The sequence below is a fragment of the Coptis chinensis genome, chromosome 2 (genome assembly GCF_015680905.1).
Source record: "Coptis chinensis isolate HL-2020 chromosome 2, ASM1568090v1, whole genome shotgun sequence".
NCBI lineage: Eukaryota > Viridiplantae > Streptophyta > Magnoliopsida > Ranunculales > Ranunculaceae > Coptis > Coptis chinensis.
In genome coordinates, this window is record NC_141457.1 from 12,391,490 (window position 1) to 12,463,578 (window position 72,089).

The window sequence follows — 72,089 nt, forward strand, 5'->3', positions numbered from 1 at the left end:
TACATCATAGCACTGAAAATTTTTGACCAACTTATAATCATCAATGATAGAATCATACCCAAAACCATAAAAAAAAAATCTGAGGTTATAACACCATCTTCAGAACCATGCGAAAATTCCAAATAGTTTTCCTCTTCTTTTTGCGTTTTTGGCACTGTCTTGTAATCTTTAGTACATGGATTCCAAATAGCTTGCACCCTACTACCATGTGTATATACCAAACCATTATAAGTACCCGAGATTTTAAAATGAAAACTTGGTATTCCAGAATAGTAAATCTTTACAACTTCATTTAGTAAATACGGTATCGTAGTCTATAGAAAATACTTTGGAAATGTTAAGAAGCATAAGATTGGTGTGGTTGCTTTGAATGGCTAGATTGAGATGCATTTTGATGAAGTATGGTTGAGCAATTAAAGAGTACCAAGTTTTAGATAAACACTTAAAACATAAGAGAGACTTGGTGGGAAGTCTTGAAAGGATGTTGGTAATGACTTTGTCAGGAACATTAACATTCGATGATGACAAAGACATTTATGGATATGGCTTGATGTTTACGAAAGAGAGATAAGGGAAACAATAGTCTAGGTTCTTACAGACATTTTCTCAAATAATTGATGAGCAAATAACAAAGTGAAAAGGAACTTCCGATATTTCAAAACTCGTAACAATATCAAACTCTATGATCCAAATTTATACCCTCTGATCTTACTAGTCTCTCCTCCCCCTAGACGTCCTCTCTCTTTTCTCAATCTCCTCCCTTTTTTTCTCTCTGGTTCATGTGTTTGCTACATCCTAGCATTTTTTTTTTTTTCTCTCTTGTTCTTTCAATCAATGCTTTATAAATCCTAACATCCCGGCGGCATGATTTGATAAAACCTAATTTGATGGATATGAGAAAACACACAACAAATTAGATTATAGTCAATACCTTACTCTCTAATAAAAACGTTATGTTATAGCTTAAGTCAGGGTTTCATACCCACCTCTAATCATGTGGAAAAGAAATCAAGTTAGAAACAAATCAATGGGGAAGAGAGAATAATTTGTACTATTTGATATTTAAACTACTTTGACTACTGAGAATTGAAAACAACTAATTAAACTAAACTATACCAATAGAGACTTTGGTTCACAAATACTGACTGGTTTGCACGATTAAGGATAAAATAAATGTTTTCACTCCTTCGCCATGTATTTGTACCCAATGTATACATATCAACTTGAGAACCCAGATACTCATGTAGTACTTCATAGCACTGAACAATTTTGACCAACTTATAACCATCAATGACTGAATCATAACCATAACCATACAAAAAATCTGAGGTTATAACACCATCTTCAGAACCATGGAAAAATTCCAAATAGTTTTCCTCTTCTTCTTGCGATTTTGGCACCGTCTTGTAATTTTTAGTACATGGATTCCAAATAGCTTGCACCCTACTACCATGTGTATATACCAAACCATTACAAGTACTTGAGATTTTAAAATGAAAACTTGGTATTCCTGAATAATAAATCTCTACAGCTTCATTCAGCAAATACGATATCGTAGTCTATGGAGAATACTTTGGAAATATTAAGAAGCATGAGATTGGTGTGGTTGTTTTGAATGGCTAGATTGAGATGCATTTTGATGAAGTAGGGTTGAGCAATTAAAGAGTACCAAGTTTTAGATAAACACTTAAAACATAAGAGAGACTTGGCGGGAAGTCTTGAAAGGATATTAGTAATGACTTTGTCAGGAACATTAACATTCGATGATGACGAAGACATTTATGGATATAGCTTGATGTGTACGAAAGAGAGATAAGGGAAATAATAGTCTAGGTTCTTACAGACATTTTCTCGAATAATTGATGAGCAAAACACAAAGTGAAAAGGAACTTCCGATGTTTTAAAACTCGTAACAATATCAAACTCTATGATCCAAATTTATACCCTCTGATCTTACTAGTCTCTCTTCCCCCTAGACGTCCTCTCTCTTTTCTCAATCTTCTCCCTTTTTTTCTCTCTGGTTCATGTGTTTGCTACATCCTAGCATCTTTTTTTTTCTCTCTTGTTCTCTCAATCGCGCCTGTATAATCCTAACACCCCCGGCAATGACGCCATTTGATAAAACCTAATTTGATGGATATGAGAAAACACACAACAAATTAGATTATAGTCAATACCTTACTCTCTAATAAAAACATTGTGTAATAGCTTAAGTCAGGGTTTCATACCCACCTCTAATCATGTGGAAAAGAAATCAAGTTAGAAACAAATCAATGGGGAAGAGAGAATGATTTGTACTATTTGATATTTAAACTACTTTTAATACTAAGAATTGAAAACAACTAATTAAACTAAACTAAACCAATAGAGACTTTGGTTCACAAATACTGACTGGTTTGCACGATTAAGGATAAAATAAATGTTTTCACTCCTTCGCCATGTATTTGAACCCAATGTATACAGATCAACTCGAGAACCCAGATACTCATGTAGTACTTCATAGCACTGAACAATTCTGATCAACTTATAACCATCAATGACTGAATCATAACCATAACCATACAAAAAATCTGAGGTCATAACACCATCTTCAGAACCATGCGAAAATTCCAAATAATTTTCCTCTTCTTCTTGCGATTTTGGCACCGTCTTGTAATCTTTAGTACATGGATTCCAAATAGCATGCACCCTACTACCATGTGTATATACCAAACCATTACAAGTACTCGAGATTTTAAAATGAAAACTTGGTATTCCTGAATAATAAATCTCTACAGCTTCATTCAGCAAATACGATATCATAGTCTATGGAGAATACTTTGGAAATGTTAAGAAGCATGAGATTGGTGTGGTTGTTTTGAATGGCTAGATTGACATGCATTTTAATGAAGTAAGGTTGAGCAATTAAAGAGCAAGTTTTAGATAAACACTTAAAACGTAGGATAGACTTGGTGGGAAGTCTTGAAAGGATGTTGGTAATGACTTTGTTAGGAACATTAACATTCGATGATGACAAAGACATTGATGGATATGGCTTGATGTTTACGAAAGAGAGATAAGGGAAACAATAGTTTAGGTTCTTACAGACATTTTCTCGAATAATTGATGAGCAAAACGCAAAGTTAAAAGGAACTTCTGATGTTTCAAAACTTGTAACAATATCAAACTCTATGATCCAAATTTATACCCTCTGATCTTACTAGTCTTTCCTCCCCCTAGACGTCCTCTCTCTTTTCTCAATCTCCTCCCTTTTTTCTCTCTAGTTTATGTGTTTGCTACATCCTAGCATCTTTTTTTGTTCTCTCTGGTTCTCTCAATCGCGCCTGTATAATCCTAACATCCTTAGCAGCGACGCCATTTGATAAAACCTAATTTGATGCATATGAGAAAACACTCAACAAATTAGATTATAGTCAATACCTTACTTTCTAATAAAAATGTTATGTTATAGCTTAAGTCAGGGTTTCATACCCACCTCTAAACATGTGGAAAAGAAATCAAGTTAGAAACAAATCAATGGGGAAGAGAGAATGATTTGTACAAACTTGAAGTGAAAAAAGCTTAGTTAGTTATTAATGGTGGCCTCCAAGGGGCGATTTTAATTCTTGGGGGTATATTAGTCGTTTTACAAAATTTTAGGAAAAAAAATGCAAAACACACGAGAGTTCAGAGTTTTAGGTTTAGGAAACCCTAGCACACCAGTTAGGGATGGTCAAGAAAGGGGGGAAACTAAGAACAAGACACAATCGAGTGAGGATGAGGATATAGATTTTTGCACGACTGTTCTACTGAAAAAATATGGAGAGGGAACACTAGAGAAATTCCAGAGAAGATTAACAAAAGTTAGATCTGGAAAATACCACAAGATCGAGGATCTTGCTTTGGATATAGCACTTAGAGTTCAGGAAGCAAAAACCAATGAAAGCAAGTCACCAGAGATATCAATAGTGGACAATGCTGCTAAAGATAGTGACCTAGGAAAAAGCGGATCTGATGAGAAAAGTCTAGCTAATCATGAAGGACTGTAGATAAAGAAAGTGGTGCTGGAATTTGTGCTACGAAATGATGACTGTGTTGAGGGGAATACACTAGAAGTGGTAGAAGTTCTGAGTCCGAATGTGAGTAAGAACTCAAGAACAAAAGAACAGACATCAATCTGAGAGGAGATAGGCTGAGATTAGATAAATGGCATAAAAAATGTACAAAGTACACAGATACAAGAAGTAAACATAGGGGCCTCAGTAAACACGCGCGTACGACTGGTGAGAGGAAGAGTTCATGGGTAGATATTCTGGGACGTGCGTCTATTGGTCAAGAGACACTAGAGTACATACCACCTACGATAGTGAATGGGAAGCTAGTACTGCATGTAAAGTCAACCCAATTCATGAATGCTAACAAGAAGTATGAACAATTAATTATGGGTAGTTTTGTGGGAAGGAGATTGGGGTTTACTTATGTGAAGGAAATGGTTCAACGCACATGGAAGGTTAAGAAGTTCACCATGAGAACATATGGAGAAAGTATGTTTACCTTTGAATTTGAAAGGGAGGAAGATAGACGAACAGTGCTGGATATAGGATCGTTTCACATCGCAAGTCAACTGTTTGTAGTAATGCAGTGGAAGCTATTTGTTAAAGCAGAAGCAACATAACCTGCAACAATACCTATATGGGTCATTATGAAAAAATTTCCATTGGAATTATGGAACAAGGCGGGGTTCAGTCAAGTGGCAAGTGTCATTGGTACTCCAATGTTTGTTGATAAACTCACTGAATCCATGACAAGGACCTCATATGCGAGGGTTTGTGTTGAGATAGATACGGATTGTACCTATCCAGAAGGGTTTCTAATTATTGTGGATCAGAAACGCACTTTTACTATACCTTTAGAGTATAACTAGAAGCCACAGAGGTGTACATGTTGCAAAGTGTTTGGGCATACAAAGCAAAGGTGCACGAAACAAGTTAAAAATGGAAATCAGCAAAAACAAGGGGTTTGGCTACAGAAAGATGAAAATACGAAGAAGGAAGAGAAAGGGAAAGATAAGCTAGAGGAGGTGAACGCTGTGTTGAAAGGAAAGGAAGATAAAGGGAAAGATAAACTAGAGGAGGCGAGTGATGTGGTGAAATAAAATGCAGAGGCTAAGAATACAAAGAGCAATGATAACAGCAAAAACAAGGAAAATTGAGAGAGAGGGAGTATGAGCAATGAAGTACAAGAAGTGCACAATGTAGAGACAGAGCAAGAATGGGAGGTGCCAAACAAGAAACACACTATCAAGGCTAGAGGGGAGAAAGATAAAATGATAGGGATACCAAAAGGGATTGAGAACAGAACTGAAAACAGAATAGTGAAGTATATAGCATCGCCAAAGGGCACTTCTAGAGGAGCTAGAAGGGCAGAACTGATAGAAGGCTCTACATCAAAGGTAGCTAATGGGGGACATGGAGAAGATAGAAGGCATCCTACAAAGCAAGCAGGCAATAAAGTGAATAGTGCAAAAGAAAGGAATACCAGTTCCTTGATTATAACACGATCCCATACCTTTAAATGATGAATCTGGGATGCTGGAATATGAGAGGGTTTAACAAACCTTTTAAACAAATGGAAGTGAGGAATTTGATTAAGAAGTATGATGTTGGTTTAATAGGGTTGGTTGAGCACAATTATTCTTATAGTGAGTTGGGGAAAATATGGGTGTGTTGGGACGTAAGGAGATGTGTTGTTACTGTCATGGATAAAACCTGACAAAGCATAACAGTCGAAGTAACAACAGTTACGGGAAGGAACTTTGTGGTCACTATAATTTATGCAAGCACAAATATAGTCACAAGTAGGGAGTTGTGGAATACACTAATGCAACAGGCTGTGGTTATGAATAAACCATGGATCATCTTGGGGGATTTTAACACTATGTTAAGTACTCAAGAGAAAGTAGGAGGAGCAGAACTGAGACCACATCATTTCACAGATCTCCTGAGCTGTGCTACAGTGGCTGGTATAGTAGATATACAGTACAAAGGCAATTTATTAACCTGGAATAACAAGCAAGAAAATAGATTATGGTGCAAGTTTGACAGGGTAATGGTGAATGCGGAATGGATTGGGTTATTTGGGGACTATGAGGCAGAGTTCTTGAATCCAGGAGTTGTGTCTGATCATAATGCAATGGTAGTATGCTCGACTAAGCAAGTGAATGAGCAGAAGAAATCATTTCGATTTTTTAATTTCTGGATTAATGAGGAAGGGTTCATGAGTGTTGTGGAAAAAACATGGGCATGTCCAGCAGTGGGTAATCCTATGTATGTCTTGATGAAGAGGCTAAAGATGGTGAAAGCTGAACTGATTACATGGAATAGAAACCGAGTAGGGAATGTCATTAATAGGGCTACGGAAACAAAGGAATTGATGCTTAGCATTCAAACTGAATTGCAAGAAGAGCCTTTGAATCTGGTTCTCATCAGGAGGGAGAGAGAAGTAATAAAGGAGTATGTGAAAGTGGCTGTGGCAGAGGAGGGATTCCATAGACAAAAATCAAGGGACCAAGTCATCACAGTGGGGGACAATAATACGAACTACTTTTTCAAGTCTGTTCAAGCAAGAAGAAATACGAACAAAATTACTTGTCTCACTAATGATGAAGGCACAATCTTGGAAGACATTACTGAGATTGGTGAGCAGTGTGTGGAGTTCTATAAGGAGTTATACAGCCCGGATATTATGGAAGAGGTTAACTTCTCTATGTTTGAAGCTATGCTGCCGAAGAAACACATTGAGCCAGATATCTATGAAGAGCTTTGATAAACGTAAAATTGGTATAGTTTTACTAATGAATAAAGCGATGAAACTCTAAACGAAAGTAAAACTAAAAACTGAACTATACGCGTGATTATCAAAGATTTCTACTCTCGATACTATTGAAGTAGAGTTGGAATAGAAGATTCGTTCCACTTCTAGTTCTTTAGCATTCAAGTTTCCTACAACTATCAATCCTACCAAAGTCAATGAGAGAATTACAAATTATACTACGCAATGCTACGGAATACTAAGGTTTGAATCTAGAATAAGAATTAGGGGGGAATTGAATCCACCTTGAATCCAACTTAAGAAACTAGCATAGATTGTTGTAATCCAATTTTTACGTTCTTACGGTAAGAATTGGTCATTCTAATCCCTAATTATACATGGCATCTCTACCAATTCATAACTAGTATGTGAGGACGTCCACCCACTCTCATGGCGAATCAATGACCTTCTAGAGTGGAATAGACTCTTACAACGATTCTATACTACACAATCAAGTTTTCATCAAGGCTTCATCAAACCCCTCTAATGGAGGTTTAGCCTTGATTCATCAAACTATCATTTCCATATGAAATTGAATACGACATAATATAAAGATTCTACCTTTATTAAATTTAACTAAACAATAATTGAAATCTAAATTAACAACTAAGAAATCATTCAATAACAAGAATCGAAATTAATCTAAACAATCATTAAATAACAAAGATCGAATTTAACAATAACTAACTATTTTATTTATCTAATGAATGATACTCAATGATTCAAATAACTAATCTGAAACAAGGAATGAAACTAATTAATTGAATGGAAACTAATTAATTAACTAATTCCAAAAACTCAAAAACTAGATCTAGAAGCTATTCTCTAACGGCTACTTTCTATCCTAAGCTAATTCATCTTCAAGAGCTAAGTCTTGTGTGTGAAAATGGAGGAGACCAGATCCATATTTTTGTGCATGGGCTGAGGGTCCATGTTTTGGGCAGGAAAATCAAGCCCAAAGCCCAATTTCTTCAGTCTACAGGCTCCTTTTCAGCTGGCTTTGACTTCAATAGGCTTTTCGTCAACTTTTGCTCCTCTGATTGGGTAAAAGTTTGAACCATTGGAAATCTCTTTCTGAGACGGTCATTTTGACATAAGGTACGCTAAATTTCGAGGCCTGAGTCCAAAGATACGATCTTCGGAAGTTCTGCTGACTTTTGTGTGCTGTTTATGCCCGTCTTGACCTTTAATCCCAGAACTTCTTAGCAACCAACCCTTTGCTCCTTTATATCGCCAAAGTGGCACATTTCTGCACATAATTGACTTCAATGCCTGAAATACATAAAAGCACGTAATTAGCATTAACTCTTATTTATTACTCGCATAATTAGTCTAAAAGTATTATTGTTAAGGGGTTAAAACTACAGTTTTGGGCTCTTATCAAACCATCCCCAAACAACATTTTGCTTGTCCTCAAACAAATATGAGAAATTAGTATAAGTGACTAAAAATGGAGTTCTAACTAATCTCGTTTTGTCGAGTGCGATTGCATTGACCATATGCAACAAGGCCTTAAACCACTAGGAATTCCCTAGTGGACGAGTTATAGCCTCATGAGAGTTTTCCAGTGAAAGTACTCACAAACTTCATCTATACTACAACGACTCAGAAATAAAACTATTGTTTCCTTATCTATGTTTCAATTATCTATACATCTCACTAGCAATAAATACAGAATAATCAAGTAGAAACCTGAGCTAATATATGCATAATAATCAATCATCTACGAATAAACATATATACAATGAGTAATACTATGAGATGAACTAGCAAGTCCGTTTATGAAAACTCGGAATAGCGTCCTTAAGTAGGTCCTCACATAAATGTCAAGACAAAAACCACTCTGATTTTTCTGCTCAAGTTTCGCTACTCCAGTGTGTATTGGGCACACTTTGCCTTACAATCTCAATGACACACAAGCAAGCCGGAGTCGATCAAACACATCTGCCACTTACTATCACACTAACATATTCTTAATTGAGCTAGAGGTCTTTATTAGGTGTTGCGGGGATTAGGAGATGGTTTAAGAAGGAAGGAAATGGATATTCAAAGAAGACAAGTCTGAGATAATAGAGGTTTTATATTATGCAACTAGAGAAACCCTTGTTCTTTACTTTTGCTTCTACACTTTGTTTCCATCCTTAGCCATATTTTTTTTCTTTTTCTTTGGCTTTTGACTCCTTGATTCTATTTTTGGAGTTCTAACTCTTTATTTTCTTTTATTATTATTATTATTATTTTATTTGGATGGAAACTTTATTTTCTTATCTGAAGCGACTAACAAATTCTTGATTTCAAAGGTTCTTCCCTTTTCTATTCTTCATCTCTACTCTCAGACTTATTCAAAGAATTGGGTAGGTTGATTTTTTTTTTTTTTTATTTTTATTTTTTTATTTTGTTTTGTTTTGTAACAGAGTAAAGGATTTGCGGTTTATGAAAGGCTCAGAGGGGCGACTAGCAGAAAATAATTCATAGGTTTGAATTTCTGGCTATATTGATCTAAAGAGGGCCTAAATTGTTGCTTAGGATATGGTATAGTAATCAAGCAAGTGGACATGTGATTTCTCTATCACGATTTTAATTCTCCCTTGTATCATTTCTCAAATGTTCACTCATATAAGGCTTTAAGCTATATTCTCACAGGATTTGTAGAATAAGTACTCTAGCCTAGATTTCAAAAACTTACTGTCAACAATCATAGATACTCATGTAACATATTTATAGATAGATGCAAGGATTATTACCTACATATTAGTCTAAGTTTCTAAAAACTATTCTAATGCAAAAGCTACGTGAGACTTCTAGATTATTAAGAGCATAGAGAAAGAAAACAATACCAATATTCCTAATTGTATAACATACTTTTATTTATATTTTTAAAATTTTTGAATTTTTTTAACTAGAAAACAAATGCATATTATACATATCTATATCTTAACAGATGCCTTAATTACACGTGTTTCTATGCCCCCCCCCCCCCCAAACAAGAAGCATGCTTTGTCCTCAAAGTATTTAAATAAATAAGGTAGAGAAATACCATTGAAACACGTGAAATTCTGGAACATCTGCAAAATAAGGTTAGACATACTAATATAGAAAAGTAAAACTGACGCAACTCTATAAGATTTCCACTCGTAATGGGGTTAATGAGAAACAAATTGCTTGGGACATAAGCAGACACTAACTGAAATAAAAACTAACATTAACTCCCGTTTAAGCATTTTCCTCATTTCCCTTTCCAAAGAGAGGAGGTTCCTTCGCATCCTGCCATGCCATGATAACTTGCCAAGCTCGCCGTCGTGTGTCGTCAACTTGTGCTAACCTGTCTAGTGTTACTATGTCTGATGGGGTGTAAGGAGCAACCAAATGAGGTTGCACCTGCCATCCCAGCCAAGTCATTACTCGAAATGAGCGAACCACCCAATTAGTGGGTCTCATGACTTCAACCCTTTTCCAATCCGTGGAACCGGGTACGAATTCGTAGACAACCGAAAGCATGATGCGGCAAACCAAAACAGGCATAAGAAGATACTTATGTCACATGCTTTGGGCTCTCTTAAGACTAGCCACTAATACTCGGGGAATGTCATATCGGCGACGTCCCTCAGCTAAAACAAGAAAAACATCACCAACGGTACTATTTGCAGAGCTAAACTGCCAATCCCCTAAAATATTCATCAGGATGAATAACATAGTGGTGCCTACATTTAGGGACAGGCTACCAAGTGCTATGTTGTAACGCCCTTGGTCCATTATATGAAATACCCCTCCCCTATAATACTCATGGAAATATGTATAGTCATAAAGGTATGCATTATCGGTCATGTATCCCCACGTGTGAATAGGATCAGGTATTGGTATTACCGAAACTAATGCTACCACATACTTATTCAATTCTAGTGGTGTGTCATCGACCGTGACAGAGAATTCTTGTTCTCCATCTTGGTTACAGTAGAACTTAACATTATTGTAAAAAAATTCAGTAAGCTTAGGTGAATACGAGTCGTTTTCACTTACCAGAAGTTGCCTCCATCCGAGCTGCATGATCCTTTCGCGGAACCAATGTCCATAAGGCTCCCCCCCCAACAAGTGTTCGAAAGACTGCTCCGGTATTACTATAGGAGAAGTCATCACAAAACTACTCTTTAGAATAGCTGCAACGATTCTGGAACAACCCACAAAAAATTGGAATTTTTCTTGCCCATGGGGTTCTGGGCGCGGGTCGCGCGCCACCTATGCCTGGATAGGGCGCGGGGTGCGTCTTGGTGATTTTCGAGTTTCAGGCACTTGGGCGCAAGGCGCGCTCACTTTGTGCCTAGGATGGGCGCGGGTCACGCTCAGGATGAAAACTGGAATTCCAGTGTTGTGGACGCAGGTCGCGCTCAACTCAGGGATTGGTATGGCACGGGTCGCGCTCTGATCAAATTTTGTCATACAGTGCCTAGAAGCGGTCGCTAGCTCCATTGGATTAGGCGGCCCGAGTTCTTGCTGATAGTGCTAAAATGGATAAGAAGATAGGAATCGTGGGAGTGAAAGGTGAGAGATGAAAGTGAAGTGTAGTGTGGGTTGTGAGTGTAGAATGAATAAAGTTTTTATAGTTTTTAAGTTGCTAAAACGAATCGGGAAGCTACCAAAAAGTTTTAAGGTAATTGCCGGAAACAAAAAAATTCCGAAACCGAAAACGGAAACAACCCATATTCTCTATTCCGAAATAAACCTAATATCTTTTAGGTTGAATTTAGGATAGAAATTGCCTAATTCATCGAGATTTCATCCTATCACAATATCTATTCATAGTGATGCCCATATCGACAATATTCTCAACCCTCACTCCAACACAAATTCTAAACCGGAGGATCATATCAAAAATCATACTAGAATACATAATACCACCCCCAAATAATTTGGGAAGGTGGGATTAATGATAAAAATAATGCACAATTTAAAAAGAACTGTATTATATTAAAACGGAAATTCAAACAACATTTAACAACCAAATTCAAAATTAAATACGGAATTCATAAATTAACATCCGAACTAAAGTAAAAAGCAAATACAAAACAAAATCAACTCATAATATTCCTAAACCACTAGCTGCTAGTAGTGGAAGGGACATAGGAAGGTGAGGTCTCCTGAGCTCCTGAAGGCCCAGAACCATCCGTCCTACAGCGGCGACACTCGTGCCTCACAGACTGCTCCTCAAAAGAAGCACCCCCTGGGGTGGAAAGCGTGCAAGCATCTCGTCTCGAAACTTGTGCTGAGCTTCCATCTCGACCCTCGTCTGTTCCCACTGCTCATCCTCGCGCTGGGCACGAGTCTCAAAGTTATGATGCATGGTAGTCTGCCGAGTTCGGAGGTCTTCACAAATAGTATTGAGAGAACGCATGCCACGATGAATCACAGCCATGCGTTCTGCATCCGACCTACACCTCACCAAGGCATCGGCATCAAAACATGCCGGGTCCTCCTCATCCTCCAAGTCATCCTCTTCAACTACCCTCTCTTCAGTCAACCTCCAAACTCTTTGGATACACTCTGTATAAATATGAGGATTTTGGTGCTCTTTCAGGCAAATCCTATCAGAAGTCGGAGTTGCTCTCAAGGTCATCATGATCTTGGTTATCAAAATAGGGAGAGGTGCAATACTCTTCCGAACTCCCCTAATCATGTTACCCAAAAACTCCAAAATACAGAACTCGTACTTCTGCTCTTGGAGTATCCATAGAATGTGTAGGCAGTTCAGACCGATGTCACTGACTTTCTCCTTCCCTATGACATTCCTACCAATCCACTGAGCTATAGCCAGCTGGTTGGTTCTGAGAGACGACTGGCGAACACAATGCGAGCTTGCATTGTAGTTCCCTTCCGAAACAGTCACGTTCATCAAAGGCTCGACCCCAGTACATTGGGAATCCTATAGTGTGGCATCAAAATGACGTCTAGGCGGAATGCCTAAAATCTCAGCTAACAACCCAGTAGATACTTCTCTCCTCCTCCCAGCCACCTTAACAAAAATCCTATTTCCATCTAACTCCCTCGTCCTATAAAACCGTCGAACCAAATCTTCATGGTAAAAATCGTCTGTCGAGTACCACAAACCACTCCAATCTCTCCTAACCATCTCGTCACCGTAAAACGGCGTGAAGTGGTCGGCAGTATGCGCGTGCTCCGGCAAAATCTGACGTCTTTGAGCCATTTTAAGATTTGGGACGATTTGGGGTTTAAATTGAATGTGGGGATGGAGTTTAAGACAACCTCACTAACCAAACAGTGGTGGTGGCGCGACAGTTCAAATTCCTCAAATTTTGTTGTTTTTTTCTAATGTTTTGGTGGTGGGAATTTGTGGGGATGGTGGTGGGTGTAGTTTGGAGAAGATTTGGGGTGGATTTAATTGATTGGCGTGGGTGTAATTAGATTTTTTTTTTTTTTTTTTTTTTAATTTTGGGTTAGGTTTTTGAAGCTTAAAACTTTGTTAATGGCGGTTTTGAGGAGGAACGCGACTGTTGTGTTGAAGATGGAAACGTACGTGCATTGCACGTGTGTGCGAGATTGGGCCCAAGCCCAATTTGATTTTTCGATTTTTCGCGCAACTTCAAACTAAATTTGCCGCTTTGTTACTGGTCTGATTTTTGCGAATGACCTATGGAAATGATCAGGAGAGAATTTCCAATCCAATGATCCATAAAACACTCTATTCCAACTATGGATGACATATAAGAAGATGGAAAATACCTCGAAGTGCGTGTGTGACGTAAGTTATGCGAACGAATGAACTTTAATTTCATAGATAAAGTCAACCCGAATTCAAAATACAATTAAATAGCCTACGCAACACAAATGGAAAGTTAAACAATCCAGTACATAAACGAACATCCCACCCCCAAACAAATTTTAGACAATAAAGTTTGAAATTTTGTTTTAAAAGCGGGTCTTTTAAAGTTAGATTCCCGAGACTTCCTAAATTACTATTTTAATGATTTTAACAATTTTTATTTTTTTATGAATAAGATTTAATATAAGAAAAACAATAAAGCAATTAATGCATAATTCACACCATAGAAGAACATGACTCAAAATCTGAGAAAACATGCAAGAGTGGAAAATGTGAATTATGTTTAATATGGACTTAGGATCCGGTACTTACAGCCACACACTCCATAAGGAGGGCCCGGTTACCTGATTAGTGCACTTACCAATATATGGAAATGAAAGGAAGTACACCAAACAACAGAATGAGCCGTTTATAGTCAGATACTCGAGACTTTAACAAATAATTTGATATATATATATATATATATATATATATATATATATATATATATATATATATATACTCTTCAGTTTTCCATATATCAACAATCTAAAGAGTTGGGGGTCTTTCCATAAATAAATAACATGGAATGCACCTCCAAACAGAATCAAGCACCAAGATTCTCTACGACACAACTTATTGAAATGAAAGCGAAGTCTGATGGATCTAGAATGTAACCGCGCATGCACCTTCTTTTTTGCCTTTGAACGAGAGGGTGTCCAAGTGAATGATCGTGAGAAAATGGATGTTTGTGGAAGATATGGTAGATATGGATGAATTTTAGACATAAGGAATGGAAGAAATGAGAATGTAGGTTTGGCACAAAACTCATTCATGGTGTAGGTGGGAATTGTCTCAATTCTGAAAATGGAGGTGTCAAGTGCCTTTCCCTTGGGAATTATTTCTGTATTAAGAGGATTTAAAAAATCATTAAGGATAGAAGAAACAAAAGGGTAAAGCGCAAACTCCAGATTCCTTTGAAAGGGTGGAAGGTGGGGAATATTGGTGAGGGAAGATGAATGAGTGTTAGCTAGAGCTCTCAGGTCTAGATCATTAGAAGTCTTGAGATATGCCAGGCATTCCTCAATAGGTGGGTCAAAAGAATCACTGGGATAGAGGGTGAAAATTTCATTTTCCGTCATAGCGTCAAGGGATAAATGGATGTTGGCAGGGTGGGACTCGTGAGGTGGCAGGGAAGAGTTGTAAAAGAGTTGAAGGAAATCTTCCTCAATTTTCTCTACGTCCAAGGAGTATTTGTCGAAGTTGGAACTTCCAAAGGAAAGGAATTTGTGCATCTGGTCATTCGGAAACGTGGTTTTGAAATAATCATGAGCTAAGCTCTCAATCATGCTAACCTCTCCATCGATATTCGTATAAGGCAACTGTTTGATCGTCTTAAAAACGTTAACCGCAATGGAAAGATGGCCAAAAGACAAGGACATCGAACCATCGTGGCAGTTTATAAGTGCGTTAGCAGTTGCCAAGAAAGGGCACCCTAAAATGATCGGAACAGAATCGTTAGCGACTTCTGTATCGAGGATAACAAAATCCGCAGGATGGTAGAAATCATTAACCTTAACCAGCACGTTTTCCACTACACCCTAAGGATACTTGATAGACCTATCAGCTAATTGTAACGTCATTGTTGTAGGTTGCATTTCCTGTAGACTTATTTGTTTATATAAATAATAAGATAGTAAGTTAACACTCGCCCCGAGGTCTAATAAAGCAGAGGTCGTGTGAGTATCCCCTAAGGTGTATTATATAGTAGGACGACTAGGGTCCTTGTACTTAATGATTCAATTGTGTTCCGTTAAAGTTGAAAACTGCTCAGTTAAAAAGGCGTCTTTAGGAATCTTTGTCTTACGCCTAGTAGTGCACAACTCTTTAAGAAACTTAACATGGTGAGGTAACTTTTTAATCGCTTCAAGAAAAGGTAAGTTTATCGTTAAATTTTTAAAAACTTCCCTAATCTCGTCAAAATTTGTATCCTTGTTTAACATAGCTAATTTATGAGGAAACGATGATTTCTCTCTATATTTAGCATATGGATCAACATGATGGTTAACCTTGCTTTTCTGTTTCTTAGGCTGTGGTTTAACTGGTACCTCTACCTGGGTAGGATCTTCAGTTTCTGTTTCAGTATCTAGTGTAATATCTGGTGTAGGGACTATTGGTGGGGTAACTATAGACATATTTACTTTATTATCCACCACTCTACCTGAACGGAGAGTGATGATGGAATTTATCTCCCCTACGTTTGCATTTTCGTTACTAGTATTACCGTTTACCTCAAAGGCTGTGTTTGGTGTTTTAGGATTAGGTATCGCTTGTCCTGGAAACACACCTTTGGGTTGCACTTTCTCTTGAGCTAACTGCTGTAAGGAAAGTTGGATGGCTTATAAAATCTGTTGTTGAGATTGCATAAAGGTATCAAAACGATCTGGTTGTGGAGTAGTATTTGTTACTGGTTCCGTGACAGGAACTATGTCACGTTGATTATTAATGGGTGGATTTTGATAGTTATTATTTATCGGAACGATACCTCTATTAGTATTATAATTATTATGGTTATAATTATTATAATTATCCTGACCTTGTCCTTGTCGTGTTTGAGCTTGGTTGTTATAATTATAATTACCCTGTCCTTGTCATTGCCTTGGTGGACCTTGGCTGTAATTGTTTGTTAGCCTAACATTTGGGTTAAACAACCTTAGAGGTTGTTAATTATTTCGCCAACCGAAGTTGGAATTTTGTCGCCAAGCTGCGTTAGGTTCGCTATTAATGGAACAAACATTATCTTGTTATGATTGTTGTTGTTCATAGGCGAAAGGACAATAGGAGTCGGGATGCTCTGGACTCGAACAGAAATTACATGGATTGGAGTTAACATTCATGACGGGAATAGGCGTTTGTTGAACAGAAATAGCCTCTACCTTTTTAGTTAGAGATTCGATTAAATTTTTAAGCTCCAGATAGGGTTTCATCTCAAACATACCGGCGGTCTTTACTGTTGTAGAAGAACTAGCATTGCGGAAGATATCGTCCACTACCCCCATTATTATTACACTTAGTTTGATCTTCAAAAAATTTATAAGCTTCTGAAGCTCCCTTACTTAGGAAACTACCTCCATTCATTATGTTAAGCACCTCCTTGTGGTGGTGTAACAGTCCCTTGAAAAAGGCACGAACTAGCGTGTCTTTAGCGAGGTTATGGTGTGGACACTCTATAAGTAGATCGGTGAAATGATTCCAAGCCTCTAAAAATGATTCATGAGGATTCTGTCGAAAGAAATGAATCTTGGAAAGCATTTCATCGGTCTTCAGTGGTGGGTAAAAATGTTTCATAAATAGTTGAACAAGTTTAGCCCACGAGTCCACAGAATTTGGCGCTTTGGGCGCTTAACCAAGACGCGCCTTTATCGGCTAAAGTGAAGGGAAATACCCTTAGTTTAATTTGTTCAAAGACCAACCGTGGATGGTGGAATGTAGTAAGGACTTGGTCAATCCTACACATGTGCTGATAAGGCTTTTCATGGTCTAACCCATGAAAAATGGGTAACAAATTAAATATATTTGGGGGGATTCGAAATCCCCAATCGGTCCGATAGAATGATGCAAGATTTAGGGCTATCGTTCAAGGCTTTGTAAAAGTCAGAGAGAGGAGACTCTCTTTCTTCAGCCATTACTTCTGGTGGTGTGTGTGGTATATTAGTTAGCGGTGTAGTGAGTGATATACTAGAAAGGCTTGTTTGTTGACGTTGCCGGTTGATTACGTTAGGCATTTTTCTTCAGCCTGACCTTAATCTCATGTAAGGCTAAGACAATCTTAACGAAATACAACAACACTCCAAACAAACCTGATATGCTAGTATGAACCTCTAACAGGAGATGCGAGGTGTGGAAGAAAAAAGTACCTGAATGCCTCCTTGCTTCGCTTATAAATAACGTCTTGTTTACGCGTACTCAGTGTGTATAACAAGTTAAAACACTGAAAACTATGAAGAAATGGAAATTTGAAACAAACGTGTGGAATCGGGCAGTTTCAGCAGAGGACGCAGGTCGCGCTCAGAATAGGCCTAAGTAGGGCGCAGGTAGCGCTCAAGTTCGAGCTGGAGTTCCAGGCTCTTGGGTGCAGGGCGCGCTCCAATTTAGCCTTGGTAAGGCATAGGTAGCGCTCAGGGAAAACCTCGAGGTCCTGGCACTTCAGTGCGGGGGGCGCTCGTGTTTTGCCTTGGCAAGGCGCGGGTCGCTCAGCCAAAAAGTGGAGTTCCAGGCGCTTGGGAGCGGGTCGCACTCCAATTTAGCCTACCCAGGGCGCAGGTCGCGCTCCATGTAATTCTTCGAGAACAATTTTCAGTGCTGAAACGGACAACCACAGTGAGAAACAAACAAGGGTGGGTGGGTTATGGGATTTTGGAAAAATTAACAAATCTAAAGAAAACAATGTTAAAGGCAACTAAGATGGCAGCGGCGCCATTTGATAAACGTAAAATTGGTATAGTTTTACTAATGAATAAAGCGATGAAACTCTAAACGAAAGTAAAACTAAAAACTGAATTATACGCGTGATTATCAAAGATTTATACTCTCGATACTATTGAAGTAGAGTTGGAATAGAAGATTCGTTCCACTCCTAGTTCTTTAGCATTCAAGTTTCCTACGACTATCAATCCTACCAAAGTCAATGAGAGAATTACGAATTATACTACGAAATGCTACGAATATTAAGGTTTGAATCTAGAATAAGAATTAGGGGGGAATTGAATCCACCTTGAATCCAACTTAAGAAACTAGCATAGATTGTTGTAATCCAATTCTTACGTTCTTATGGTAAGAATTGGTCGTTCTAATCCCTAATTATACATGACATCTCTACCAATTTATAACTAGCATGTGAGGACGTCCACCCATTCTCATGGCGAATCAACGACCTTCTAGAGTGGAATAGACTCTTACAACGATTCTATACTATACAATCAAGTTTTCATCAAGGCTTCATCAAACCCTTCTAATGGAGGTTTAGCCTTGATTCATCAAACTATCATTTCCATATGAAATTGAATACGACATAATATAAAGATTCTACCTTTATTAAATTTAACTAAACAATAATTGAAATCTAAATTAACAACTAAGAAATCATTCAATAGCAAGAATCGAAATCAATCTAAACAATCATTAAATAACAAAGATCGAATTTAACAAGAACTAATTATTTTATTTATCTAATGAATGATACTCAATGATTCAAATAACTAATCTGAAACAAGGAATGAAACTAATTAATGGAATGGAAACTAATTAATTAACTAATTCTAAAAACTCAAAAACTATATCTAGAAGCTATTCTCTAATGGCTACTTTCTATCCTAAGCTAATTCATCCTCAAGAGCTAAGTCTTGTGTGTAGAAATGGAGGAGACAAGATCCACATTTTCGTGCATGGGCTGAGGGTCCATGTTTTGGGCCGGAAAATTGAGCCCAAAGTCCAATTTCTTCAGTCCACATGCCCCTTTTCAGCTAGCTTTGACTTCAATTAGATTTTCGTCCACTTTTGCTCTTCTGATTGGGTCAATATTTGGACCGTTGGAAAGATCTTTCCGATCTGGTCGTTTTGACATAAGGTATGCCCAATTTCGAGGCCAGAGTGCAAAGATATGATCTTTAGAAGTTCTGTTGACTTTTATGTGTTGTTTCTGCCCGTCTTGGCCTTTAATCCCAAAACTTCTTAGCAACCAACCCTTTGCTCCTTTATATCACCAAAGTGGCACATTTCTGTATATAATTGACTTCAATACCTGAAATACATAAAAACACGTAATTAACATTAACTCTTATTTATTACTCGCATAATTGGTCTAAAAGTATTATTGTTAAGGAGTTAAAACTACATTTTTGGGTTCTTATCAAGCTTCAAGAAAATATATCCAGAGATGAGATTACTGAGGCATTATCAAGTATTGGTAGTGACAAAGCTCCGGGAAGTGATGGATTCTCTTCTATGTTCTTTAAAGCCACATGGAGAGTTATATCTGCTGATTTCATTCTTGCTATCCAAAATTTCTTCAAATCAAGTATGATGTTAAGAGAAGTAAATTCCACATGCATAACTCTCATTCCTAAAGTTGAGAGCCCATCATCTTTAACTGATTATAGACCTATCTCATGCTGTGGAGTCATGTACAAATGTATTAGTAAGATTTTAACTAATAGAATGAAGAAATTCATTCACTTGGTAGTGCCACCAAATCAGTCTGCATTCCTCTCAGGCAGAGCAATACAAGATAATATTCTCTTGTCTCATGAGCTGCTGCACAACTACCACAAGGATGCGACACCTCCTAGATATACAGCAAAGATAGACCTTAAGAAAGCATATGACTCAATCAGATGGGAGGTTGTGGAGTATGCTATGCAGAGAATAGGACTACCAAGAAAGTTTATACAGTGGGTTAAAGTGTGTGTGGAGACTCCTTCATATTCTATCATGCTGAATGGAACACCTTATGGGTATTTCAAAGGAAGAAGATGGATAAGGCAAGGTGATCCCATGTCGCCTTACTTATTTGTGCTAATTATGGATCTTTTCTCAGAGATTATGATGCATAGTGTACGGGAAGGAAGGTACAAGCTCCATCAGAAATGCACATAACCTATCATCACTCATCTGGCTTTTGCGGATGACCTTATTGCTTTCATATATGGAGATATTGAGGTAGCAAAGTGCTTGAAAGAAAATATTGAGACATTTACAAAATGCTCGGGATTGGAAGTGAATGTAAACAAGAGCAAAGTGTTCTTTGCAGGAGTTGATCAAAGTAGTTGTGATTCTATACAACAGATTCTCTCTTTCTCTGCAAGTGAGCTTCCTGTTAAATATTTGGGCATGCCTCTTATTACAACAAGGTTATATGCAATTGATTGTCTTCCATTGATTACAAAAGTGTCGAATCGAATTCGAAGTTGGAAGGGCAAGTTTCTATCGTATACAGGGAGGGTGCAACTTATCAAATCTGTCTTGAACAGTTTGAGTGTCTATTGGTTCTCTTGCTTCATTGTGCCATAAAGTATTACAGAAGATATCAATAAGTTATGTAGGAACTTTTTATGGAATGGACCAGACTGTGCAACATCTCATGCTTACATCAGTTGGGAAAGTGTACGTTTTCCATATGAAGAAGGAGGGCTTGTGGTCAGGGACCTCTCAAGAATGAACCATGCAGCAAATATGATGCATTTATGGAACATCATAACTAAGAAAGAAACTTTTTGGGTGCAATGGGTATACAAGAATCTAATAAAGGAGAAGAACTTCTGGAGTATGAAGATAGCTAACGACTGCTCGTGGAGCTGGAGAAACATTCTAAAGGAGAGGGATGAAGCAAAGCACATTGCATTGCATCAAATTGGAGATGGAGAGAGTACATCTTTCTGGTTGGATCCATGGCATCTAGATGGGATTTTAAAGGAGAGGTTTCCGCAAGCGCTGACATATAACTCTTTGGGAAACCAAGGGTGCAAACTCTCAGGGTTTATCGAGAATGGGAGGTGGAATATACCTAATCGCATTAGGATACACACCACTGATATTTTTAAAAGAATGGAGGAGGTGAGCATCATAAGTGGAGAAGACACGATAGTATGGTCTGTGTCAAACAGAGGAGGGTTTACTCTAAAAGATATGTATCACAGCATCAGGAATACAAAGCAAACAGTAGAGTGGCACTCGCTAGTCTAGTTTTCTAACAAAATCCCGAGGCACTCCTTCATTACTTGGATGGTGCTGCAGACATGCCTGAAGACATTATGCAGAATGAAAGAAAGGAAAGTGGTGACAGACGACACGTGTATAATCTGCTAGAGAGAAAAGGAAACAGAAGAGCACTTATTCTATGACTGTACATTTGCGCAAGCTGTGTGGAGTAAGCTGTTAACAATGTGTAGGTATGCAAGAATGAGAGTAGCGAATTGGCAGGAAAAGGTGAAATGGGTAGCAATGGCGACCACTGGGAAAGGATGCAAACAAGATCCGTTCAGATTGGTGTTTAATGCTTTTTGTTATTGGATTTGGAGGGAGAGGAATGCGAGAATCTTTCAGCAGAAAACAGTATTGGTGGATGGAATCGTATTCAATATTATGAGAGATGTGAAGACAAAACTGTTGGCAATAAACGTGAAGATGGAGGAAGGGCCAGAGAGAGAGAGGTTCACTGAACTATGGAATTTGGAAGTAGTGAAAATAAAAAAACCAAGAGTTTTTGTCAGATGGGAAAGGGCACCTGAAGACATATAGAATATGAATTCAGACGGTACTCTTCAAGGGCAGCTAGGGGCATGGGCAGTAGCGATAAGAGATGAAAATGGTCGAGTAAAAGCGGCAGCAAAAGGAAAGTCAGAGTACCATACCATTGCTTTGGTGGAATTGCAAGGAGTTGAACAGGGAATGAGGTTAGCGTGTGCACACAACATCAGGAAGCTTCGAGCACAAACATACTCACAAAATGTAATTTCTTTTTTACATAAGTCTTTGTTTCCTTGGGAGGCAAATAAGATGATGAGAAACATAAGAAGAATGGAGATAGAGTTTGAAGAATTCTCTATAATGTACATCTATAGAGAGGCGAATAAGTTAGCGGATGTCTGGCTAGTATAATACCTGCTGAGGAGTTCGTAGATATTAGCATAGATTGTTTATCACCTGATGTAATGAAAATCATAAATGATGATGTAATAGGGAGAGAGTATGAGAGATTGTAATCACCCAGTTCAAAGCTTTTTATTATTAGGGGACCTCGTTAACAACCTCGCTTGCTGATAAAAAAAAAATGATTTGTACTATTTTATATTTAAACTATTTTTAATACTAAGAATTGAAAACAACTAATTAAACTAAACTAAACCAATAGAGACGTTGGTTCACAAATGCTGACTGGTTTGCTCGATTAAGGATAAAATGCATGTTTTCACTCCTTCGCCATGAATTTGTACCCAATGTATACATATCAACTCGAGAACCCATATACTCATGTAGTACATCATAACACTGAACAACTCTGACCCACTTATAATCATCAATTACATAATTATACCTAAAACCATGCAAAAATCTGAGGTTATATCACCATCTTCAGAACCATGCGAAAATTCCAAATAGTCTTCCTCTTCTTCTGGGGTTTTTGGCACCGTCTTGTATTCTTTTAGTACATGGATTCCTATTGCTTGCACCCTACTACCATGTGTATATACCAAACCATTACAAGAACCCGAGATTTTAAAATGAAAACTTGGTATTCTAGGATTGTAAATCTCTATAGCTTCAGCAAATACGGTACCTTAGTCTATTGAGAATACTTTGGAAATGTTAAGAAGCAGGAGATTGGTGTGGTTGTTTTGAATGGCTAGGAATCTTCTCAATGGAAGAATAACATCTATTATCTTAATTTTCATTATCTTTAGTATAATATCGATTACATGTGTTATCTTTAGTGTAATAAATCTAACATAATAGAGAAGATTGATCTTGAGGAATTTGTGTGTTAAGTAGTGGTCCTAATTGAAACTCCCAAAGTTAATTAATGTATGGCTTAGATCTAATTTAATGCCTCGAGATATGTATACAAATAATATAGGACTCCTATATCTAATGGGATAAAACAATTAGAGTTTAAATAGGATACAAATTCATAATTAATAGCCCTATAATTGTGCTAAGTTCCAACTGTTAAGGAAATAAAATCTCTCTTCTATCCCAAATTTAAGGCTTCAACATAAGAGTCCTTTCATTTATATAGTAGTAATTAACATAAACTGTCCAGATTGATTTAGATAATAGATATCCATTCCATAAGTATGCACTGTGGAAATTCAAAAAATAGATGAACAAAATTTGAATGACAGACTGAAAGGGTCAAGGAACAACCTAATTAATATAGAAGGTAATATGGAGTTTTTTTTTTCAAAATTTAATAGAAATGTCAAAAGTAATCATTACAATTTTTATAAATTTTGTTAGCTAGGATTAGAATTGTTGTAAGAATGAAGAGATTTAGCAATTAGAGTAATGTCGACGAGTTACTACTCGATTTTGGTTTCATGAAGCACATATATGAATCTCCTAATGGTCGATTGGTTCTTTGGAACACACATAAAAAACAATTGCAATTGAAGCATATAATCACATGATCATTGGCCGATAGCCCTACAAACCTAAATTTTAAATAGGTAATTATTGAAACATACATTACTAACAATTATGCAATGTTTTGTTCAAATTGAACACAATCATTCGAACAAGACAACTGAAAGAAGCCAAAACAACTTAATTAAATAGGAATCATACATCAAATTAAATTACCACATATGTGTAAATTAACATTTAAAATGAGATACCAACTTATATTACCAAATTAAACGACATGATGAACTCACAGGCAATTTCCAGTATGGAATACATGTCTAGATGATTTAGAAAGTGGTCTACCATGACCACTTCCACAAAACCACCACCATCATTTTTTTAATTTTTTTTCTACCATTTATCCATCTTGTTTAATTTTAGAAAAAAAAAAGAAGAAAAATTCAAATTTCTTGTCATCCTCCAATATTCATACAAAACATAGTATTTGGAGTTTGGTAATGTGTTATATGCATGCATGACACTGGAAAGAGTTCGAAATCTTATTTCCAACAAAAAAATGGTACAAAATCTCAACTTTGGAGAAAAAAAGAGTGTAAGTGTAAAGGAAATTTGATTTTGATATGGAACAACACAGAAGGAAGGATGTCATGTGCTATCAACAAAATGGATGGCGTTTGTCGCCTTGCCGCTTTCCCTACCACCTACTCCCTCGAAATGGGCATTAATATTCATCAAAATTTCCACATTTTTAAATCGCTTATCTCTAACATTCACAACATATGCCACACTAAAGCGGGAAAATTGATAGTGACTGCAACGATATTGTTTAAAACTCTCTTAATCAGGAAAGAAACTAAATAATTAGGTTCATGAAACCAAAGTTACTGCTTGACTGTTAAGTTTGCAAACCTTTCAGATAATAATCATAAAATCATTAGCCCATAAATGGTGTTAATTAATTAAAAACTTAAAAGCTTGTATTCCGTGCATCAAATATATGGTTACTGAAGTCAAATTAGGTGGAATAATGCTTGTAGCCTGGAATTTATACTCAGAACAAGAGGACCACTATGTTTTTCCTGAGTTTCCAGAAAACAATACAGACAAGGACCTTTCCTATGAAAAGTTGTCTAATCGAGAAATGAGGAATTCAAACATTAAGACAGCAGGAATTTCTTTAAAGCATGGGAACATATAACAAAAAGGTATGATGACATAAACAAGCTTCATTTTGAGGTCTCTCGACTCATACCAGTTGAGCAGAATTGTGATGTCATCCACAACATGCTGTCTGGAAGGTCAGTCTTGAAGAAGACTCTGTCAAGGTTTCTCTAGCACTTTGAGCTACTGTAGGGGAATCGGGGAGGTTTGTGTCACCTAACATTTGGACAGCATCTGGCTTTCACGGGTCTTCATAGTTATGGTCTGTTTATTAGAGTGGCAGGTACACTCACTATATCATCACAACTGACGATGTCTCTGTTAGACAGAATCAACACAAGGAAACCCATGCTTTTGATACACAAGATACTCAGACAATACGAGTATCCTTAGTCTGATAAAGATAAAAAGCATCACAGTATGCTAGACTGTTGGATGAAATGCTTTTGCCACACTCCAGACAAAAAACTGCAAGGATCTAACTATACAAGACTGTGGATCCTGATGATGATCTTGTTAACTTAGAACCAGAAGTTCTTAATGTGGAACGTGCAGAAGGCATTGAGAATGCAGAAAACCATGGGTTTGAAGCTTATGATGATGATCCTATTGTTCATGATGGAATAGAACCTATTAATATAGAAGATGCAGATGAAGTGCATGAACCACCAACTGAGCAAGCAGAAGTGCATCCTCTTTAGCCACAAGAAGATAGGGTAAGGAGATCCGAGAGAGAAAGACAAGCTTCAACCAGATATCCACCACATACGTATGTTTTACTATTTGATGGTGGATAACCTATGTACTATCAAGAGGCTCTTGAAGGTATAGACAAGGAGAAGTGGTTGAAGGCCATGCAAGATGAGATGAGTTCTTTGCATAAGAATCACACTTATGACTTAGTTGAGAAACCGAAAGGAAGAAAAGTTCTCAAGAATAAGTGGATCTTCAAAGTCAAGCATGAGGAGAATAATCCACACCCAAGGCACAAAGCTCACTTTGTTGTGAAGGGATTCGGTCAAAGGAAAGATATTGACTTTGATGAAATTTTCTCTCATATAGTTAAGATGACTTCTATTAGGGTGGTATTGGATTTGGCCGCAAGAATGAACCTAGAGGTTGAGCAACTAGATGTCAAGACAGTTTTTCTTCATGGAGATCTTGACAAAGATGTCTACATGGACCAGCCAGAGGGGTTTGAGGTCAAAGGCAAGGAGCACTTGGCATGCAAGCTGAAAAAGAGTTTGTATGGGTTGAAGCAGACACCGAGATAGTGGTACATAAAGTTTGAGTCCTTTATGGTGAAGTATGGATACAAGAAGTCTGCTTCCGATCATTGTGTGTTTGTTCAGAAATTTCCAAATGGGGATTTCATAGTGCTCTTGTTGTATGTGGATTATATGTTGATAGTTGGCTAGAACATCAACAAGATATCCAATTAAAGCTGAAGAAAGGCTTAAGTAAGTCCTTTGAGATGAAGGATTTGGGTCAAGCAAAGCAAATACTTAGGATGTGGATCACTCGTGACAGAAAGAGTGGGAAGTTGTGGCTTTCTCAAGAAAGTTATATTGAAAAGGTGTTGAAAAGATTCAACATGGATCAAGCAAAGCCAGTCAGTTGTCCACTTAGTGACCAGTTCCGCATGACCAAAGGTATGTGTCAAATGGGTGAGCATGAGCAGAATGAAATGCAAAAGATTCCTTATGCATCCGCAGTGGGCAGGTTGATGTAAGCAATGGTGTGTACAATATCGGATATTGCTTTCGTCGTTGGTGTTGTAAGCTGTTTTCTGTCAAATCTGGGTAAAGAGCATTGGGAATATGTTAAGTGGATATTGAGATATCTCAAGGGCACTTCCAAAGTGTGTTTTTGTTTTAGTGGGAGTAAGACCTTGCTTGAAGGCTAGACAGATGCAGACATGGCAGGTGATGTAGACTCGATGAAGTCCACTTTCGGTTATCTATTTACTTTTGTAGGAGGAGCAGTTTCTTGGCAATCTAAGTTGAAAAAATGTGTTGCCCTCTTCAATATAGAAACCGAGTATATTGCAGCCATTAAGTGTTGCAAAGAGATGTTATGGATGAAGAGGTTCTTCAATGAACTAGGGCTAAAGCAGAAACAGTTTGTAGTTCTATGTGACAGTCAGAGCGCCATCTATTTGAGCAAGAATCTGAGTTTTCATTCTAGATCCAAGCACATACATTTGCGTTATCACTAGATTAGAGAAGTTCTTGAAGACAAGCAATTGTGTATTGAGAAGATCCATATACCGACAAGAACGGGTCGAATAAGATGACCAAAGTCTTACCGAAAGGTAAGTTTGATGTTTATTGTGCTACCGTCGGAATGGTAGCAAACTCCTCCTGTTGATTTGGGAATGCATGGAGGTATCCCCCCTCATAGCTCGGGAGGGGGAAATCGTTGGAGTTATCCCTCACATGAGGAAGAATAGAAAAATAGGTACTGTTTGTGTGAAGAAGTCAGAGCGCGCGCGCTCAGATTGGTCATGCCCAAGGTGTGCTCGCTCCCTTGCCGTGAAAAACAATATATATATTTTTAGCCTCTCACGAAACATGTCTACTGGAGTTTGGGAAATTGGAAAAATAAAAGGGTGCGCGCGTGCTTAGATTAGCCTTTCCAAGAGCGTGCCCGCGCTCATGCCTAAACATGCCGGGTTCTGATTTTTCTACAGTAAACACAAAATTTCGCAGTTGCACCAAAATTTCAGATTACTATAAAAACAAATGTTAGGTTTTGGAAAACCAACTCTTGAATAGAAACCCAATTTTGTGAGCTACCAAAAATTGAGAGGAAACCCTTGCAAAGAAGAAAAGCTTGTAAGGAGAGAGGAGTGATCTTGTAAGTTTGGAGAGACTTAAGAGGAGTGATTGTAATATTTCTTCCCACACTTATAAAAGGATTAACTCTTTTGGAAGTAAGCTAAAACATAGTTTGTATGGGTTAAAGTAGGCATCGAGACAGTGGTACATAAAGTTTGAGTCCTTTATAGTAAAACATGAATAAAAGAAGTCTGCTTCCGATCATTGTGTGTTTGTTCAAAAATTTGCATATGGGGATTTCATAGTGCTCTTGTTGTATGTAGATGATATGTTGATAGTTAGCCAGAACATCAACAAAATATCCAAGCTGAAGAAAGACTTGAGTAAGTCCTTTGAGATGAAGGATTTAGGTCAAGCAAAGTAGATACTTGGGATACGGATCACTCGTGATAGAAAGAGTGGGAAGTTGTGGCTTTCTCAAGAAAGTTACATTGAGAAGGTGTTGAAGAGATTCAACATGGATCAAGTGAAGCGAGTCAGTTGTCTACTTGGTGGCCAGTTCCGCATGACCAAAGGTATGTGTCCAAAGGGTGAGCACGAGTATAATGAAATGCAAAAGGTTTCGTATGCATCCGCAGTGGGCAGTTTGATGTAAGCAATGGTGTGTACACGACCGTTGGTGTTGTAAGCCGTTTTCTGTCAAATCCTGGTAAAGAGCAATGGGATGGTGTTAAGTGGATATTGAGATATCTTAAGGGCACTTCCAAAGCGTGTTTGTGCATGTTTTGGTGAGAGTAAGACCTTGCTTAAAGACTACACATATGCAAATATAGCAGGTGATGTAGACTCGATGAAATCCACTTCCGATTATCTGTTTACCTTTGCAGGGGGACAGTTTCTTGAAAATCTAAGTTGCAAAAATATGTTTCCCCCTCCACTACAGAAGCCAAGTATATTGCAGCCATTGAGTGTTGCAAAGAGATGTTATGGATGGAGAGGTTCTTCGATGAACTAGGGCTAAAGCAGAAGTAGTTTGTAGTTCTATGTGATAGTCAGAGCGCCATCCATTTGAGCAAAAATCCGAGTTTTTATTCTAGATCCAAGTACATACATGTGCATTATCATTGGATTAGAGAAGTTCTCGAAGAAAAGCAATTGTGTATTGAGAAGATCCATACCGATAAGAACGGGTCGGATATCATGACCAAAGTCTTACCGAAAGGTAAGTTTGATGTTTATTGTGCTACCGTCGGAATGGTAGCATACTCCTCCTGTTGATTTGGGAATGCATGGAGGTATCCCCTCCTCATAGCTCGGGAAGGGGAAATTATTGGAGTTATCCCTCACATGAGGAAGAATAGAAAAACATGTACTATTCATGTGAAGAAGTCAGAGCGCGCGTGTGCTCAGATTGGTCGTGCCCAAGGCATGCTCGCGCCCTTGTCGTGAAATAGAAGATATTTTTGTTGAGCCTCTCACGAAACATGTCTACTGGAGTTTGGGAAATTAGAAAAATAAGAGGGCGTGTGCGCTCAGATTGCCCTTGCCGAGAGCACGCCCACGCTCGTGCCTAAACATGCTAGGTTCATATTTTTCTACAGTAAGCACGAAATTTTGCAGACGGGCTGAAATTTTAGATTACTATAAAAACAAGAGTTAGATTTTGGAAAACCAAGTCTTGAATAGAAATCCAATTTTGTGAGCAACCAAAATTGAGAGGAAACCCTTGCAAAGAAGAAAAACTTATATGGAGAGAGGAGTGATCTAGTAAGTTTGGAGAAACTTGAGATGAGTGATTGTAATTTTCTTTTCTATACTTATAAAAGGATTAGCTCTTATGGAAGTAGGCATCATTGGCCGAACCACATTACATCTTGTGTTGTGGTATGTTTTACTTTTTCAATATTACTATTGCCTGTTTGTGATAGTTATATCTATAGTTTAGGTTTGTGGTTGTTGGTTGTATTGAAAGATTAGATTTTTTATTGGAATTGTAGATTGTTCAAGTGCAAACTATCTTAGTGGGGATCGATTGGTATTGTTTTCCCCACAACAATGGCTTTGGTGATTTTCCATTTGTTAATAAAAACGAGGTTCTGTATCACCATTTTGGACCATAAGAGAAACAATCAGATGACAGAGGGGAAGCAATAGCAATAATGACAAAAGCATTAAAAAACTTCCTTAAGAAAGCTAAAGAGGATCAAGGCCTTGGTGGTGTGATTGGCTTAGGTGGTAGTGGAGGAACATCTTTGATATCCACTGCTTTAAAAACTCTTCCAATTGGAGTGCCTAAAGTTATTGTGTCGACTGTAGCTAGTGGTAATACTGAACCTTATATCGGAACCTCAGATTTGATTATGTTTCCCTCTGGTTGATATTTGTGGGATTAACAGTGCTAGTCGGGTACTGTTGTCTAATGCTGGGGCTGCTGTGGCTGGAATGGTTATTGGGAGAGTTTCGGGATTTAGAGAGACTACTCACTGTTGGTATAACTATGTTTGGTGTTACAACTTCTTGTGTAAATGTTGTCAAGGAAAGGCTAAAGAAAGATGGTTACGAGACGATGGTGTTCCATGCTACTGGAGTTGGTGGCAGGGCTTTGGAGGATCTTGTTAAAGGAGGATTCGTACAGGTACCTTTCTCATGTGACAGTATATTGTTTACAAGAGTTACATAGTATGGTTGGAACATGTATTATTTAAACTTTCTAGAGCGAGTGTTTTTTGGTTTAGTAGAATTAGTTAATTTGAATTTGCAGTATCAAGTAGCTGCAAGTCCGCGAGATGAATCCTACTGACTACTTACTACATATATGACCAATCTACCAATTTCTATTATGTTCCCAGGAGATTCATCTTTAATCAAATTTAGTCTCGTCATATTATCCAAACTTAAAAGCTGTTCATTATTACTTGAAGTAAACGGAGAGGATGAAGATGATTTTTTTTTTTTTGCAATAATCTGAAGCCCCAGTGCCCTAAAACATATTTGACTTCAAATTTTATCAGCTCTGTTTAACTAGATTATTAAGTTTTCTGAATTATTTTCTCTTTCAGACTTGAGAACTTGCTTGCTTGTAGTTTTTTATTGGTTAACTTTGTTTTTTGTCTTTGCACATCTATGACTTGAGGAGTTACAAGTTAAAACTCACTCAACCTATTTTTGGTGTTCAGAATTGTTGTAGATTATCTTTTTAACTTCCCATTATATGTATGGTAAGTAGTTACCTTATCGAAAAACGATTAAAAAATGTATCAAACTTTACACCTTTTGACAATATGGGGACCAAACTTTTTTTCCTGACAGTTTGAGGACCAAACTGTTTGATTTTTGCAATGTAGGAACTTATGTTAAATTTCTTTAACACCGTTTCTAATTTGTATTAATTTGTATATTTTTTTTTCAACATTGCAAATTAGAAAATTTATATTAATTTTTTTCAACATTACAAATTAATTTATATTAATTTTTTTTCAACATTACAAATTAATTTTCATTTGTATTAATTTATAAAATAAAAATTAATACAAATTATAAACGGTGTTAGAGAAATTTGACAGAAGTTCCTACATTGCAAAAATCAAACAGTGTGATCCCCATATTGTCAAAAAGTGTAAAGTTTGATACACTTTTTAGTCGTTTTTTCTTATCTTATCATATTTGGAACCTGAGTTCAGTCTAGCATAGTGGCTCATTTAGCAATTTTGACTTTGACTCAGGCTTCTAAGAATTTGTTATGCTTTCTCCTTGTGGTTATTTATTCATTCAAAGCACTGATTTTTTATTTTATTTTATTAGGGTGTTTTGGATATCACAACAACAGAAGTTGCAGATTATGTGGTTGGAGGTGTCATGGCATGTGTCAGTTCCCCCTTCGATATAATTGATTTTATTGTTTAGCCATACAAATCAATAATAATTCATGTCATATTTTATTTTATTTATTTATTTTTTCATTTATTTATTTATTTTAAATATTACGCACCTCATTTCAATAAGGCATGCTCGCGGCTAAGACACAAAGAGAGTGATGCGTTTTAATGCCTTGACTACACTGGTTTTTACCGACTTTGCTAGTGATGTAGCAAGAATAAAATGGTGAAGAAATGTTGAAAATTAGGAAAAAACTACTAAAATTAGTTGAGTATGGTGAAGAAATGTTGATGATTAGGATAGCTAAAAATGTTGTGTAGTAGTTGGAGAGGTGTGCGTAATGATTATTGTTTTACACGGACACGTTCCATGTCCGTGAAAATTATAGTACATCTTCAAGGATGCATTGCTATTTTGCTCTTTAAGATATGATGTCAACACCTGCAAATTTGTGTACTAACTTTGTTCTTTAATGTATATATATTTTTTTATTGGAGCCTATTTGTCCTAATCCCCTGAAATCCATTTTTCCCCGAGGAAGGTGGGAATTGAAACTATGACCTTGGTCAACCTCCCAAGTCTTAACCAGGAGGACACTGGACCCCTTCAATTGTCTATATTATCATTGCATATTGATTGTAGGTATAATGGCCAACGGGTAGATTATTTGTTTCAAAATTTTCTTCCCGTCTTAGATTGGATGAAGCTAAAGACTTTGTGATTGAAAAGCAATACGTATACCCTTATGGTGCTTCAATTTGTTTTTGTGAATAACATTTTTAAGTGGATACCGAGTTACTGACTTGATTGTTACCGGCTCATTTGATTTGTTTGACAACAGAGAGCATGGTGTTGTAGGCGATATGAGGGATGAATAGCCCAATGCTCGAGTTAGAAAAAATGTATCGCTTATCCGCACCTTCCACGGGTTTAAAGGTATGCCTTTTCCTACACTACTTCGTTTGATGGTGTTCCAATATTGCCTACTTTAAGTCCTTAACTGGTGCTCCAGGTGATAAGCAAGGAACGCTTGAATTCCTCAAGTTAATATTTAGAGCTCTTTGCCTCTGCTGGGATCGTCAGACTCAGGATCTACACATAGATTGGGTTCTTTACAGAGGTCGATCTCTGGTTCCTGTGTCCTGTGAGGTGGTGAATGATAACATTGATGGGTTTTATCCGTAGTCTCACTATCCAGTAGTTGCCAAGTTTATGCTTCCTCGCACAGTGAGATTGGTCGAACCTTCTTCTCTAGAAGGAAATTGAGTGACATGTATATTTTGGTTCTTTAGCACTGAATACTTCCATGTAAATTTGAAAGTGTGCTATATCTTTTGGCATTTTTAGTTTTTAGTACTTTTAGTGTTATTACTGTAGTGTAGAATGGATTTACTGGTACATTTTGTGCGTTTAGCTATCCCATTTTGTATTAAAATGGAGGTCTTTTTCTGAATGATTCCAATGGATGTTATTTCCTCCAGCGTCTTTTTAGAGTTATAATCACAGGCACGGTCCAGCAATTTTGTCACAGCGGAGCAAGGCAACTTAAGTTACACACTCAAATTCTGATCCATTCCATATAATTCCTTTTATTTGTAATTTTTTTTAAAATGACCATGGACAATGAATATGACCATGGACAATGAATGCCTAATTTTTTTTTAAAGAGTCCTGTATTGGGCGCCACTAAAATTAGATCGGGCAGCCTCCAGCCCAAGCCCAAACAACAAAGCCCAAACAAAAGCACAATACACCCCCACCAAATCGCGAAACCGGAAAAACCTACCCTAACCGGTCATCTCTTTCGCACAAACCCTTCGAAACCCTAACGAAAAAACCCCAAATTCGAATTTCAATTCGAGTGCAAACCTTCGAGTGCCCAATTGAATTACCACAAATCTCCAACAATTCGAGTTTCTCACCGTTAAAAAACCACAAATTGAAAGTTGAAAGTTGCCATTGAAAACTAGATTCGAGTTTCTCACCGTTCGAGTTGAGCAAAATTGAAAGTTGGGAATTTCACCATTGAAGCAAAAAATGGGCGCCCGATTCTTAATTGCTGTCATCCTGCTCTTTACTTCATTTCTCTGATCTATCTTTACCAGGTATATATATATGCTCCTTCTTTTATATGTTTCATAGTATTAATAGTTATGCATGTGATTTGTGAAGTGAATTTATGTCGTTTTAATGAGATGAGGCTATGAGGGTGGTTTACATTGGTAACACTAGGATTGACAAATGGAATAGTTCATTGTATGCAATTGAAGTGTATGTATGTCATTTGCATTTAGTCGAGTTGAATAGCAAATATAGTAGTTGATCAATGGACTTCAATAGTATTTTTAAACATTTTACGCTATAACGATGACGATGAATGAGGATGAATACCAGGGGATACAGGCATATAGCAGATTTTTATTCATGTCTGATTATTATATGTGTCAAGTGTCAACTGTCAAGTAGGCAGATAGTCACATACTTGTATCAATACGTTTGAGTTTGTAGTGTAATGAAGCAAAGTATTGTGCACCATAAATGTGTGATTGTTTCATAGGTTTTGTTTTGTCAGAATTAAATTTAAAGCTTTGTTAAGCCTCTCTTCATTGTTAATTTCAAGGTTCATGAGGTTTATATCGTGAGATTGCGGAAGAAATTACAACATGAGCTGCGCTATTTGGCTTCTGAACAAGGGTTCTCAATTAGAAAACAATTGCAGTGGGGAGATTAACTTAAGTCTAACACTTTTTTGATGTTGTAGAAATGTGCGAGCTTGGTCAATTAGAAATTGACGAACTTCTCTTTTCAACTCTGTCTTTGTTCAAATTGAATGGTATGCACTCATTAATATTCATGTGTCCCTCAAAACCCTTATTTTAGAACTGAATTAGAGACTAGAATATCAAAGAAAAAATTAATTACTATTATTATTATAAAAAAAAAAATAGGGACTCTTGGGGTAGTGAAATGGTCTTTAGGTCGTTTTCAACTTGGGTTTTTGTGTTAAGTTACCATAAATTCAAAGGTAAAAAAAAAATTCCTTTTTGTTCTTCCCATATAAATTTTGCAGATTGGTTTTATTGTTTTGATTTGAAGACTTGAATGTCCTTGTTAGTTTTGTTTATATTCTTATGAGCCTAAAGTTTGTTTTAAACCTTCGTTCATTTATAAGCCCAGCAATAGGCCCAGCGTTGGTTAGTTCTTCGCGAAATTTGATTTAGTTCTTCATCTTCTGCACCTGCATAATGAATGCAAACACCAATGTCACAACCAAACTCACAATTAGTTTTTCTTTATTTTTCTAGTAAGTTGTGAGATGTCCAGGTACACAATTACAGATATGAGAAATTTATTTATGTGAATTCAAGTTGATACTAGGACAACAAAGTCTGACACAATAATGTGAAATCATTAGGAAAAGACAAATACGTCTAAGAAATATCAATCTGCTATTTTTTGTTCTTTTTCTTGTTTGGTAATCAGATTTTTGGGGGAAACGTGGGTATTTGTGGAAAGCATTTTACTCTTTAAGATTCTTGTGTGTGGAATGGAAGGGTTGAGTTAATTGTAGGGAACTTTTTTCTGTAAAAGGAGGTAATTTTACTATCAAACTTTGGGTGGTCATTTCATTTGTTGTTTTTGTCTCTATTAGGGAGGGGGAGGGGAGATTGGGATTGAGAAAGGAAAGTCTATGGGCATCCTCAATGCAGCTCTTACTGGCCGTTTATCTTCATAATTGATAGACCAAGACAAAAACTTTCTCGCGAATGCACCTCGATATGGCCTTTTTTCAATCATCCTTGAGAATGTCCCGAATATTTGGAGTTCATCTCAACGGATAAGTGTCGAAAATATTCTCCGAAGTTCCTTTCTCGACTAATTAATCAAGATACTTTTTATCACTAAGAAGTTTGTCTTGGAGTTTATTAGACCTCCTATTACTTTTAGTCTAGAAACAAATGACCATATTTTGAGTCATGCAAGTTGTCATTGGGTCCTCACTTTTTGAGGATTGCAATATTTGGTTACATTATATTATTGTAATTACATTAGTATAGTTAATAAGAGTATAGAAGCTAGTTGATATGACTAATACTCGTGATGTTGCCGTTGTAAGCTAATGCTTTCGAGTGTGGTGTTTGAATAAGATTTTGAGGAGAGCTCTCCCATTGTAGAATTTTATTAGAATCCAGTTTGGATAGATGATATCATTTGGACGGACCTTAGAAAGAGTGGAATGGAACTATGGATGTAAACCCCTCAATAGACTTTTGCATCTCCTTGTCATTGGTCCATGCATCAATTGTCCCTCTTTTCGGACAAGTTCACCTATTGAAATGGCGGATGCCATTGGACTCTCTCAATCTATGTTATTCTTGTATCGATAACCCGACCTTTGCTTCTCCGGATGATGATGTACCTTCGAAATCGCCAGTGGTGGTTGCCAACCTTTTTGGTTCCTTCTTCTTGAACTGTGAAATGTCAATTGGTGGATTTGCAACCACTCTTAATATTTCTAGACCCTTAAGGAGGTCATTTTTCTTATGTTTTCTTGAGGGCGGGATTAACACAATGGTAGGAGGTCACTATGTTTGTGTGAATCTTTTTATAAATGTCAAGAGAATTGTCATAGTGGTGGCTTGGTCAAGTCATGGCGGTTGAAATGATTGTATATATAGGATAGACAAAGTCTAAAATTGATTCTTTCATATGAAGACCAAGCCAACTGAACAAAGAGTAAATACTAATTTTGTTGGGTTGTGCAATGCTTAAATAGTTTAAATCAGCTGGTGATGACACTAAAACAATATGTGACGTTGGGTTTTTAACTCTTTATTCAATTTGGAAATTATGTGATGGTGTTGCAAAAGAAGGGAGATTGAGAAAGTCTTTGCTGGGAGCACACATTTTGACTCGCACCCCGGGGTTGTCAGGAGGACTTGTAGAAATTTTATAGGTAAACAAACTCATGACTCATGATCCTAGGCACATGCATGTAAATATTTTGTAATTTCTAACCATACAAGATGTGGTCACCAATTATATTTAGAGTACTCTTTATGTTTAACAACTTAGGAGATCATGCCTACAAAAACCAGCCGTATCTATGCTTTTCTAATGGGAGCAATTCAACGACAATGAGTTTGCTTATATGTCAACCTTCCACTAGCACTGGGAACTCTTCCCTGAGTCCTTGATGACAAAAAAGTCTTGTGTTTCGAGCTATCAAGAAAATCTCTCTTTCAAGTTTGGAGGACTGAAAATCAACTCATATTTTGTTGATTTATTGTTAAGTTCTTGAAAGTTTATTGTTAAGTTCTAGTATTTTGTTTTACGTACATTTACGCTACTCACCTTTCATCTCGCTTTATGTTCTTGAAGTCTTGACTAATGAGTAATGACCTTGATCACATGCGGCTTTTACAGTACTTGCATAAGGTCCGGATACGGGGAACAAACCGCGGTAAAGCATTATAGGTGAGAAGCTCTTTCTTTGGTTATCAAACTTACTGAATGTATGTTATCAAGGTGGTTTTTTTGGGTGGTTTCCTCTATGCTTGACGAGGGACAGAGTCAAGTTCATTTTGTTGTAGAGAGAGTCCAATTATTTTGTTGTAATACTTGATGTACATAAATGACGATTCATACAGAAACAGTCTTGTATATATATACATTTTCACTGTCGTGTAAAAGTTAGGTTATATGTACATATGGTTGTTAGAAGGATGTCATTATTGATTTTCAGGTTATGATAGGTTTAAGTATACGAAACGTTGACCAAACAAAGGAAACTCTGCCCAAAATTCGATAGAATTTGGATAAATGCAACATTCATTCTATTTCTTCATATATAATTGGAGTTATCATAGCAAGCTTATAAGTATATTAGTTTTACAACTGGGATGATCTCCCTTTTCTAGTGTTTTTCTTTATACATTGTTTCTTTAAATATGGTTTATTTAAATATGGTTTACTAATACTTGTTTTATTTTTCTTTGTAATTATGGGTCCTCGATCAAAGAATGTGAAGAATGTAGCGAAAACTACAATCAAAGGTGTAAAGAAAATGTTTGGTGGCGGTTCCTCTAGTGGTGACGCAGTTGGAGGAAAGAGACAAAAGGCAGACGGCTTAACGGCATCAGTGCGTAGAGGGGACCATTTGGAAAAGGAGGTTCCTGAGGTTGATTCATCTAGTGAAGATAGTGTAGATAGTGATAACAATGTAGGCAATGTAGGTTTAGATGTAAATATGGACAAAAGGAAGAGTATAGTGTAGATAGTGTAGATAGTGATAACATTTTGTTCCACTTCTTCACTTTCAACATATCTTCTATTTTCTCCTTCTCTAATTTGTTGTTGTACTTCAAACATTATCTCAAATGCTTCTTCTTCATCTCCATGTTCCATTTAGAGAAACTTATGTATTCTAATATGTAGAGAAACTTGAGTATGCAGAGAAACTTGAGTATTCTATATAAAGAGTAAGAATTTTGATGAAAAAATAAGCAAGGAGGAGTAATGAGTATTCTATATATATTTAAAATTTTGATTTATTTCGAATAATTGAGTGAAATATGTTTGTAAACCCTAAACTCTAAATCCCCCCAAACTAGTTTATTATTCACAATTGAATAAAAAAAATGAAAAATAACAAGTTTAGATATAAAACAAATTATTATTTTAGATTTGGATAATTGAGTGAAATATGTTTGAAATTAAAAAAAAATTATGTCGGTACGAAATTTGTAAACCCTAAACCGAAACCCTAAACCGAAACCCCAAACCCCCAAACTAGTTTATGATTCAAAATTTGAAAAAGAAAATAAAAAATAATACGTTTATAAATAAAACAAATTATTATTTTGAATAATTAAGTAAAATATGTTTGTACGAAATTTGTAAACACCTCTAAACCCTAAACCCTAAACCACAAACCCCTAACCTAGCTTATGATTCACAATTTTAAAAAAAAAAAAAAAAAATAACAAGTTTAGATATAAAACAAATTATTATTTCAAATAATTAAGTGAAATATGTTGGTACGAAATTTCTAAACCCTGAACCCTAAACTCCAAACCCCAAACTAGTTTATGATTCACAATTGAAAAAAATAATAATAATAACAAGTTTAGATATAAAACAAATTATTATTTTAGATTTTAGCATGTTTGATTATATGTTTTAACTTGGTTATAAAGATAGGTGACTATGTCATAACAGATAAAGAGTACAGAGTGCATGTTGTGTTGGTGTAATTGTGTTGTTTCTAATCCAATTTTTTAAATCGGATTTCAATTTTCCTAATTCAATTGGAATGTGTTGATAATTGATCATTTCTAATTTAATTTTGCACATAATTGTTTAAATTTACACTTATGATTGATTAATTATTTGTATTATAAGAAAAATGTTAGTGTTTATGTATAAGAAAAGTGTAATTGGTATTTATGTCCAAACGACTTCACCATATCGCCCATATAAGTCCTAAACGACTTGCATGTGATATCAAATGATTAGCCAAATCTAAAATGCACACACAAACGATATGGCCACGTCGTTTGAGTGCGTTTGAGTGTACACTCAAACTACGTGACCATATCGTTTGAGTGTATACTAAAACTATATGACCAAGTCGTTTGAGTATACATTCAAACGATATGGCCACGTAGTTTGAGTGTTAGTGTGAGTAACACTCAAACGACTTGGTCATGTAATTTGAGTATACACTCAAACGATATGGTCACGTAGTTCAAGTGTTAGTGTGAGTAACACTCAAACGACTTGTCCATATCGTTTGAGTGTATACTCAAACGACTTGGCCATGTAGTTTGAGTGTAACTCAAACTCAAACTAACACTCAAACTACGCGACGTGGTCGTTTCAGTGTACATCGTTTGAGTGTAAACAGAAACGGCCTGGAGGGTTCGTTTTGGCGATACCGGTTGAATTGGTTGCTGGGCCTGGACTTTGATGGCAAACTTGTAATATGGCAAACTTGTAAAAAAAAAATTTTTTGAAGGGTTGCCCGATCCAATTTGATGAGTGCGCGATGGAATTGCCTTTTTAAAATGACCATGGACAATGAATGCCTAGCATCCGATACCACGCAATTGCATGTTTTGTGAGACAATTTTCTGAAAATTTCGTTAGTCAAAATACGCCCATTGTGAAGATAACTACATCCGGATGGTGCTGGGGGTGCACCTAGAAACAGAGTCTTAATCACAACACAAGGGTTTATAGAAGAAAATGGACGCTATGACTCCAACGAGAACCTGTCAGAACTAACATTGGCAGACCACAAAGTTGTTAACTGCTCAGGCATATATGCTCATACTAAATTAATTAGCAAGGCTTATTCCTGTATCTACAAGCTCAAATTCTGGTCCTATGTCATTGACTATCGCAACTGCAATACATATATTACATCATGGTCGGTCGAACTGCCATGACTTTAAATGTTTTTGAACAATTTAAATTGCGCAAGCAATATGATGTTCAGTTAAAAAGCAGAGTCACAGCTCGAGCTATCAGTGTTTCCATCAACTCAGAACCTTAGTTTACTTCAACAAAATTCATTATCAGTTTGAAAGAAGCGTTTTTCTGACATAGATTGTCCCAGTAAAGGTCCTTAACATTCTCTGCAGATCAGATCTATTCAATCACAGTACACTGGTCCCGCAGTGTTGAGCAGATTTTTAGGAGAACCTAGCACGCATAATTTCATGTACACTGGCCTTGCACCAAAATGCAACTTAAGTAAATAGCAATAACTCTTTCGCAACTGCTTTCACTTTGGATCCGAGGCACGTATCCCATGCTGCTTGAAATACTCCCTAAACCCATAGGCGCTAACATCATAATTGAACTGCACACACATAAAAAAGGTTATCAACGTACAATGACGACGTAAATTACTTCAGCAAATACCTTTGACTTTGATCATTAAGAAAAAAGAGAACAGGTATATCAAAAACCAACTTCAGCACTTACAGGTAACACCTTCACCGAGTACTTTGTTATATTAGGATCAGCAATTCTTCCCTGGTTAGCAGCCTGTAACAAGCCAAAATTCATTTAAGAAAGCCCCAAAGTGCATTATAGCAATTTAACTCGAAAAATGGTTGTATCACCAGATTTATATTTAGAGCTTATTTTACTTATTTTTTTAATTTTTACTTTTTTTGATTGGTAAACTTGGAGCTAATTAGACCTGAGTCTTAAGAATGTAAACAGCTAAAATATGCAACACCGGCGAATAACACTTAACTGTGAATGACATTTCCAATTGTCATCCATTAAATACTCTAACTAGTTCAAAAACAACATTTAAGTATGCTTCCAGCATTAGCTGAACAAAACTCCAAAGGGTACGAAGTGAAACATGCAACTACTCATTAACCACAAACGCCATTCAACACTTATTATAAGTGAATCTTAAGAACTCAGGCGCCCTAAGCTTAGGGCACAATTAGAATGAAGGGTACGTAAGCATCACCATATGATAGAATCTGAAACCCATTCATCAAAAAGTGACCTTGAAACCAAATCGTCAGAGCATGCCATGAGCCACTTTCATCAAATTAGAGGCATTGCATGTTAAGAATATAATCAAAAGTACATTGGGGTGGAACAAGAACAAACTTACATGCTCTGGACTATGAAATATTTCAATGAAGGGATAGTCTTTCTTCTGTCGCGTTATACAGAATCCAGGATATTTTGGGCATTCAACCTGAATACAAACAAAGAAATAAGAGACCTTAATGAGGAAAAGTTTAAGGATTCTCTTACTCGGTAACAAAAATAAGGACTCTGGACAGGCTTTCAACAATGCTTATCTCCTTCACAAAATATTACAGTTTTCTTCAAATATATGCTTCGGCTTATTCTATTTTTTTTTTTTTTGCTCGGTAAAAGTGATATTCCATTAATAAAAGAAAGGTAGGCTGAGAAGGCCTACATTACAAGAGAACAACCGAAAAATAAATATTTACAAGCGATGAAGCAAAACATAAGAAGAAAAAACAAAAAAAACCCTGACATGCACCGTCACCCCATGTCTAAAAACATAAGACGATCCCATCTAGCAACAAAATCCTCAAAGAAGCATCCTCTAAACTCTTTGAAGACTTTAGACCACCGAAATAACAAAGCTTTTATCGAGAGAATTGTCTTCTTACGCAAAATAGAGATGCCATCAAAGTCACGATGGTTTCGCTCTAGCCAAATGCCCCACATGATCGCAAAAGGTAATAAGCTCCACATGCGATTTCCAGAAGAAGAGAAAGGGCCATGACTCCAACCTTTAAGCAAATCCAATACCCGGCCCAGGCCACCCAAGTTATTCCAGACTCTAAAAGAAAAGCAGACCATATTTTCCAAGAAAAAAGACACCAAAAAGTACATGATTCACAGACTCACCATCTTTTCTACACAACTGACAATAATTGACCAAACACATTTTCCGACACCTAAGGTTATCAATGGTAAAGATGCGTTCCAAGGAAGCACACCATGCAAAAAAAACAATCTTGGAGGGAATTTTGGACTTCCAAATTATAGTCCCAGGGAATTCAGGAATAGGGCTAGGACTATTAGCATTAGACAACCAAGAAACGATAGAAAAATAAAAAGACTTAACTGAGAAGATACCTTTATTGCTGGGACACTACACTCTTTTATCACCATTTTGTGCATTCGGGATAGTCACATCAAGCCTTGCCATCAATGAAGCTAGGTCTCTAATTTCTCAATCATTCAAAGCCCTGCGCAGTCCAAGATTCCAAGATATGCCTCCCTCGGATCTAACCATACAATCAGAAATGGGTTTCCCTTTGCACCTGGATAGACCAAACAACAAAGGAAAAGCAGAGGCTAAAACCCCACCACCTGTCCAATGATCCTCCCAAAAAAGAATCTCATCTCCTGCTACAAAACTGTATCGAATACCTCTTAAGAACAAAGGGAGCACCTTAAGAATTGCCCTCCACACTCCACAACCATAAGGTATGGACACCGGACCACTCTCCCACCCAAAATGTCTCTCCCCAAATCGAGACACAACCACCTTCCTCCAAAGACTGTTTCTCTCTTCCCCAAAACACCATAACCACTTACCCAAAAGCGCTTGGTTGAACGCTACCATACTACGCAAACCCAAACCACCAGCATTTTTGGCCAAACAAAGAATCTCCCACCTCACCAAATGATACCTATATTGCTCCTCGGAATCATCCCATAAAAAATTCCTAATGATGCTCTCAATCCTATTAGTAACTCTCTTGGGAATGACAAAAAAGGACAAACGCAGATACTTTATGTCTCTTCTCGGTATGCTTCGACTTATTCTATTTCCCTTTAGGAAAATAAATTATTACAGATGTTGAAATAGATATATCAAATAAATGCTTCTGCTGTTAGATCTTCTGCTAATTCTTCAGAGACTTTAGTTTTCAATACCCTAATGCAAGAACAAATAGCTACACCAAGACTTTGTGATAATAATTGCCGTATGGAATGATGAAAGAGAGGAAAAAGAAAGCACTGAGAAAACAAGGAAATTGAAAGAAATATATAGTTGTCGTGCCTCCTATTCATAATTGAAATAAACTTAATTGGAGATTTTCCAAGTGAGCCAACTTCAGATAAAGAAGGAATGAGACGTTCAATTCGAAGTTCTCTTTCGAGACACACGTCAATCTTAGAATATTTTAACATCTTACAAATCTAAGTCCTAGAAAAAGAATAAGCCTAGGAAACTAAAACGGATTGAAACAAAAAGATTATTGGAGACAAATGAGGTCACAGCAAGAGCAGAAAGAGAAATACAGATGCATATTAATAACAAATGCATTGTCCGACAATACAATAGAGCAGAAAGAGAAGATGGGAAGGAATAAAAGAAAAATAAAATGAAAAAAAGTTGCATTCTCTTCCAATCCAACCCTTGGTACACAGGTTATATACAAATAACAGGACTAGGAATTAAAATACTCATTCATGACACAGATATTTTTCATCAATAAAGTTCTTGACAAACATTTGAGTTTGCATTTAATTTGGAGAAGTATCTTACACGCATAAATTTTACATGTGGATAAAACTCTGCAGCAGCTTCCTCCAGTACTTTCTCGAAATGTCTTGTATAATTACACCTGCAACAACAATTTAATATTATCACTATCTCTATAATCATATGGTTGCTGGGCTTTAAACCCAGGTCTATACTCTATAATACTAACTCCTACAAACTTCACCAACTTTATCTGGCACGTAACATCTGAACAATTGTTATCTCAATAATATTCAAAAGTAACACTCGATGTGGATTAGTCAATATAATTGAGATATATTTTATTTATTTATTGAGAAAATAAACTAACAGGAGTAGAATTGAAGAAACAGGTTAACCCACCTGATTGTAAATGCAACAACAACAGGATATCCTTGATGCAAAAGTTGGACAAACTCACGCTCTGATGAAAAGTGCATAACCCGTGAAGGCCCAAGATCCTTTGGGTACCCAGTGTAATACCTGCAGTTTCAGAGAATAGTGTTATGAAACAGTGGAGCAGTAACCTTGGTATGAAGCATTTCTAGTGTAAAAAATGACTAGACAAATGGTCGTAAAGACGAGTAACATAACAAATTATCTCCGAAAGGACTCTATTCTGGCAAAAACCTTGACTCAATTATCACATTTGGTTATATCAATTCAGTTCACTTAGGTTACAGATACAATTCAAAGCCCCCACTCTGATAAGGAGCAATGGAAACCTCTTGGACCAGGTAGGATCAAGCTCAATACAGATAGTGCCCTTAGCTGCAATGGAGTGGGGCATGGTGACATTGCAAGAGATAGCCATGGTAATGTATTATCTGCATTTGTGGGCAGTGGCTATTGAAGTGGTCTCAAGGTATGCATTGAGCAGCAGTTTGAATATGTGGAGGCTGACACTGATTTTCTAAGGGCAGTCTAGTCTATTAACATCTAGAGAAGCCTCCATATAGTATTGTGGTATTGTCTGGACCTAGTTAAAGGCTTAAAGCTACACTAGGTTCACTTCAACCATTTACCTTCACCTCTTCCAAAACACATATACAAAGAGTCAAACAGGGCAGCAGATCATTTAGCATTTCTGTATCAAGCTGGTTGTAACTTTCAATTTTGTTTTGTGTCACCTTTAACTCAAGTCTTGGATATTGTAGAGGAGCCACAGGGAAGTAGTGTGTAAGAGCTGGTTAAGCAGTATAGAGAGTTGCGGGAGAGGGGTGGGTGGGTGGTGGTTGGGAAGAGGGTGGGGAAGAGTCATTACCCCAGCTTACTTTCTATATAAAAAAAAATGATCAATTTCTGACGTGTCCAGCCCAATGATCTCAACAAAAACAAATGATAAAATAAATTATGTCCATATAAGATACATTGCACCAACTACTCGAAATCTACCAGAAATGAGAAAAATTACAATTTCTGTGTTGTTTAGTGCATATTAATGAGTTCAAGACTGGCCAAAAAAAATTTCAAGGGGAGATTGATCGTACCATAAGTTTGAGTGTATGATCAAACAAGCACTCAACCAATAAAAAACAAAAAATATTAAACACCTTGTTAACTATATCAAGAAGGTATGAGTAATGCTTCATTTTGGAAATCATTACTGATTGCCCCCAACTCCATCGTTTTTGTGTAAACGGATGTTGGTATTTTCCATATTGGCAATTTTTCCCCTATTTCAAATTTGTAAAAACCCCCCATTTTTAACATGTCTTTGACCATTAACCAACCTCTTCTCCTCACTTCTCTAACTTCTGCAACTCCTTCTCCCTCATGTTCCTTCTTTAGAAAAGTTTTTTAATTAATATAATTTGAAGATATTTCTCAAAAAACAATGAAGAGATGTAGATCTAAACATCTAATGTTGTTCTTCATTGTAAAAGGGTCTAAATTTGTGATGGATGATGGAGGAAGGTCCAAAAATGCCATTAATGGCCGCTGCTAATACCTTGAAGTGGTGATGAGGTTAATTTTGCAATTGAGGAGCTTATTCCTAGTGGGAAATTTAATAATCAGTTTACAAATGTTAATGATCAAAGATGTATGTTAAAAATGGGGGGTTTTTACAAATTTGAAATAGGAGCAAAATTACCAATATGAAAAATACCAACGTCCGTGACACACAAAAAAGATTGGGTGGGGTTGCAATCAGTAATGATTTCCAAAATGGGGGGTTAAGTCAAAAAAACCCATATGTTTATTTTGATTGGTAAAATAGAGGCTTACGTTCCAATATAGAAAGAGAATATAGGATGAGATATCCTATTACAAGGCAAGAAAAAGAAACAGAGAAAGAAAAAAACAACAAGCAGAATACAAGAAAACTGAACTAATTACACCATAAATATCCCAAAATGTGTATCCCTCTATGTCTCCCTAACCTTCGACCAAAGAATTATCAAGCCTTTAATCAAGATGATGACCTCCTCTATAGATGACACTTTGTCCTTGAAGTGTCTCTTGTTCCCCTCCCACCAGAGGCCCCACACAAGAAAGGATGTTTCACAGCTTGCAACTCTATGACGAATGTACCCTTAGAACCCAAGCACGTACTAGATCTTTTACCAGCTGGGCAGCAACCCATACCACCCCCGACTGGCGGACAAAATAGGTCCAGGCCTCCTGAGAGAAACTACAGTGGATAAGAGTATGAGAAACCGACTCTCCATCGGACATATATAGACACCAATCATACATAAGGGGCATATAATTATAATGATTTCCTTCCTCTTAACAAGGTTATCTATAGTGAGGACTTTATGCTGTGCCGCACACCACAAGAAGAAATTGACTTGACAATACTTTAGAACTCCACATAAAAGAACAAGGAAAATTAGGTATAACAATGAGACGGGAATTAACAGGGATACAGGAACTAATAGTAAAGTAGAAAGATTAGAGGATTATTCCCATCATTGACACAAATCCAAGAAACGGTAATCTCTATCACGTCTTCCAACAGGAATCATCTCAGCATACCCAAGAGGGTTACACAACTTACAATATCCCTATATGTCATTGCAAAGTGAGTACCCAATTCCCAACCAAGAGGTTCATCATCAGTAAGCATGAGGTCACAAATGGGGCAATTTTTAAAGACAGATGGCATAAAGTCTCACGTACAACAAGAACAAGTCTCTCACCCAACCAAATATTCTCCCAGAAATTAATCCTACCACCATTAGCCAACATACCTAATTTAAACTACGCAGACCCATACCACCCTCACTCTTAGACAAACACACCCTTTTCCAACTCACCAAGTGGAACCTACGATTATTATCAGAATTGTCCAACACAAATTTCCTAATGACTTTCTCAATCCCCTTAGGCACACTTTGTGGAATAAAAAACAGGGACATAAAACATAGACAAGGAGACTTGAAAGGGTGCTCTTAATCAATATCACATGAGCTCCTTTTGACTAGTATCTCTCTTCCCAACCCTTCAATTTGCGTCTGAAATTTTCAACCACAGGGTCCCAAATCTCCACAGATTTACTAGGTCTATAGGGAGCCTAAGGTAGCCCGATGGGAATGTACCCGGGCCTATGGCCCCAACCATCCTATCAATACAATCAGTAACACCCACCCCAAAAGCTCTAAACCTACATGCCTATAACTTCGTTTCCCAGGAAATCCATGCAGCGGAAGATCCTGAATTTGAAACTTTCTACCCCAAAAATATTCTTTTAAACGCTCCAGATTAACTTTACAATTTTAAACAACTTCAAAACTGCAGCACAAAATACCCTGAATGAATCTCAATTGAGTAAGGTCCCTATTCAAGAACAACACGATGTCATATTGCAGATGACAAGCAAGTACACGGTCCTGAGTCCTGATCCAATCAGAAACCCTCTATGACGCCAAGGTCATCATTAGCCTTAGCAATTGTCCTGCCCAAAACCTTGACTACCAACAAGAAAGGGGTGGAGATGAAGAATCTCCCTGACGTATACCTCTAGAACCCTTAAAGAGACTGGCGGGGATTCATTAATAAGGACCGAGAACGTGATCGAACACACAAAGCAAAGACATGATGGTGCAGATTATTCTAGAACAAGAGATGGTGGAACGCCACATCGCAAAAAATGTTTAGGTATTGACGAACATAATTAAAATGGGAAATAGTGGAATGTGGGATGCAAATAGGAGTTTCAAGAGAGGTTAATTACAAATTAAGGAAATTATGTATTCTTAGTCTTGTCAATGGCATCTCCTTCGGAAAGACTGTAGGCGCATCGGTTGTGTTTGGAATTAATCTTGATTCTTCCCACTAGTATGATGGAGAATCTCTTAGGGGGATTACAAGAGAACATTAATTTCATAAAACTGGTGGCGGCATGGTTTAAACCCAGCTTAACTGGTAAGGGAGGGGCCATTTTGATTTGAACAGTATTTTGTTTTGTTCAAATTATAATATACACTACAACTATAAATCACGTTGCATAATGACTCTACTAAGTAGTAATAATATTATGTCATAAAAGAATATGCACAAGGACTTGAAATGATGGTCATACTTGCTTGTTGCTCGAACGTGACTGATCATCTTGTCAAAGAATGTTGATTCTCCCATTATATTTGCTGCAAAGCCTCTCCTCTTATTAGTCTGCACTAGAAAATGATACATTACAAGTGAGCCTGGACTACAGAAAAAGGGAAAAAAAATAACTGAATTGTCTCCATTAATGTTGTGGCATGGAGTGTATCAGTGACACCATCTGTCCATTCTACACCAACCTATATATGTTGTAAAGGCTAGGCAACTATATTGGAAAAATATATGAAAGATGCAAGAAGGCAATAGTCACGTACCTAACTGTAACTTAAATTGAGTCACTGCCAAAATAAAAAAAAATTATTCCAGAGACAGAGAGAGACTGCAAATCCCAGTACGAGTTACCCAAGTCCAACTCAGAAGTTTTATTTCACGGGCTTATACTTTTGTGATTATGGGCTGGTTCATACATTATGGATTTATGGATACTGAAGCCACGTTAAAAACATCTGTGGCCAAGTTTTTTCTTGTGAAATAGTATACGTAGTTTCCAAGTCTCCTCCTACCCAATATTCCATTCAATATCAACTAAGTCTTCACTTAAGGAGTCAAATATAATGCGAACACATATACGTAACCAAAATCAATTTGTTCAAACTATAGAAACTTATGTGGTAGTGAAACTAAACAAATTATACTACTGCGCCAGAAGCAAAACTTGCTTTCGGTTTCATGAGTTTCTCTTGTGTCAGAATTAAAATTTGACTTCCCCTTCCTTTGTATTGCGCTAGTAGCAAAATTTTATTTTGGCATCCTGAGTTTGTCTTATGGCCAGAAGTAAAATTTGACTTCCGCTTCCTTTGTATTGCGCCAGTAGCAAAATTTGGATTCCAGTTGCTCGGAAAAAGAATTATTTTTACTTATATATATATATTTGTTTTGGGCAGAGATAGGTTTTGTTGCGCCAGAAGAACTTCGACGAAAATCAGGAAGAGGAAAGGAAGTCGCTGCTATTAAATTGCAACAACAAGGGCGTATTCCTACTGGCCCTGATATGCCGGGTGTCAGGCCCCTATTTTTCAGATTATAAGATATTCAGTTGAAAGAAGAGTTCCGTCCAAATATTCAATAATCTAATAAACAAGAACGCCGAGCAGGTTTCACACGAGTTCAGACAAGCAAAATACTCAAAGCCACCTGTCCTCAGATAAACCAATATGACCATATATATACTTACAAGAAAAAATCCTAAGTTAACTTTGAATCTCATATTACATATACAAAAGATAATACACATACAAAACAAAATATTCTCTTTCTCCATGTTACTGAACAAAAGCTCAAACATATACATCTTTGCATCGCACAAGTTTTATATATACATCTTATCTATAAACCACTCAAATTTCTAACTTTAAAGAATATCCAATCCAACGCTAAAAACGGGTATAGAAAAGATAGATTACTCACTTTGGTTCCGTCGAAAAACTTCGAATTCTCCGCTTTCTTCTTCTTTAAATTCTTTCACTGTAGTTATCTTTTTTCTCTTTTAATTCTTCAGATCAATCTCCCTCTCACTCTTTGTTTGGTTTAGATACCAAACAATTAACTGACTAACCCATCTCTCACTTTTCTGTTTTTGTTAAATACCCCTTCTTTTCTTCACCTTCTCAAACTAACCCTTTCTTGTTTTATTTAACCATCCCTTAACTTGTAAAATTTATTACTAGGTCCCTATCAAGTTAGAATTTTTTTTTTTTTTTTTAAACTTTAAGCTAGGGTTAGGCTGACCCTCACTTGTATTCATCATCCAATTCTTACATAAATAGTGCCTCTTGCATCCTCAATGAGATTATACAACTCTCTACATATAGGAGGACCAACATTCACAAAATTAAAACCATGGGCAATAGAGAGGCCAACCAAGTGATCGACAACTCTATTTGACTCCCAAAAAACATGTGAGAAGGTACAACTTAACAACTATGACGATGTATCTAAAATGTGGTTTAACACATCTTGACAGTTCCATGGCGGCTTGGCTAGCTTGTTAATCATTTGTACTGCTTGTAATGAGTCCGATGCCACATCCACTTGTACACAGCCTAGTTCCAAACATCTACACAAACCAATCTCAATAGCCTTCAGTTCTTGGAAGAGTACTGACCTCTCTCCTCCACTACCAGTGAATGCAGTCAATAACTCACCCGTACTGTTTCGGATTGCTCCCCCATGGCCCGTACCATTTCCTGCAACTGCCCCATTTGTGTTCAGTTTAACTCTGTCCTGTTCAAGTGGATTCCAAGCCAATATTGTTATGTCACACTTTCAAACTTCACCTGGATCCCGAGATCCTGAGCTAGCCTTCGAGCATCATCAGAGTCCTCCATTTTCGATACCTTCACATGTATATATCTTCTCATATTCCTCATAATGCATTTCAACACCACTGATGCTGGCCTACTATGATTAGAGAACATGCGTGCATTGCGCTCCTTCCAAATCCCATTAACTATTGCACATATGTAACTCTTATAGATTTCCACCACCTGGCTAGACCCTCTGCAAAGTTTCAAAAGAGAAGAACATTCTCTATTTGAGCTTTTGCAATCAGTTACAATACCCAAGACTATCTTAATGCCATTGATCACCTCTCGAGAAAAGGAGCAGTCAAAAAATAGATGATTTGAGATTTCCCGACTTTGCTGACACATGCAGCATGATGAATGTGTTAGAATCTTTTTGTATACTAACTTGTCTTGAGTGGAGAGACTGTTTGGGAATAATTGCCAGGCAGTAAAGGAATGACTAGGTATAACTAGTCGGCCCCATACCAGGCGTTGCCATCTAACCTTTCCCCCATGTCTTCTCAGAGCGTCCACTATGATGCGGTATCCACACTACTCGATCTCTCTCTCTATGTGCCAATTAATTTTGGTACTTAAAATATTTTCTCTGAAGGTATTGCATTGTAAATTACTAACAATGTCATTCCAGCCTCCATTAGTCAATAGCTCCTTCACTGTTGCATTGAGGGGAAGCATGATTTCGGCTACCGCTTGTGGATTATGTAAGAGAGGACTACTACTGCACCAAATGTCATGCCATAAGAGAGTATCTTCACCATTTGAGATAAAATAACAGATTAGCTCTCTTTCTTCCTTTCTACACTTCAAGATGTTGCGCCATGACCAAGAACAATCTCTGGGAATCGGCATAGTCCACAAGAATGTATTCTCCAACTGGTTTTTCCAAACCCAATTGACCCAGACACTATTCTCTTTACTTGCGATCTTGAACAACAACCCACAATGAGCGCCCTTGTTCCATGTTTCCATATTCATCATCCCTAGACCGCCCTCCTCCTTTGTTTTGCATATAGTGCTCAAGCTTGCTTGATGCACACAACATTTGCAATCAGTTCCGCTCCATAGGAAGGTGACACAGATTTTCTCAATTTGTTCCAGAACAGCTAAAGGAAGTATGAATGTTTTGGCCCAATAAATGTTTAGATAGCTCAAGACCGAGAGGATCAACTGTAGTCTGCCTACATGAGATAGTAGTTTAGCTTTCCAGTCCTTGATGCGGCCTGTAACCTTTTCAATCAATGGTTGACATTCTTTGATTCCAAGGCGAGCATAAATGAGTGGGTGACCGAGATATCTTACTGGAGGTTTCACAAGTTCCAATCCTAGGATCTGGGCCAGTGCTCGTGCATCATCATGAATCATAGCTCCCGTCATAATAGTAGTCTTCTGAGGGTTGATGCTGAGTCCAATAGCTTCACTGAATATCTGTAAACAGTCCTTGAGGGCTACTATAGAGGTTACTTCCCCTTTGCAGAAGATGAGAACGTCATTAGCAAAGGCCGAATGCGTCAACATGTTCCTCTTGCATTTAGAGTGGTATCGCATGAGTCTGGATTCTATGCTTTCCCTGATCACAATTCCCAAAATTTCCATGACTAGCACAAAAAGATACGGGGACATGGGTCACCTTGACACAAACCTCTTCCCCCAGCAAAAAACCCTTCTGGAGACCCATTCACCAGGACAGAGAAGTAAGTTGTACTAATACACTTATGAATCCATCGTCGCATCTTCTGAGGGAATTCAAATTTCTCCAACAAAAGGAGGATCGTATGCCAGCTTACCGTATCATATGCCTTTCTGATATCTAGTTTAACTGAGCATCTGGGTGTGACATGACGTCTATCATATCCTCTTAGCACTTCATGAGCCATGAGGATATTATCTTGAATAGATCTACCTGGGATAAAAGCAGACTGATTCTCATGTACTAGTTCAGATATCACCATTTGTATTCTATTGGTGATTACTTTCGATATGCACTTATATATCGTGTTGCACAGTGCTATGGGTCGAAACTCTTCCACTATTGAAGGGTTACTCACCTTTGGGATGAGGCAGAGGAAGATTGCATTAATACCCCTCGGCATCTTGAAACATCTTAACACATTTTTAATAGCATTTATGACATCATCTCCCACTGTCTCCCAACAATATTTGAAGAAGAAAGGATTAAACTCGTCCGGACCAAGCACTTTATTATTCTCCATGTCAAAGAGACAAATCTAATCTCGTTACAGAACCTCTCATCAAGTACCTCCCTCATGTTCGGCTCGATGACATTCCAGACTTTCAAATCCGTGAAAAACTCTCTCTCTCTCTAACTGGCGGCGCATCAGTACCTATCATCTTTCTGAAATACTCAATAATGATTTCTGATACTTCTGCCTGACCATGAACTGTAACCCCCTGATCATTTGCAATTGCCCAAATGCCTTTCTTGGCAGCTTTTTCCTTCAATGAATTGAAGAAAAAGCTGGTGCATCTATCACCATCTATCATCCATTTCTCCTCATCTTTCTGTCTCATATCCTCTACTTCTGCTCGTGCAAGACTGATATACTTTTGCATTGCAGTCCTTTCCAGTGCTCCCAACATAGCATCATCAGACTTATTTTGAAACAACACTTGCTCATCCTGCAAATTTTGCCTAGCAACAATTACTCTCTCATGTAAATTGGAGAAATTCCTTCTTGCCTATGGTCTAAGTCTTTCCTTTAGTAACTTGAGTTTCTGCATCAGGATATACATCAGATTATTATAGATTTGAGTTGCCCAAACTTCCTCTAGCATAGTCTTAAACTCAGCCTGATAAACCCAAAAGTTGTAGAATCTGAACGGCATTGGCTTTCTGTTAAAATCATTCCATGTAATGAGTATAGGGGAGTGATCAGAAACACCCTGTGGCAAAAAATCTGCTAAAGTTTGCGGGTATCGAGATAGCCACTAACTATTAACCAAACATCTATCAATCCGCGACATGATTCTGGCTGACCCATTAGATTTATTCCACCAAGTGTAAAAGAACCCAGTAGATTTGATATCTGAGAGTCTCGCATTCTGTATGCATAGACTAAAATTAGTCGCTTCATTCGGATGCATATGATCTCCACCTAACCTTTCATTTGTGGACAAAATGTTATTGAAGTCGCCTGCTACGCACCATGGCATTTGAATCGATCTGTGGATGCCTAACAAATCCTTCCACAACACTAGCCTTTCCTGTGGAGCATTACTAGCATATATCACCGTGAGCAAGAACTCTTCTGGTGCTGGAAGATATGTAACTCTACAATGTATATACTGGTCCGAAGCGTCTATTCGATGAACTCTGACTACAGACAGATCCCAGCATATCCAGATACGTCCAGAGTGACTCCTATCATAGTTATTAGTATGTTCCCATGTAGGGCAACATATATGTCTTATGAGGTCATACTTGGCTTGCTTAACTTTCGTTTCTAGCAGACCAAAGATACACAACTTTTTATTTTGTCTCACCTTGTTTATTTCCGCTGCTTTCAACAGATCATTTGCTCCTCTCACATTCCAAATACAAATTGGACCTATCATTTAGAGATTTGAGTTTTTGTTTTTTGAACCCCTAGGGCGTCCCCTGCTCTTCTTTCCTTTGCTTTTCTTACCACTTGACTGATTAGTTGTTTGACCTTTACTCCTCGTCATCACACCAGCTTTTGGAGAAGCAGGTGGTTCCGGTCCAGACAGGGGGATATTATTCATATCCTTGAAGTAGATGGTTTCCTCCTCCGAAGTCTCCTCATCAGACAAGTCCCCATTTCTGGTTGCATCAAGGAGATTGTTGTATTCGTTCTGCTCAACATCATAATGCACCAGCAAATCTGGATTTATCTGCATTTCATCAGTCTGAGTGTTCTCAAAAAGTACTAAGGCCACAAACATATTACGCTGGCATACGTCTGATTCACTGTCACTTTCATTTTCCTGTCTGTTTAATAATTCTTCTGGTACTTCTGCTGTTGTTGCTAACACTATAGCCATCACTTCGTTCTCTACCCTTTCCATTACTGTATTCATCTCTTCCAATCCCACTGTAGGATCTTCTTCATTTATCATTGTTTCCACTCTTGCATCCACTCTCGTTGCATTGTCTTCACCCATGATATTCTCTGGACTGTTCAAATCTACCCCAGTTGCATTTAAACCTCCAGTTCCCAAATTCATGTCATTCATAGTGCCCTCAGTAGCACACTCCACAATTTGAACACCTCTCTCTTCCCGATCTATCTCAGTTTGTGAGGTTGTGACTGGTGGCTCATTATGCTCTGTGTTCTCTGCCCTTGAATCATTTCTAATGCTACGGGTCACACTTGTTATCTCATTTGTGTGCACCCTAGTTTCCACAAGAGTATCAACCCTGTGCATATGCCCTATACTGATACAGTCATCAGTCTTGTGTCCAAACCTTTTGCAATAATCACACTTTTTTTGTACCCACCCATACTCTACAGAGATTTTCCTAACATCTTCACCACCCATATTTATTTCGAATGAGTCTGGCAACTCTGTAGTAATTTCAACTAGAACACAAACCTTCACATACAATACTCTCTTTCTTGATGTTGTGGCTTCATCCATCCTCTGTGGATCTCCTATTCGGCTAGCTAAAAAACCCAACCCTTCTCTAGTTCATAGATCCTTAGTTACATTATATAGATTTAACCAGATTGGTATAACTTTAACAGAATTCTTTTTCCTCTCAATGTCCTGAAACCATTGAGTAACAATGAAACATTTCCATGCCATGTAGATCTGGGGATATTCTAACACTTTCCTCTTATCTTCCTCATTAGTAAATTTAAAATAAAAAAGATCAGAATCAGCAACCATCTCATATTCACCCTTTGTTTTCCATTTTTTCTTCAAGAACTCCTTCACCATCGGATATGGAAGCTTCTGTTCTAGAAAAAAACCCACAACATATTCACTCCACACTTGAGACCTTTCCACCTCAAATCCATCGGCACTTGGGTAATGATAAGACATTAAAAGAAAGTTTACCTACGAAATGAACGCATGAGACTCAAAACGTAAGTAAACTAAAACTATTTTACATGCCTAAAATTTATCAAAGATTTCTACTCTCAATTCTATCGAGATATAGTGGAGTAGATGATTCGTTCCACTCCTAGTCCTTCCGCATGCTGTGTTTTCTAGTCTAATTACTCTACTCTAAGTCTAATGAGAGATTTACGAAATGGCAACTAGACTACGATGCAACTACCTACAAGATGCAACTAGTCGACTATTAGAACAACTATGGGAATGCTACGTCGATTCTATGATAAGGAGTTAGAGGGGGATTGATTCCACCTTAACTCGACTTACTCCTACTAACGACGAATCGTCCAAATCCGAATTGAACCGCTACGCAGAACAATTGGTTCTTCCTAATCCCTAATTACACATGACATTTCTACCAATTCATAACTAGCATGTAAACGATTAAACCCATTCTCATGGCGAATTAATCGTTTCTAGAGTGGAATAGAAATTACGACGACTCTACGATAATCGGAATCAAGCTTTCATCAAGGCTTCTCAACCCCCTCTAATGGAGGTTTAGCCGAGAATCATTACGCAATCATTTCCGATTAAATTAAAACTAAACATAATATAAAGAATTGAATTTTACTAATCTAAATTAAACAATAATTAAAATCTAATTAATTACTAAGAATTAAATAACAAGTAATAAATGAAATTAGATCTAACAATTGTAAATGACAAAAATCGAAATGAATAAGAATCTACTATTTTATTTATCAAACTAATTAAGAACAATGATTCTAAGAGTTTAATCTAAAACAAGAATTTAATTGAAGATAAACTAAATTAAAAACAATTAAATCTAGATCTAGAATTATCTATATTTTTAGGTCTAATTAACTACCATTAACAAAGAGCTAAGCTTTTGTTTTTATATGTTTTCAGATCCAAAAATCGTGCATGGGCTTGGAGCCATGTTTTGGGCCAGAGAATCAGGCCCAAAACCCAATTCTTTCAGTCCAAAAAGGCCTTTTCAGCTGTAGTTGACTTCAACAGATTTTTTGTCCACTTTTGCTCCTCTGATTGGGTCAAGGCTTAGACCATTGGAAAGCTCTTTCCGAGCCGGTCCTTTTGACATAAGGTAGGCCCAATTCCGAGGTCTGAGTCCAAAGATACGGCCTTCGGAAGTTCTGCTGATTTTGAGTGCTGTTTCTGCCTGCGTTGACTTTGACTTTTCATCTTTTGACCGGGCTTTACACAGGCTTTGTCTTCTTGAATCTTGGCCTTTAATCACCGAACTCCTTAGCAACCAACCATTGCTCCTTTATCTCATCAAAGTGGCATATTTCTCGCATTATAATTGACTTTGAAGCCTGAAACGCATAAAAACACGTAATAAGTATTAACTCTTAATTATTACTCACATAATTGGTCTAAAAGTATGACTGTTACAGGGTTAAAACTATAGTTTTGGGCTCTTATCAGGTAACACCCTCAATCATTTCAAGATCAAACCTTTGGAGAGAGGTATCCGATGTAGAGACATTACCTCCCTAGAAGAGAGAGCTCCAGTTCGACGTCTGGTTACCTGTAGCATTCATAATATTATTCTGCATCTGGTTGTTAACCAAGGTTGGATTTCGTCCCTGCTCGCGAGAAGCTGTGAGCGGAGGAAACATCTGAAGATTATCTAACTGAGAATCCATCTATAGAAACTAGTTCAACTACGAAGATAAAGAGGTAAGGCGCTTTCTTCCTACTCTGAACTCACAATGTTAACACTGGAGGATTTTACCAGAGGAGGCAAACACCAAGAAAGAGAAGCAGATATTACCAACAGAGTTGCTAAACTTGGAAGCTAGAACCCTAGAAGCCCTCCTTAACAGAACTTACATTGTCAACAGTTGAGGATTTTACCTGAAAAGGAAAAGAACTAGAGAGCAAGAAGGATAAGGTTAGCTCACCAAAACAAGTTTTTACTAAAAGCGGGAAGGAAAAAGGAGCATAGAAAACAGATGCATCCTAAGTTATAGCACTCCTGGTCACCCAGCCCATGGTCCCCATTAACAACCTTTTTCCAGACTTGTGTGGTATAAAATCCATTTTCCGTAAAAACAATTTTAAGTGAGGTTTTTTTTTAACACAATCCAATACTCAACGAAAATAATTTTAACTTGTCACCAACGAATTAAATATAATAAAAGTCAGTACAACACGTGCACTTAGAGCCTTAACCAAAATAAAATAAAAAATTATAATATAACCATTTAATATCAAACATGTCTCAATTAAAACAAATGCGGCAATATCCAGTAATAGATTATATTGCCGTAATTAAATATTCATAAACAAATGAGGTAATATAGTTTAAAAGGGATTTGAAAAGAGAGATATGTTACACCGGCTATTAGTGACTGTTTTGTTTAGCATGCTAGGGAGCTCCAATTCCCTACTACGAATTGTGCTCATACTTTGCGCTTAATTGGTCGTGAAGAAGATGGTTTTGCAGCTTGTCTGATCTTGACGATGTTGCGAGGTTCAATATTGATAGGTGTGTGTATGATCCTGACGATGTTGTATAATGACTCTATTAAGTAGTAATAATATTATGTCCTAAAATAATATGCACAAGGACTTGAAATGATGACCATACTTGCTTGTTGCTCGAACGTGACTGATCATCTTGTCAAAGAATGTTGATTCTCCAATTATATTTGCTGCTAAACCTCTCCTCTTATCAGTTTGCCACTAGAAAATGATACATTAAAAGTGAGCCTGGACTACAGAAAAAGGGAAAAAGAATAATTGAATTGTCTCCATTAATGTTGTGGCATGGAGTGTGACATCATCCCTCCATTCTACACCAACCTATATATGTTGTAAAGGCTAGGCAACTATATGGGAAAAAAATATGAAACATGCAATCGAAGGCAATAGCCACATTCCTAACTGGAACTTAAATTGAGTCACTGTGGCCAAAATCAAGAAGTTTTATTCCAAAGACAGAGAGAGCCTGCAAAACCCAGTACGAGTGAGAGAGTTACCCGAGTCCAACTCTTTTCCCCTTTCTCTCTCTTTCACTCTAGTTATCTTTTTTCTCTTTTAATTACTCAGATCAATCTCCCTCTCACTCTTTATTTGGTTTAGATACCAAACAATTAACCCACTAGCCCATCTCTCACTTATTTGTTTTTGTTAACTGCCCTTTCTTTTCTTCGCCTTCTCAAACTAGCCCTTTCTTCTTTTATTTAAACATCCCTTAACTTGTCAAATTTATTTCTCGGTCCCTATCAAACTAGAAACTTTACAAAAGGTAAAAATCCATTTTCCGTAAAAACAATTTTAAGTGAGGTTTTTTTTAACACATTCCAATACTCAACGAAAATAATTTTAATGTGTCCATAACGAATTAAATATAATTAAAGTCAGTACAACACGTGCACTTAGCGCCTTAACCAAAATAAAAGAAAAAAAATTATAATATAACCATTTAATATCAAATATGTCTCAATTAAAACAAATACGGAAATATCCGGTAACAAACTATATTGTCGCAATTTAATATTCATAAAGAAATGCGGCAATATAGTTTAAAAGGGATTTGGAAAGAGAGATATGTTACAGAGGGTATTAGTGACTGTTTTGTTTAGCATGCTAGGGAGCTTGAATTCCCTACTACGAATTGTGCTCATACTTTGTGCTTAATTGGTCGTGAAGAAGATGGTTTTGTAGCTTGTCCGATCCTGACGATGTTGTGAGGTTCAATATTGATTGGGGTGTGAATGATCCTGACGATGTTGCATAATGACTCTACTAAGTAGTAATAATATTATGTCATAAAAGAATATGGGTTATTTAGGGTTTGGTCCTACTTATATTTAGGTTTTAGTCCTAAAATTATCGATTATTAGGCTTTAGTCCTACTTCTATCTATTGACCTTGAGTCGTCTCAGTTGACCGTGGTCAAATAATTTTATAATAATATAATTTTCATTTTTTTATGAAAATGGCCAAACTACCTTTCAGCGTGCTTGACACGCAACTTTATATTGAATTGTTTTTGAACACTACGTGTCGAACTGTGAGGGATGAAATTATATAAACCTTTCGATCATTTATTATTCGCATCTCGAGGAAATAGGTGAGATAGGGAGGCTTATATTTTGTTCACTTCCCTTCCGTTTGGTTAATGACTACTTCAGTCTGCTGAGTCTGTGGAAGCCCACTAATCTGACTCAGTGAATGATCCGGTCTAACAGGCCTTTCCTCCGAGTTGTACAAATTAGTCGAGTCAACATCATCACCACTACTGAGTCTACCTTCCTAGTTAGTGGTAGTAGCGTGATGGAAATGCAAAAGGCGGCGTTGAAGTTCATCACCGAAAGGAGTAACAGAAGGATCTCTAGAATTAAGAAGAAGAACTTCGTGAGCGGTTATGATTGCTTTTATATGTTCCAGATTGATAACTATTGCTTTCTCTCTACCCAAAACTGTTGATGGGTAAGATAGAATAGGATCGAGGATACGTAAGTCACGTCCTGGGAGACCTGTACGATGCATGATTGAGTGTTTTCCTACTTCTACTACTTGTGCTTGACCTGCTGAATCTAGGAGAAGCCATTCTCTGACACCTGCCCCTTTTTTTCTAATTCCACTAGGCGTGGTTCGAACCGGGTCTGATTCTTCTTCGACTGGACTAGTCACCCCTAGTTTTGGTGATGGACGAGGTGCTCTCATTGTTCGCTGCTAGTATAACCAGCTATGGAATGAATTTGCAGGTAAGAAATCACTAGTGGTTGACTACAAAGTAGATATATTGCTGAGAGTGGAGGACTTTTTTTGTCACTTAGTAGGGAAGAATTGGTGCATTCGTTGGAATTAACAATCTCGAGGAAACCATTTTGTTCACTTCCCTCCCTATCTCACCTATTTCCTCCCTATCTCACCTATTTCCTCGAGATGCGAATAAGAAATGATCGAAAGGCTTATATAATTTCATCCCTCACAGTTCAACACGTGGTGTTCAAAAACAATTCAATATAAAGTAGCGTGTCAAGCACGCTGAAGGGTAGTTTGGCCATTTTCATAAAAAATGAAAATTATATTATTATAAAATAGTTTGACCACGGTGAACTGAGACGACTCAAGGTCAATAGATAGAAGTAGGACTAAAGCCTAATAATCGATAATTTTAGGACTAAAACCTAAATACTCCTAAATGAGTAGGACCAAACCCTAAATAACCAAAAGAATATGCACAAGGACTTGAAATGATTGTCATACTTGCATGCATGTTGCTCGAACGTGACTGATCATCCTATCTAAAAATGTTGATTCTCCCATATATTTGTTGCAAAACCTCTTCTCTTATCAGTCTGCGACTAGAAAATGATACATTAAAAGTGAGCCTGGGCTACAGAAAAAGGGAAAAAGAATAATTGAATTGTCTCCGTTAATGTTGTGGCATGGAGTGTGACACCATCCGTCCATTTTACACAACCCTATATATTTTGCAAAGGCTAGGAAACTATATGGGAAAATATATGAAACATGCAAGAAGGCAATAGTCACATACCTAACTGGAACTTAAATTGAGTCACGGCCAAAATCAAGAAGTTTTATTCCAGAGATAGAGAGAGACTGCAAAACCCAGTACGAGTGAGAGAGTTACCCAAGCCCAACTATTTTCCCCTTTCTCTCTCGTTCACTCTAGTTATCTTTTTTCTCATTTAATTACTCAGACCAATCTCCCTCTCACTCTTTGTTTGGTTTAGATACCAAACAATTAACTGGCTAACCCATCTCTCACTTTTATGTTTTTTGTTAAATACCCCTTCTTTTCTTCACCTTCTCAAACTAACCCTTTCTTGTTTTATTTATCCATCCCTTAACTTGTCAAATTTATTACTAGGTCCCTATCAAACTAGAAACTTTACAAAAGGTAAAAATCTATTTTCTGTAAAAACAATTTTAAGTGAGGTTTTTTTTTTAACACAATCCAATACTCAACGAAAATAATTTTAACTTGTCACCAACGAATTAAATATAATAAAAGTCAGTACAACACGTACACTTAGAGCCTTAACCAAAATAAAAGAAAAAATTATAATATAACCATTTAATATCAAACATGTCTCAATTAAAACAAATGCGGCAATATCCGGTAACAAATTATATTGCCGTAATTAAATATTCATAAACAAATGCGGTAATATAGTTTAAAAGGGATTTGAAAAGAGAGATATGTTACACCGGCTATTAGTGACTGTTTTGTTTAGCATGCTAGGGAGCTCCAATTCCCTACTACGAATTATGTTCATACTTTGTGCATAATTGGTTGTGAAGAAGATGGTTTTGCAACTTGTTCGATCCTGATGATGTTGCGAGGTTCAACATTGATAGGTGTGTGTATGATCCTGACGATGTTGCATAATGACTCTATTAAGTAGTAATAATATTATGTCCTAAAATAATATGCACAAGGACTTGAAATGATGGTCATACTTGCTTGTTACTCGAACGTGACTGATCATCCTGTCAAAGAATGTTGATTCTCCCATTATATTTGCTGCAAAACCTCTCCTCTTATCAGTCTGCCACTAGAAAATGATACATTAAAAGTGAGCCTAGACTACAGAAAAAGGGAAAAATAATAATTGAATTGCCTTCATTAATGTTGTGGCATGGAGTGTGACACCATCCGTCCATTCTACCCCAACCTATATATGTTGTAAATGCTAGGCAACTATATGGGAAAAAATATGAAACATGCAAAAAGGCAATAGTCACATACCTAATTGGAACTTAAATTGTGTCACTGCCAAAATCAAGAAGTTTTATTCCATAGACAGAGAGAGAGATTGCAAAACCCAGTACGAGTGAGAGAGTTACCTGAAGATGATGGAATAGTGGTCATTTGGGTTGTGTTGTTCATCTTAAATCCTTTGTTCGGAAGAATGGTTTGATGGTTGAAAAATTACTTTCTAGTCTTTCTCTACTCTTGTTCAATTCTTAAGGTTTTAATGGTGGAAACACCGGTTCTTTATCTAGAATGGTTTGAATATTGATTTGATAGAAAAACATGTATGGAAATGGTTTTCATGGATGTCTTGTTCACAAAGTTATACTCATTTGAACTTGTCAAATGAGTATGGCTAGTGTTTTTGGGATTGAATCAACTATGGAAAAGTAATGAAAACTTTGTATTAAAGACATGATTGAAAACTAGTATTGAAGATAATAAGAACTTGATTTAACCACTAAAGCTTGAAGAACCTAAAAATGGAAAACAAGTTAATAACAAATTACACTATTAATTTAAAACATATTACCTACTTTGATCTTAATGACCAAAGATTAATTCTAGAGTAAGGTTCTTTCTCCTCATACTTTGGTTTATATAGGACACCAATTACATATTTGCCCTTTCTTCTAGAAATAACCTTTAAGCTTTGTGGGTTTTTGACTTTTGCCCATACAATTGAACTCATGATTTTGGCTTTAAGTCCTTGAGTCCATAGCTTTTACCTTTGAGTCCTTGAGTCTTCAGCTTTTAGTCCTGAGTCCTTGAGAGTTGACTTTGATAGTTAACTTTGACTTTCTGGCACTTTTGCTCCTAAATTGGAATCTTCCCAAATAGCGTCAATAGAAATCATTTTTGCGCTAAAATGCACGTTTTTAATAATATATGTCATGAGTGGCTTGTATCCTACAAAAGATAGCAATAGCTATAAGTTGTTTGTTAATTAAGCATAAGAAGGGCATAAGTGAAGTATTGTAAAGGTAATAAAATGCACATTTGGGGACTAGTCAACTACTCCCAAACACCATTTTTCTTGTCCTCAAGCAAATATGAGAGATAAACAACTAAGATCACAAATGTGTGATTTATTATACTAATCTCGTTACCCGTTCAACACGACTGGTCCCCAGAGGCTATAGAAGAGATCGAACATGGTCTTGACGATGACGAAGCTCCACCTCCACCTCCAGTAGACTACTTTGCTCCAGGAGCTCTGTCTCAGTTCAAGTGTCCCATAGATGCTTTGCGATTCATTCATGAGGGTCAGTGTCAACTACATCGGCAGTTAAGTACAATTCAGCAAGAGTAGCGCGATTTTTAGGCCAGCACTCTCCTAATGCTTCAGGAGCTGTGAGATGAGATTGTTCGACAAGCTCCTACGCCTAAGAGAGCTCGACGAGAGGGAAAAGACAGGAGTAGCTCGAGTTTGTCTCGACGTCGTTAGTTACCCCACACGAATTTTGACTAGGCAGCTCCCTAGTGTCTGCATAAATAGATATATTTGTTTTAGGTTTAGTACATGTTTTTACTTTCTGCACTTCTAGGTTTTATTAGTATTATCTGTTATGTATGCTTATGTTTTGTGGAATGTATAAGGATTTGTAGTATATGAGCAGAATGACATACAAATATATCATGCCAAAATTTTCTTACTTTCTACACTATGTATGTTTTTACAAATAAATTCAAAAAGCCAAAAATTTCATGTTAGGATAATACATTTTACCTTTTAGTTAACCCATGTACATCTTGTTCTATATCAATCAACCCACGCTCCAAACTTGTTTGGGGGTGGTATATTTCCATCACGAAGAACAGAGTATAGGCTAGTGTCATTTTTGTTCATGTTCCTATGGTAATCGCATTCCTTTTCTTCATACTTTGAGGACAAATCATATTTCTGTTTGGGGGTGGTATAGTAACATTCTGCAAAAACTATGCATTTATTATATAATATTCTTATATTAGATAGAATTAGTATATTTCTATATTTCTTTCTTTCTTAAAATATTACGAAAAGACCAAAAATATTTTTTCTGTTTAGTACTAAATGTCTTGTTTTCCTTTTTCTATGATGAACAAATGGTTTAGAAGTCTCATTATAGCAATAGAGTAAAGATTCGTTCTTTGAACTCAGACTAATATACATACAATAGTTTCTGCATCTTTTCATGAATAACATGCATCAACATTTAATTGTATATAGCAATAAGTGTATGAGACCAAGGTTAGAACAGTTAAGTTCCATATCCTGAAAGAATCTAGCCGAAAGCCTCATTTGTATGATTACTGAGTGATGGCACAAAGGATGTCTGGATAGAATGATAACATGTCCACTTGCTTGATCACCACACCATATTCTAGGTGTGAATTTAGGCCATTTTTGGATCGATATAGCTAAATAAACGTTAAAAACCCAAAAAGATAGTTTTTCTCTAGTTACCCCCCTTGAGCCTTCACCAATTTCTAAAAAACGTTTAATTTCTTTGACATCAATCCCTAAAACCGTTACTACACACAATAAAAAGCGTACCCAGCTGACGAGTTGAGAATTGGATGAAAAGTAAAAAGAGAAGAGAAGGCCTTGTAATAAAACAGAATAGTTAGAAGCTTCGAAAAGAAAAGAAAAGATTCAAAAATCAAAATCTCTCAAAAATTCAAAATCAAAAGGAGTCGATTTCAAAAGAAACAAAAACAAAGTTAGAAATCCCAAAAATCAAAATCATATGGAGTCACAAAGCCAAAGGGCTAAAGAATGAATCACAAATTCGGAAGCAAAAGAACAAAACAAGGTTCTTCTCTAGTTACAAATATCACGAAGACCCAATTTCTCAACTTATTAGAGTTTGTTTTTCTTTCCCTTTATTTCTAAAACACTACTTTAGCCCCGTAATTCCTAATAAAAGACCTCTAGCTTAACTAGGAATAGGATGGTGTGATAGTAAGTGCATATTGTGATCAATCGACTTTAGTTTCTTTGGACGTTATTCATGTATGTGAGGAATATAAGTGCCCTCTGCACTTGAGAAAATGAAACTTGAGTAAATCTATCAGGGAGTTGTGATTGCAACACACCCCTGTGAGAACTCACTTTAAGGACGCTCTCCAAAAGTTTCGGAAACGACTCTACTTTTGTATTTCACAGCTCATGTTTTGCACGTTTATCTTTAGATGATTAAATTACTGTGTATATGTTATTCTGAGTTCAAATGAGCTTCTCTTTATTCCCCTGCTAATGAGATGTATAGCCTTCTGAGAATAACAAGGAGATAAGACCTTTTGTATTAGATAGAGGAAGTTGGTTAGTACCTTCTATGGAAAACTCTCACGAGGCTTAAGCTCATCCACTAGAGAATTCCTAGTGGTTTAAGACTTTGTTGCATATGGTCAATGCAATCGCACTCTGCGAAATGAGACTAGTAGAATAAATCACACATTTGTGATCTTAGTTTTTGTCTCCCATCTTTGCTTAAGGACAAGCAAAATGTTGTTTGGGGGTAATTCATCAGTCCCCAAATGTGTGTTTTATTACCTTTACAATGCTTCGATTATGTCCTTATGCTTAATGAACAGACAACTTATAGCTGTTGCTACCTTTTGCAGGATACAAGCCATTTAGGACGTATATTCCTAAAATGTGCATTTTAGCACAAAGCATTGCTATTGATTTTGCTTGGGAAGATTCTAGTTTAGGAGCAAAAGTTTTGAAAAGTCAAAGTCAATTGTCAAAGTCAACTCTCAAGGACTCAGGACTAAAAGGGGAAGACCCAAGGACTCAAAGCTAAAAGCTATGGACTCAAGGACTTAAAGCCAAATCAAGAATTTAATTATATGGGCTAAAGTCAAAAGCCCACAAAGCTTAATCTTATCCTCAAGGTTGTTTCTAGAAGAAAGGGCAAATATGTAATTGGTGTCTTATATAAACCAAAGAGATGTAGAGAATTAGTTATCCAATATTTTAGGGTCCAAATCATTTTATAGCTTTATTTTCTTACCCTAGAATTAATCTTTGGTCATTAGGATTAGATAATATGTTTTAAATTAATAGTGTAATTTTTTATTTACTTGCTTTCAATTTTTATGTTCTTCAACCTTTAGTGGTTAAATCCTTTGTTTGGAGGAATGGTTTGATGGTTGAAAAATCACTTTCTAGTCTTTCTCTACTCTTGTTCTTAAGGTTTTAATGGTGGAAACACTAGTTATTTATCTAGAATGGTTTGAAATCTTAATTAAACTATTGATTTGATAGAAAAACATGTACGGAAATGGTTTTCATGGATATCTTGCTCACAAAGTTATACTCATTTTAACTTGTCAAATGAGTATGACTAGTGTTTTTGGGATTGAATCAAAGATAGAAAAGTAATGAAAACTTTGTATTGAAGACAAGATTGAAAACTAGTATTGAAGATAATAAGAACTTGATTTAACCACTAAAGCTTGAAGAACATAAAAAATAAAAAACAAGTAAATAACAAATTACACTATTAATTTAAAACATATTATCTACTCCTAATGACCAAATATTAAATCTAGAGTAAGGTTCGTTGTCCTCATACTTTGGTTTATATAGGACACCAATTACATATTTGCCCTTTCTTCTAGAAACAACCTTTAAGCTTTGTGGGCTTTTGACTTTAGCCCATACAATTGAACTCATGATTTTAGCTTTAAGTCCTTAAGTCCATAGCTTTTAGCTTTTAGTCTTTGAGTTTTCAGCTTTTAGTCCTGAGTCTTTGAGAGTTGACTTTGACTTTCTGACACTTTTGCTCCTAAACTGGAATCTTCCTAAGCAGTGTCAATAGCAATCATTTTTGCGCTAAAATGCATGTTTTAGGAATATACGTCCTAAATGGCTTGTATCCTGCAAAAGGTAGCAACAACTATAAGTTGTCTGTTCATTAAGCATAAGAAGGACATAATTGAAGTATTGTAAAGGTAATAAAATGCACATTTGGGAACTGATCAACTATCCCTAAACAGCATTTTGCTTGTCCTCAATCAAAGATGAGAGAGAAAAACTAAGATCACAAATGTGTGATTTATTCTACTAGTATCATTTTGTGGAGTGCAATTGCATTGACCATATGCAACAAAGACTTAAACCACTAGGAATTCCCTAGTGGACAAGCTTAAGTCTTGTGATAGTTTTTCATAGAAGGTACTCACAAACTTCCTCTATCTAGTACAAAAGGTCTTATCTCTTTGTTATTCTCATAAGCATATACATCTCGTTAGCGGGGGAATAAAGAGAAGCTCCTTTGAACTCAGAATAACATATCCACAGTAATTTAATCATATAAAGATAAACATGCAAAACATGAGCGGTGAAATGCAAAAGCAGAGTCATTTCCGAAACTTTTGGAGAGCGTCCTTAAGGTGGGTTCTCACAGGGGTATGCTGCAATCACAACTCTCTAATAGATTCACTCAAGTTTCATTTTCTCAAGTGCAGAAGGCACTTATATTCCTCACATACATGAATGACATACAAAGAAACTGGGTCGATTGATCACAATATCCACTTACTATCACACCATCTTATTCCTAGTTAAGCTAGAGGTTTTTTATTAGTAATTACGGGGCTAAGGTAGTGGTTTAGAAATAAAGGGAAGGGAGGACAAACTCTGATAAGTTGACAAATTGGGTCTTCAAAATATTTGTAACTAGAGAAGAACCTTGTTTTGTTATGTTTCTTCTGAACTTGTCATTCATTCTTTAGCCCTTTGGCTTTGGGACTCTATATGATTTTGATTTTTGAGAGTTCTAACTTTGCTTTTGTTTCTTTTGAAATCAACTCCTTTTGATTTTGAACTTTTGGTAGATTTCAATTTTTTGAATCTTTTCTTTCTTTTGTTTTTGAAGCTTCTAACTATTATGTTTTTGTACAAGGCCTTCTCTTCTATTTTTACTGTTCATCCAATTCTCAACTACTCGTTAGCTAGGTACGCTTTTTGTTGTGTGTAGTGACGGTTCAAGGATTGATGGTGAAAAAATAAAAAGATTTTTAGAAATTGGTGAAGGCTCAAGGAGGGTACGTAACTAGAGAAAAAACTATCATTTTTGGGTTTTTAACATTTATTTGGCTATATCGATCCAAAAATGGTCTAAATTCTCTCCTAGGATATGACGTGGTGATCAAGCAAGTGGACGTGTTATCTTTCTATCCGGACATCCTTTTTGTCATCACTCAATAATCATTCAGATGAGGCTTTTGGCTAGATTCTCACAGGATATAGAACTTAAATGTTCTAACCTTGGTCTCGAAAAGTCATTGCTATATACAATCAAATGCTGATGCATGCCATTCATGAAAAGATGCAGAAACTATTGTATCTATATTAGTATGAGTTCGAAGAACAAATATTTACTATATTGCTATAATGAAACTTCTAAACTATTTGTTCATCATAGAAAAAGGAAAACAAGACGTTTAGTACTAAACCGAAAAAATATATTTGGTATTTTCGAAATATTTTAAGACAGAAAGAAATATAGAAATATACTAATTCTATATAATATAAGAATGCTATATAATAAATGCCTAGTTTTTGCAGAATGTTACTATACCCAAATGTGGTGATCCCAAACATTTGGGTACTAAAATGTTTATCTTAAACACTTCTAGACATTTGGATAATAAAACGCACATTTGAAGAGAATGGAATAATGGTGATTTGGGTTGTGTTGTTTATCTTAAATCCTTTGTTTGGAGGAATGGTTTGATGGTTGAAAAATCACTTTCTAGTCTTTCTCTACTCTTGTTCTTAAGGTTTTAAATGGTGGAAACACTAGTTCTTTATTTAGAATGGTTTGAAATCCTAATTAAACTATTGATTTGATAGAAAAACACATATGGAAATGGTTTTCTTGGATATCTTGCTTATAAAGTTATACTAATTTGAACTTGTCAAATGAGTATGATTAGTGTTTTTGGGATTGAATCAATGATATAAAAGTAATAAAAACTTTGTATTGAAGACAAGATTGAAAACTAGTATTGAATATAATAAGAACTTGATTTAACCACTAAAGCTTGGTTTTCCATTTTTATGTTCTTCAGTGATTTTGTGGTTCGGGAATTGATGGTGAAGAAATATAAAGGTTTTTAGAAATTGGTGAAGGCTCAAGGGGGTAGCTAGAGGAAAAACTATCTTTTTAGATTTTTAACGTTTATTTGGCTATATCATTCCAAAAAGGGCCTAAATTCACTCTTAAGGTATGGCGTGATGATCAAGCAAGTGGACATGTTATCTTTCTATCCAAACATCTTTTGTGTCATCACTCAGTAATCATTCAGATGAGGTTTTTGGCTAGATTCTTACAGGATATGGAACTTAACTATTTTAACCTTGGTCTCGGAAACTTATTGCTATATATAATCAAATGCTAATGCATGCCATTCATGAAAAGATGCAGAAATTATTGTATGTATATTAGTCTGAGTTCGAAGAACGAATCTGTACTCTATTGCTATAATGAGACTTCTAAACCATTTGTTCATCATAGAAAAAGGAAAACAAGACGATTAGTACTAAACAGAAAAAATATTTTTGGTCTTTTCAAAATATTTTAAGAAAGAAAGAAATATAGAAATATACTAATTCTATCTAATATAAGAATGTTATATAATAAATGCCTAGTTTTTGCAAAATGTTACTATACCACCCCTAGACATAAATATGTTTTGTCCTCAAAGTATGAAGAAAATGAAGGAGATTACCATATGAACATGAGCAAAAATGGCAGTAACCTATACTCTGTTCTTCGTGATGGAAATATGCCACCCCCAAACAAGTTTGGAGCGTGGGTTGATAGATATAGAACAAGATGACATGGGTTAACTAAAAGGTAAAACGTATTATTCTAACATGAATTTTTTTGCTTTTTTGAATTTATTTGTAAAAACATGCATAATGTAGAAAGTAAGAAAATTTGGGCATGATGTATTTGTATGTGCTTCTGCTCATATACCACAAATCCTTATACATTCCACAAAACACAGGCATACATAATTGATAATACTAATAAAACCTAGAAGTGCAAAAAGTAAAGACATGTACTAAAACTAAAATAAATAGATCTATCTATGTGGACACTAGGGAGCTGCCTAGTTAGAATCCGCACGGGGTAACTAACGGCATCGAGACGAACTCGAGCTACTCTTGTCTCTTCCCTCTCATCAAGTTCTCTCTGGCATAGGAGCCTGTGGAACAATCTCATCTCACAGCCCCTGAAGCATTAGGAGAGTGCTGGCCTGAAAGTCACGCTGCTCTTGCTGAATTGTACTGAACTGCTAATGTAGTTGATGCTGACCCTCATGCATGAATTGCAAAGCATCCATGGGATGCGTGAATTGAGATAGAGCTCCTGGAGCAAAGTAGTCTACTGGAGGTGGAGGTGGAGCTTCGTCATCGTCGAGATCGTGCTCGATCTTTTCTACAACCTTTAGGGACCAGTCATGTTGAACGCAATGAAGGTATACAGGAGTGAATGTGGCAGACTTTACTACCACAAAGTCACTCGGAATTGCTACTCCCCAACTAAGCATGAGCTTAGTTACAAGGGTAGGAAGGGGAGCAGTACTCTGTCTAGACTGAGAAAGTTGGTCCTACAGGAAAGAACTAATACAGAACCCGTTGTTCCGGGTTTGTAAGATTCAAAGAATGTGAAGGATCGACTTACTTATATCTAAAGGTTTCGTTGTCCCCACTAGGTTGGGCACAATCCTAGTTGCCACCGCCAACTGGTTCTTCCTCAAAGAAGTCTGCCTCGCATAGGTGGAACCATTGATGTACTCGCCCTCTAACACAGTCGCATGTATCAAATCAAACACTGTGCCATAAAACTATTGACTCTCGGGGACCTCGTGTCTCGCTTCGATACCCAAAACCGATCCAACTGAGTGCCTAGTCAACACATGCGAGCCACCCCCAAATGAAACGGTAACCAAACCTTCATTATCACGAGCTAAGCCACGATAGAAAGCTTGAACAAGAGAAAGGGAGTAATGAGTAGTGGGTTCTAGCAAGAGTGGCCTCCAACCTCTTCTAAGGATCTGTCCCTTGAAGAAAACATAAAAAACCCCCGAATCAAATAGGTTTGAAAAATCCATTTCAAGTACAATCTTTCGATTGGTAGCCATGAGAGGATATTTTTGTTAAATTGAAAGTAGATATGAGGTGGGGTGAAGGTTTTCTAGAAGCAGTAGGAAATGATTTTGATTTGGTGAAGAAAAAGGCACAGCGCGGGTTGAGGAGGTGCGGGCACGTGTCGGGTTGATTTTTGTGAGCTAGGGTTTGGTGTGAGAGAGACGATGCATTGGGTGGTCGCATGGTTGGAATTTAAACCCACGTACGACCGTCGGTTGCTAGGTTTTTAGGTTTTGAAATTTTTGTCCCAAGCCCATATGAAATGTGGAAATACCGACAAGGCCGTGTTCCTTCTCATAACTCGTAAAATGCAAATCCTGCTTCATTACCGGTCTGATTCGGACAAACGAACTGTCTAAACGATCAGCGCAATAAATCCTATCCAACGGTATATCACATGCTTTGATCTAAGGTTGTATGACACACAAGATGATAAATGAACGCCTTAAAGTGTGAATATGACATAAGTTGTATACACAAATGAGCTATAAAAAGAATAGAGTATGCCAACTTGAAAGCAAAGTGCACAAATAGCGGAATGAATAAAAAATAGTGTTACGA

At 36.9% G+C, this 72,089-nt stretch overlaps 3 protein-coding genes, 1 long non-coding RNA gene and 1 pseudogene across 7 annotated transcripts; 4 read left to right on the forward strand and 1 right to left on the reverse strand.

Moving 5' to 3' along the window:
* The first annotated feature begins 5,859 nt into the window (after positions 1-5,859).
* LOC147514923 (uncharacterized) lies at positions 5,860-6,804 on the forward strand. The gene has a single exon (XM_086592739.1). The coding sequence runs from the start codon at positions 5,860-5,862 to the stop codon at positions 6,802-6,804; it is 945 nt and encodes a 314-aa protein (XP_086448865.1).
* A 13,072-nt stretch (positions 6,805-19,876) lies between these two features.
* LOC147514924 (uncharacterized) lies at positions 19,877-21,711 on the forward strand. The gene is made up of 4 exons (XM_086592740.1): positions 19,877-20,204; positions 20,469-20,568; positions 20,731-21,271; positions 21,607-21,711. Exons 1-4 carry the CDS (start codon positions 19,877-19,879, stop codon positions 21,709-21,711), a joined length of 1,074 nt encoding a protein of 357 aa, XP_086448866.1.
* Positions 21,712-21,958: 247 nt separating this feature from the next.
* On the forward strand, positions 21,959-33,092 carry LOC147514925 (toMV susceptible protein tm-1(GCR26)-like; annotated as a pseudogene). The gene is made up of 5 exons (XR_015212959.1): positions 21,959-22,165; positions 29,865-30,376; positions 31,543-31,605; positions 32,459-32,553; positions 32,630-33,092. The product of XR_015212959.1 is annotated as a toMV susceptible protein tm-1(GCR26)-like (transcript).
* Positions 33,093-33,316: 224 nt separating this feature from the next.
* On the forward strand, positions 33,317-36,944 carry LOC147514926 (uncharacterized). Its single transcript, XR_015213311.1, has 3 exons — positions 33,317-33,722; positions 34,238-34,450; positions 36,489-36,944. It is a non-coding gene; the product is annotated as an uncharacterized LOC147514926 (long non-coding RNA).
* Positions 36,945-40,014: 3,070 nt separating this feature from the next.
* On the reverse strand, positions 40,015-49,871 carry LOC147514927 (Thioredoxin superfamily protein). Of its 3 annotated transcripts, none has more exons than XM_086585585.1 (7): positions 49,649-49,871; positions 48,201-48,289; positions 44,036-44,155; positions 43,697-43,775; positions 41,267-41,353; positions 40,612-40,674; positions 40,015-40,486 (listed from the first exon to the last, which is right to left on the reverse strand). In XM_086585585.1, the coding sequence occupies exons 2-7, from the start codon at positions 48,254-48,256 to the stop codon at positions 40,409-40,411; spliced, it is 483 nt and encodes a 160-aa protein (XP_086441711.1). In that variant the 5' UTR covers positions 48,257-48,289; positions 49,649-49,871; the 3' UTR covers positions 40,015-40,408. The 3 variants fall into 3 exon arrangements, with proteins under 3 accessions (XP_086441711.1, XP_086441709.1, XP_086441714.1); XM_086585583.1 differs by having other exon boundaries at positions 48,201-48,294; positions 49,649-49,815; XM_086585588.1 differs by lacking the exon at positions 41,267-41,353 and having other exon boundaries at positions 48,201-48,294; positions 49,649-49,789.
* Between the last annotated feature and the right edge of the window lie 22,218 nt (positions 49,872-72,089).

Coding starts and splice junctions, on each gene's coding strand:
- LOC147514924 (XM_086592740.1), top strand. CDS start 19,877: ATGAAGAAATTCATTCACTTGGTAGTGCCACCAAATCAGTCTGCATTC. Junction 20,205..20,468: donor AAGAAGATGGATAAGGCAAG/GTGATCCCATGT, acceptor TGTTCTTTGCAG/GAGTTGATCAAAGTAGTTGT. Junction 21,272..21,606: donor TTTTTAAAAGAATGGAGGAG/GTGAGCATCATA, acceptor AACAATGTGTAG/GTATGCAAGAATGAGAGTAG.
- LOC147514927 (XM_086585583.1), bottom strand. Junction 43,776..44,035: donor GTTGTTGCATTTACAATCAG/GTGGGTTAACCT, acceptor TTGTTGTTGCAG/GTGTAATTATACAAGACATT. Junction 40,675..41,266: donor TATTTCATAGTCCAGAGCAT/GTAAGTTTGTTC, acceptor GGCTTGTTACAG/GCTGCTAACCAGGGAAGAAT.
- LOC147514923 (XM_086592739.1), top strand. CDS start 5,860: ATGCAACAGGCTGTGGTTATGAATAAACCATGGATCATCTTGGGGGAT.